The sequence below is a fragment of the Phoenix dactylifera genome, chromosome 1 (assembly GCF_051530095.1).
Source record: "Phoenix dactylifera cultivar Ajwa chromosome 1, Ajwa_hap1_PhDact_Kaust_v1.1, whole genome shotgun sequence".
Lineage (NCBI taxonomy): Eukaryota > Viridiplantae > Streptophyta > Magnoliopsida > Arecales > Arecaceae > Phoenix > Phoenix dactylifera.
In genome coordinates, this window is record NC_143190.1 from 18,132,069 (window position 1) to 18,204,157 (window position 72,089).

The following is a 72,089-nucleotide window of genomic DNA, read 5'->3' on the forward strand; positions in this document are numbered from 1 at the left end:
TTAACGGAACTAACTATACCTATTGGAAGGCTAAAATGAGGATTTTCATTCAAGCTCAAGATTATGATGTATGGAACATCATTGTAAATGGACCACATATTCCTACACGCACAGCAGATAACATCTCTATTCCCAAGCTTGAAAAAGATTGGGATGATAATGTTAGGAGAAAAGCCCAATTAAATGCTAAGGCTATGAATGTCTTATATTGTGCCTGAGACCCTAATGAATTTAATAGGATCTCCTCTTATATTTCAACCAAAGAAATATGGGATAGACTTGAAGTTACCCATGAGGGTACTAATCAAGTAAAAGAGTCTAAAATAAACATGTTAGTGCACAAATATGAGCTTTTCAAGATGGAACCAACTGAAACTATTACTTACATGTTTACTTAGTTCACTGATTTTATTAATGGGCTGAAAAGCATAGGTAAATCATATTCTAATAGTGAACTTGTTAGGAAAGTGCTGCGTTCTCTACCTCGGACATGGGAGGCAAAAGTAACGGCAATCCAAGAAGCCAAGGATCTCAATATGCTTCCACTCGAAGAACTTCTTGGATCTTTGATGACTCACGAGTTGACTATGAAGCAACATACCGAGGATGAGAGCCAAAGAAAAAAGGTAATAGCACTAAAATCCACTACTAATAAAGAAAGTACTTGCAGCAGCAGCAGTGAGGATGAGATTGAGGAAGATGAGGAAGAAGCTCTACTTGTGAGGAAGTTCAGAAAGTTTATGAACAAAAGAAAGCCTTACTATAAGAAGAGATACACCCCTCATGCCTTCGACAAAGAGAAAGGTAAGGAAAAAGAAAAAGAGACAGTCGGGTGCTATGCATAAAACAGAAATCTTAATAAAGAAAAAAGAAAAACTAATTAAAGAAATTTCTGAATTAAAAACAAGTAATCAATCTTTAAAAGATGAATTAACCAATGACATAAACTTACTCACTGAAAATCAGAATTTAAGTAAGGAAGTTGATAAATATAAATCAATTGTTGAAAGGTTTACTTTTAGTTCAGAAAATTACAAAAGATCCTCAAAAGTCAAATAGTTGTCTTTAATAAAGTTGGCTTAGGATACAAACCTAAAGACAAACACAAATTACTTCAATTTTTTTTTGTAAAAGCTAAAGATACTCAAACTGAAAGCTTAACATGTTTCTGCAGTGATAGAATAGGATATAAAATAAACATATTTAATCACATAAAAATAGAAAATCAAAAGAAAGAAAAAAGTGTTTGGGTTCCAAAAGGGACCACCTATACTAACCATGAAGGATCCAAGAAAGCTTGGATACCTAAATTTATTTGATGTGTACTTCTAGGAGTGTCTTGCGGCCAAACACAATAAAAGGAGTTGGTACTTAGACAGTGGCTGCTCAAGACACATGACGGATGATAAAGAACATTTCTTCACCTTTGAAGCAAAGGAAGGTGGTGCAGTGACTTTCAGTGACAATAACCAAGGTCGTGTGATAGGTATTGGTAAAATTCAGATCACCCCTTCTTTTTATATCGATAATGTATTATATGTTGATGGTTTTAAGCATAATTTGATTAGTATCAGTCAATTATGTGATAGAGGATTCGATGTTTCATTTAAATCATTATTATGCATAGTAACCAATCCAATTGATAATAGCATAGTATTCAAAGGACTTAGACGTGGCAATGTATACATGGTAGATCTAGATGATCTCACTAAAAATGGCCACTGTTTAGTAGCTAATAATACTAAGGTCAATGAAACAAGTTAGTTATGGCACCGTAGATTAGGTCATACTAGCATAGATACACTATCTAAACTAATCAAAAAGGAATTAATAGTTGGCTTACCAAAACTCAAATTTGAGAAAGACAGAGTTTGCAATGCATGCCAATTTGGTAAACAAACAAGGAATTCATTTAAATCTAAAAATACAATCTCAACTACTAGGCCACTAGAACTACTCCACATGGATCTATTTGGGCCAACTAGAACTACTCCACATGGATCTATTTGGGCCAACTAGAACTACTAGTCTAGGTGGAAAGAGATATGGTCTTGTGATAATAGATGACTATTCTAGGTTCACATGGGTTCTATTTTTGGCACATAAAGATGAAGCTTTCAACTTATTCAAAAATATTTATAAGAAAGTCATAAATGAAAAGAATACCACTATCATAGCTATAAGAAGTGATCATGGCACAGAATTTAAAAATCAACATTTTGAAAATTTCTATAGTGAAAGAGGAATAGAACATAATTTTTCTGCACCTAGAACTCCATAACAAAATGGAGTGGTAGAAAGGAAAAACAGAACTTTAGAAAAAATGACAAGAACCATGTTATGTGAAAGTAATCTCCCAAAGTACTTTTGAGCTGAAGCAATTAGCACTTCATGTCATACTCTAAACAGGGTTTTGCTAAGACTTATTTTAAAGAAAACTCCTTATGAGCTTTGGAAAAAAAGAAAACCAAAATTAAATTACTTTCAGGTGTTTTGTTGAAGATGCTTCATTAGAAAAATTTGATGCCAAATCAGATGAAAGTATCTTTCTAGTATACTCTTGGTCTAGTAGGGCATATAAAGTCTTCAACAAAATAACTCTTGTGGTGGAAGAATCTATACATATTGTCTTTGATGAAACTAATGATACTTCCTCTAGCAAGAAAGTAGTTGTTGATGATGATGCAGGTTTTCTTGAAGACAAAATTGAAAAGATAAGCATTCATGAGGAGGAACCAAGGCAAACTGAAGAAACTCCTATAATCCAAGAGGAAACAACTGAGCATGATCTTATCAAAGCTTGGAGGTACGCTTATGGTCATCCTAAGGAGTTAATCTTTGGTGATGCATCTCAACCGGTAAGAACTAGAGCATCTCTTAGGAATTTAAATAATCACTTGGCTTTTGTTTCTTAGTTTGAACCTAAAAACATTGAAGAAGCTAAAAAAGATATTAATTGGATTAATGCAATGCAAGAAGAGCTAATCAGTTTGAGAGAAATAATGTTTGGAACCTAATTGAAAGACCCACTAAATTTTCTGTTATTGGAACTAAATGGATTTTCAAAAATAAACTTGATGAAAATGGATTAGTACTAAGAAACAAGGCTAGACTAGTAGCAAAAGGATATAATCAAGAAGAAGGAATAGATTTTGATGAAACTTTTGCTCCGGTTGCTAGACTTGAAACTATAAGACTTTTACTTACATTTGCATGTCATATGGATTTTAAACTATTTCAAATGGATGTTAAAAGTGCATTGTCGAATGGATATATAACTGAAGAAGTTTATGTTGAGCAACCACCTAGTTTTGAAAATCATAATTATCCAAATCATGTTTATAAACTTAACAAAGCCTTATATGGTTTGAAGTAAGCCCCTAGAGCTTGGTATGAAAGGTTAAGCAAGTTCCTTTTGGATAATGATTTCACTAGAGGACATGTAGACACAACTTTATTTCTAAAAAAGAAAATAAAGACATGTTAATAGTTCAGATTTATATTGATGACATCATTTTCGGTGCTACTAACAATTATCTTCGCAAAAAATTTGCTGAGCTCATGCAGGAAGAACTTGAAATGAGCATGATGGGTGAGCTAAACTACTTTCTTGGGCTTCAAATCAAACAATTAAAGAAAGAAATCTTCATCAATCAAGCGAAGTACATCAAGGAGATGCTAAAGAAGTTTGAGATGAAGACAAGCAAAGCAATTGGCACACCATGAGTTCTTCATTCAAATTAGATAAAGATAAATCAGGTAAGAGTATAGATCAAAAATTGTATAGAGGTATGATTGGATCATTTTTATATCTTACAGCTAGTAGACCTGATATTAGGTTTAGTATTTGCATGTGTGCTAGATATCAATCAAATCCAAAAAAGTCACACTTGCTTGCTGTTAAGAGAATCTTTAAGTATTTAATTGGAACAATGAATGTAGGATTATGGTACTCAAAAGACTCAAATATAGACTTATTAGGATACACTGATGTTGATTTCGCTGGTTGTAAATTAGATAGAAAAAGCACCAGTGGTACATGCCAATTCTTAGGAGAAAACTTAATTTCATGGTTTAGCAAGAAATAAAATTTGGTTGCATTATCTACGGTGGAAGGTGAATATATTGCAGCAGCAAGTTGTTGTGCTCAAATTTTGTGGATTAAACAGCAACTTGAAGACTATGGCATTGATCAAAACAAACTTTCCATAAATTGTGATAATACTAGTGCCATAAACTTAACTAAAAATTCAATTCAACACTCAAGCACTAAGCACATCGAAATAAAACACTATTTTATAAGAGATCATATTTTGAATGGTGATGTATTGCTTGAGTTTGTATATACTGAAGATCAATTAGTTGATATCCTCACAAAACTTTTGAGTAAAGAAAGATTTTGTATTCTTAGAAGAAGATTAGGAGTGATTGACCCATTTCAATGATTTATCCTCTACTCCTATTGACTTTAATCTTTCGAGGATATATCTCAATCCAATATGAGTCTATCTTTGTCATATAAGGTTATTAAAATCATTTGAAATCAATCTAGAATTGTTTGCACCTGAGACAGGAATATACTTAGACTAGATAGGGTTCGAGCCGGCTCGAGGTAGGACTGCGAGTTGACTCGTGCTCAAGTCAACTCGAGCTTTTGCGCAAGTCGTCTTGGGGACGGGCGAACGATTTTTTTTTGGAAAAGAGCCGATATCAGTAATGGGAAAGAGCTGTCCCCATTAAAGCTTGAGCTAACTGAGTGATGGAACATTCACTTTGAATACGAAGCTGACTATTCATCTTCTCCTTCAAGCCCTTTCCATTCGTGTCGTAGCTCTCCTCCGTTCCTCCTAGATTTTTCAAAAAAAAAAAAAAAAACACTCCAAGTTCTTCTGGTTTTTCACCAAATCTTCACAAAGATGGCACCTAAGAAGAAACTCGCATTCCAAAGGAAGAATCCTACAGAAGAGGCTCCAGAGGAAAGAAGGTCCACGTGCCGAAAAACCAACTCGATAGAGCCCGTAATCCCAATCTCCCCTTCGCCCTCGGCCGAGAGAGTCGTAACCACAGGTAGGAGAATCAACTTTGAGTTTCTTGGAAGAGAAGGATTTACAATAGGAGAAACGTTGAAAGCCTTAGGTTAGGATTTCATTTGCTCGTTGGATTTACCTATCTACCCTGACCTAGTTAGAGAATTTTATAGTTTCTTAAAGACGGATACCAAGACAGGAACTTTAATTTGCTCTGTTAGAGGGACCGAAATGATTGTGACCGAACAACTGTTTGCTTGAACTCTAAAGATGCCAAATGAATGACTCACCGCTTCAATGCATTCTGATAAAGGTGCGGCACTTAGAGCAATCTTGGGTAGGGATGAAATAGGTCCTTTGGAAGCCATTACAGCAACCCATCTACCTGTAGAAATGAGGCTCCTCCACAGTATCCTAGGAAGAATCTTGTTCCCTAAGACGGGATGCTTTGAAAGGTTGACTGAGAGGGACATTGTAGTAATGCACTCTATGTTGGTAGGCTTTCAGCTAAACTTGCCTAGAATAATGATGATTTATAAGAGTGAGGCAGCCACAAAAATCAGACTAAGTCTACCCTATGGAATGGCTCTCATTTTACTGTTTAGAGTGATTGAAATTGTTATCACTGAGAAGGAGCCACAAAAATCACTTCATCATGATGATGTTTATAATGAGAAATCCTTGCATAGAATGGGGTTCAGGAAGGTGTATAGAAAATGGCAATGAAAAAGATTTAGACACCATTCACTAGAAGAAGGAGAGCCTAGCCGAGCACGAGTAGAGACTACACCCGGCTCACCTTCATCGTCTGACATTTTCTATACTTCACCTTCAGAATCAACAGGATAGCCGGCTGCATCCTCTATAAGATTGGACAATGATCAAGTGAGGAGGATGATCAGGATGATTACAGATGAGATGGATACCAGATTGACAGAAAGGATAGAACAGGATATCTAGAGGGTTGAGGCCATTATGGGCAACTTCACTCGCCTCCAGGAGGAATGACTTCAGCGCCTTGTGACCAATGTGGAAAGGATTGCCACCAGCCTAGAGCAACAGACAGCAGGATCATCTTTCATAGGTCGTCCTTCTAGAACGACAGACAGCAGGCCTTCTCAGCCCACTCAGCGCATACGGATTGCCTCACGTACTAGATATCGTAGGACTTGTTCTAGAGGTTGTCCATCTAGGGCTAGTAGTCCTGAAAACATTATCTCAGATGATGAATAGAACTATTTGTATGCCTACTGTTTGATTACTATCTCACATATAGATTCATTAGGACTTTCACTATCTTGTGATGAACATTTTGTACTCTCTTATACATCACACATGTAATCACTCTTTTGCAATGCAATGAAACTTCCATTTTAGCAATTCAATTTGTGTATCTCTCTTATTCATATTTGACTTGAATGAAAATTACTTCCCTATCAATATACTTTTCTTTTTTGCTGATGACAAAAAAGGGGAGAAGAATTAAATATAAGAATGCATAGATTGAGGGGGAGAAGTATATGAAAGAGATTGGTGGGTTCTAGCAGTGATTGCACGCTGAAATTTTTAAAATTTTTCAGTGGCTGCACCTATTCGGGTTGCCTACATACCCCTTCACAAGGAGGATCAAGCCATACATAGTTCTTTTTAATTTAAAAATTGCCGCAGAAAACATTGAATTAAACATTTTAATTCTAGCATGCATAAGAATCAGATTTCAAAACATCACTACAAAAAACTCATGATCAATATGCCGGGATCGTTTAAATGATTATGCTAAAATATTTGCATGATTAATATCAGATTTGAAATGAGATTATCAAGTTCTAAACTTAACTAATCTATGATCCAACTAATCTTCGAATACCCATTGAATAGGTTCTGAAGATTACTCTATGACGAGCCCATGAAGAGGTTTAACCCTCGGGGATTAGATCTTGTATAAAGTATTGGTATGAGATTTATACCTTTGCAAAATCAGAAAATAATGGATCAAATGCTCGAGCTTCACAGCCACACAATCGTCTGGCCTCCACGAGTAATCCACGCAAAGTTTCTGGAGAGATCCAATTTTGCGGAAGTGCTAGCTTGCGCAGAATTTCTTGAGGCTGAAATTTGATCTTTCCAACGCTATCAACTTTTGATCCGCCTTCTTGGAAGAACTTGGAGGAAAGGTTTAGAGGGATTGAAGAGGAATTAGATCTGATCTAAAAGCACTTATCAGGCCCCCCTAACACTAATGGCGTGATGGACTTAGTAGAAGATCAAATGGCGAGTTGGAAGATGAACTAGTTTTCTTCTTTCTTTCTTTTTCCTTTCTTCCTTTTTTCTTTTCTCTCTTGAATTCGGCCACCAGCTGATGAATGTCCTTTTAATGTCGCCATCCCCTCTAACTCCACTCCTCTTCACGTGCCAACAAAGCATTATTTTGGGAGGATTTTGTGGAGTGAAGTTATATTTTTGAATTCAAAATTCAAACATGGTTTCATGCGCCATCACATGATGAAGGGTTGATCACATCCAAGCCCTTTATCATTTCATCCATTCCCTCACTCAATTTCGAATTCCCATGCCCACAATCAGATTAGAGGGTCATGTGATGATTTTGTGGTGTTTGAATTCGAAATTCAAACTTAATTAGAAGTGAGATAGAGATAAGGATGACATGGCGCCATGAAGAGAGAGAATTTGATCTTATCCAATTCTTTTCATGATTTTTTCTCTCCATGTCGCCCCATCTGATGATGAAAGAGGTTCCTGATGTGTGCCACATGTCCCATGATGCCATTAAATAAATTAAATTAATTTTTAATCATATTAAAAATCAATTCATGGCACCAAGCATGGATATGTGATATGTGGATTTCAAGATCTGAACAGTTTCAGATCAAACCTATTTAATTTAATTAAATCCTAACCATTAGAATTATCCAATTACCTTGGGTTGAACCTAATCCAATTATGTCAATTTCTAATTAAGCACAAATTTAATCTAATTTAATTTGGTCAACCTAAGTCCTCTTGATTTAGACCTGAGGATGATAGTGTTATTTTGATGATTAACAAGCAATTATCTAGAGTATGCTATAAGTTAAATTGATACTTCATTTATAAGTTCATTACTCTCAGTATATTTGGTTAATTGAAAATAGATACATGACCTTGTTCATTTGAATGAATCTAACCTTGAGAATGCAGCAAAGTGTGGATTGAGTCGACCCAAAGGTTGATTGGGTCGACCCCGGCACATCAAGAAATCATTTGGCACACTCCTGCAAAAATGGCACAAATGAACAGTGAGTTGGGTCGACCTAAGGTAAGCATGAGTCGACCCAACCTTGAAGAACCTCAAAAACACAACTGAAGAATGCTCTCTGGATTTACTGAGAGGGTCGACCCAAACAGTGGTTGAGTCGACCCAAGCTTGAGTCGACCCAAACCCTGAGAGGGTCGACCCAAAGGCAAGATAGAAAGACAGACAGAAAATGGTTCTCTGGAATTACTGAGAGGGTCGACCCAAGAAGAAGTTGAGTCGACCCAAGTGGACTTTGAGTCGACCCAAAGAATGGTTGGGTCGACCCATGGGAAGGAAGGCTGAAATTGAAGTTTCTGTGGTTTCTGAGAGGGTCGACCCAAGGAATGTTTGAGTCGACCCAAGACAAAGTTGGGTCGACCCAAGGACAGGTTGAGCCGACCCAAACACGGGCTGAACAGTAACGGCTAGTTCTGCAACTGTACTTTTTGTCCTTCCCAAGGTGAGTAACGGCTAGTTTTTCAAATCTAACCAATGGGACTTGTCCTAAGAAGGTGGGAAGCTATTTAAAGGGGCACTATTCATCAGAGAGAACAACTTTTGAGTGGAATATCAAAGAGTACCCAAGAATACAAAAGTGCCCTAATCTTCTTCATCAAGAGCTTCATTCAAAAATCAAAGAAAGGGATTGAGCAGATTCAAAGAGGCATCAAGAGCTCCATCCCCCTTAAAGAGTGAAGCATCCTTGACAAAGAAGAGCAAAGCGACTTCAAAGCGATAAATACTTTCTAACTCTTCCTTGTAGCTTATATTGTTTCATATGCTCATTTAGGAGTTTGAATCTTTCCTTTTGTTATTAAACACTTTGTAAAGGTTCGTTGGTGAGCCCGCAAAACCAACAAAGGTTTTTGGTGAACCCGGAAAACCAAAGTGTATAGGTTCGTTGGTGAGCCCGTAAAACCAACAAAGGTTTTTGGTGAACCCGGAAAACCAAAGTGTATAGGTTCGTTGGTGAGCCCGTAAAACCAACAAAGATTTTTGGATTGTGAGCCCGGAAAACAATCCAACTGTAATCCGCGGGATTATAGTGAATTCCCAAGGGGACGCTTGGGGAGTGGATGTAGGTGCTAAGGAGAGCACCGAACCACTATATATTGTTGTGTTTGTGTTGTGCTTGTGCTTACGTTTATTCTTGCATCATCTTCTATCTTTGCACTAGTTTAAATCATTCAAATAGTTTAAGGAAGCATCCACCGCACTTAATTAAGAAAACGTTTAAAGCACCAAAATTTAGAAGAAACCAATTCACCCCCCCTCTTTGCTTGTCACCTTGGGCAACAAGTGGTATCAGAGCAAGGTGCTCTTATAGTACTCATTGATCTCACAATCAAGAGTTAAAGATCATGACAACCCAAGTGGGATATTCTATGAGTGAGGGACAATTAATTGATAGACCTCCACTATTTGATGGTATAAACTACACATATTGGAAAGCACGCATGCGCATTTTCATTCAAGCACATGACTACGATTTATGGAGTATCATAGTCAATGGGCTACACACAAACACTAATCATGATAAAGAAAGGGCTCAGCAAAATGCAAAAGCCATGAATATTCTATATTGTGCATTGGATGATAGTGAACTTAATAGCATATCTTTTTGCATAACTGCTAAGGAAATATGGAATATGCTTGAAGTTAAATATGAATGCACTAACGTTTCTAGTGAATTTGAAACTAGTTCCGAAGAAGAAGAGCATCAAACTGAAACTGAAAATCTATGCTTTGGAGCACATGAAGATGAGGTATGTACTCGAACACAAAGTGATTTCTCATTCAAAAATCAAGTACATACTGAAGCTCAATCTGATTTTACATTTGATGAACTTCATGATGCTTTTTCTGATTTATACTTAGAATATAAGAAGCTTAGTTTAAAGAATAAAAAGCTAAATCAGAAAAATCTATCTCTTGCTGAAAGCTATAATATAACTCAGAAAAATAATAAATTACTTTTAGAAGACAATGAAAGGCTAACTAAAGAAGTTAACAAATTTAAGCCTATAGTTGAAAAATTTACTATCAGCTCTGAAAAACTGAACTTAATGATAAATAATCAAAGAGCTGAATTTGAAAAGGCTGGATTAGGATATCAATCTTGGTACACACAAAAATCCCTTAATGATATATGTGTTAAATCCTCCACTATCTATCCTAAAACGGATTCTAATTTATCTAATGAACCTAATGAACAAAAACAGAAAATTAAAAATCCATCATCCACTTATATTAAATCAATGTTTGTTAAATTTAATAAGAGTATGCAGAAATACATTCCTTATAATCCTAAATTCTGCAAGCCTATGGACAAAATAGCCATTAAGAAAATATGGGTTCCAAAAGGAACAATAATAGCTAACCTACAAGGACCCAAAAGAGCTTGGGTTCCTAAGTTGAAAATCTGAATATTTTCTGTAGGTGTGTCTAGCACTCAAGGCTCCAACAAAAGATGCTAATTTAGAAATTGGGTGCTCTAGACATATATTAAAGAATGAAACTTAAAATATACTTTAGAAAAATAATTGAAATGAAAAGAATAATGAAATTAGTAATCCTTGCATCTCATCATTCTCTTTGCCTTAGTATCTAATTAAAACATAAATTGGAGGTATTAATTAATTTTGTGATATAGGTAATATTTTTAAAAATATAATCAAATCACTTCATTTTATAGTATGCCTTACTTACTGCTGGATAAGTTGCTAAATGATTAATCAATTTATTAAGAATAACTCTATGAATTCTCTATCTACTTGATTGAGAGTTTTTATCAATGGTATTATCTTATTGATCATAGACATGAGAATGTATACTTGGTATGCCTTTAAATATATGCACTATGAATACCAAGATTAAAGAAACCACTTTTGGCATATAAAATCAACTCATACTAGTATGGACTTAATCTCAAAAGACCTTGTCATTGGTTCACTTAGATTAATTTTTGCAAGGTCAAAGTTTGCTATGTATGTCATCTAGAAAAATAAACTAGAATCATTTCTAAATTTGAAAATATTGTTTCCACCTTTTAGCCGTTGGAAATTCTCCATAAGAACTTATTTGGATCTCTAGGATTGTGAACCTAGGAGATAAGCTCTCTAATTTTGTAATTATGGATGATTTCTCAAAGCTAATGTTGGTTTTATTCTTGGCACTTAAATTGAAATATTTTCTGCTTTGGCACAAACTTACAAAAGGTTTCAAATGAAAAAGGTTTGCAAACTATGAAAATAAAATTGTATCATGGCATAGTTTTGAAAACCAATTTCTTATTAAGTTGTGCACAGAAAATAATATTGAATACAATTGTTTCTACACCAAGAACACCATAAATAAAATAGGGTTGATAGAATCCTTGAAGAAATGAAAAAGACAATGTTGTATGATAGTCATCTACTTAAATGATTTCTGTTAAAGGCTATCATCATTGCTTGTCATACATATAGTTTCTATTAGAAAACTCCTTTTGATCTTCTGAAAAATAGAAAATGATATATTGTATATCTTTTATATTTTTCAGTCATACATGTCATGCTTGATATGTTCTTACGAAAATAATGTCAAATCTGATAAAACAAATATTTCTTTGGATATCACTCTTCAAGCAATGTATATTGAAAATTCAATGAAAAGATACTAGTTGTAGAAATATCAATTCATACTATTCTTATTAAAACTAGATCCTTTATTGAGAATATAGTTTATCATTTTGATTCTATGTAACAATCTGAATTTTGATAGAAACAACTGTTTAAGATAATTTGATTAAAACTTAGCTAGCACGTCTTATTGATAATTATCTTATGCAAATAGAATCTAAGTTAAATTGATTCTGAAAACAAAAAAAAATTTGATTTAACTTTAATGAATCTTTCTATTGCCTCACATGCTTGTCCTTGAACCATTTTACTTAATGAAGTTATCTCTTTAGTTCAAGTGACTTGTGCTTGCTTATACTTAGGCAATCTCTTGAGTAAAGTGACTCAAATTCAATTATTGTCATGTCTCATGTTGAGTCATCTAGTTAAGAAATATGTTGTATGAATGTTTTTGTATCCTAGAGAACCTAATGAATTGCCTTCAAGAAAAGAAAAAGATTTTGCTAATGATACAGAATTTATGAGCAGGAAATTTCAACTTGAAGGACACATCGATGAAAGATACAATAAACATTCCCTTGCAAACAAAAAAAGAGAGAGATTTTCTTCAGCCAAGGGTGTAAAGAATCTAAAAGGTATTTGGCTTGAAGAATGCTAAATGCACTGGTAATCTAAACTCTTCTCTTGCGAGTTAGTTGAGCAAAATCAATAGTGTAAAATTATATGGTTGCATGATTAAACCTTTAATTGTTGATCATCTTGATATCATGCTTCATTCTCATGCTAGTAATAATTGTTTCATGGTGTGATTAAACTACCTTTTTCTATATAATGCATAACCATGAAATACACAAGCTTATGCCTCAAACCTCTAATTCAAAATAACTTGTGATAAGCTATGAATCATTGGGCATAATGAAAATGCTGTTTGCATGGTATATATTTATATGCAGCATATTAGATTAATTTTTTATTCTGCTCTTTCATGTAATTACTTGAAATAATAAAAAGAAAGAGAGATAAAGAAAAGAAAATGAACAATTATTCAAGGGAATACTCCAATCTTTAGGAAAAGCAAAACAAGCATAATATATTTGGCACATTTGTGAGACTAATATGAACATTCCTTTTGGAAGAGATAAAATCTGTAATTAATTACATAAAAAGTTTGAAGTGAACATTTTAACCCTTCTATATTGCTCATCATAGGGATGGTGCTAATGGGGAGGCTAGTGGTAGTACCCGGCACTATTTGACCCAACTATTCGGTGTAGGGCATATTAGGGACGGCACAAGAGGGAGGCTAGTGGTAGTACCTCGTGCCCCTTCCAACTCCACCGGATAGGGAGCAAATAGAGTATAGAGCATAGAAAAGTAAAATCAAAAGAAATGAAGATTAGAATATTCACTGAGTGGTTAAAGGAAGAAATTCAAAAATGAGGAAATGAATGACAAGATAAATGAAAGTATATAAAAAGCTTGTGAAAAGCCAAATGAAGTTTCGATCACTTGAAAACACACCTTAAGGATAAAAGCTTAAATTTAATTTAAAAATGTTTCTATCGTTGCGTTTTTGTAACTTTCATTATATACTTCAATGATTGCATCTTTTTGGGGAATAACTCAATATGATTTCTAGATGAAATCTACGGTTTAAGAAAAATAGAATTACTTTGGATACCTTGGTTGGTTGCTCCGATACGCATATGAAACATATCATTTTTTATCTTATAAGTGTACTGAAATTGGTCTAAATGATGTGTTTTTCAATGATCTTGATTGCAAATAAATGGTTCTAAACATATGATATTATTTTGATATTAAAAAGATTTATGGTGCTTCATATATACATTGCTGAAAAACTATGACTAAGAAATTAATTTTTTTTTCCTCTCCTACATTATTAAAGACTTCTATCAAAATATATATGTATATATATATTATTAAAAGAGTGAATGATCTTAAGTTTAGAAATATTTCAGCTCACTCAAATGATTTTTAAAAGAAAGAAAATGTAAATGCTTTTGAAAGAATTTGAGCTTCAAATGAATTATTTTCTGATTAATATTTCAGTACATTTTCTCAAAGATTAAGAGGAAGCATAACTTGTTCTTAAAAGATTAAAAAGAGTGATTGCTATAAATTTTGAATAATTCTAGATCACTCTACATTCTTGATATCATAAAGTTTCAGTTTTATTCACGTTTATCATTAAAATCTGAAATTCAACAAAAGATAAGAATAATTAAAGAAGAATGCATCTTTTAAGGGGGAGCTTTAGATATTCAGTATCTTATCCTAAAGTTACTTTAATTTGATGCATACCTTGAATTTTATGGATTGATTTTGATGAACCTCCTTATATTGCAAGACTTGCTTTAATTATATAATAAGTTTATACCTTGAGATGAGTTCTATAAAGGTTGTCTTATCTCAAACCTTGAGTCTTATGAAAATAAAATATATTTTCGAGATTGACAATTTTATTGAACAAATTCTAAAACTCTCAAATGGAATGATTAATTAAGGGGGAGAAAGAAAATTTCAGAGGGAGAGATCATATAGAACTTAATCGTATAAATTCGCATCTAAAGATGAGACAAAGAATACTAAATGTAAAGTGGTATTAAACTTTGTGCTTCATTGAATATCTTTTGAAAGTTGGATTTCCATCTGTATTCATCGGTAAATCATTTATTTCTGAAAATTTAATTGAAAAGGATTCCATCTGTCTTAGTTTTGAAAATTTATCTTGGAATCTACTTATGAGTTCTTATTGGCTTGCACTTTGGTGTTTCAATCCTGAGCCAGTTCATTTTAATTGATTTTGATGCTATGATCTTTAAAGGAGTAAAAGAAAGTTTTTAAGAGAGCTCTAAAAGAACTTTCAAAGCCTTGAATTTTATATCCTACATTGCATAAATTCATATTTTGGTATCTATGCTCCAATACTTTTATATCATGAAAGAACTTTGAAGTCATTAAGAATTAAGGATTCAACATAATCTTATGTTTTTCGAGTATATAAGTTTTGATCTTTATTTGCTCTTATACTATACTCTGAAAATTAATTAGATTGCTCTCATCTTGTTATATACTTAATATATATATATATATATATATATATATATATAAAGATGTTGAGTTTTCATTCGTGCCTTCTTTGAATATTATTCTTGATACTCCTTGAAATAACTTGAAAAAGATTCCATCTACACTTGATTTGAAAAATATCTTTGGAATCTACATTTAGAGATCACTTCTGGCTTACATCCTTAATATCTCATTCCTAAAGCCAAACACATAGAAATAAGATATCATTTTATTAGGGATCGTGTGCAAAATGGAAACATATGTATTGAGCATATATATACTGAAAAACAATTAGCCGACATATTCACAAAACCCTTGAGTGAAGATAGATTCTGCACGCTAAGGAGAGAATTGGGTATATGTGATCCTTTTTATTGAAGAAATATAAAAGGGAGCCAGTAGTCTCATGATACATTCCTCCAATTTCTAAAAATCCATGAAACATGAGTCAAACTTGTTATCTATAGATTCCTTACTCATGTATCATTGTCCCAGAAAGAATTTGTAAGGATTGAAAGCAAGAAAAATTTTTAGAAGCGAAAAAGAAGAGAAAGGAAAAATTTCTGACCTTGGGTCGACCCAACCCAGAATAGAGTCGACCCAACGTTGAGTCGACCCAAGAAAATTCTTGAGTCGACCCAACATCGGGACCCCACTGTTAAAAAGGGGGACCCGAGAGCATTGTTAGGGCACTGTTTGCCCTTGTCCTCTTCTGAATACTCTATTCCCCACTCTCCAAACTCCTCCAAACATCTCCAAACAGTAGATTACCTTAAGATCTTAGAGAAATGGGACCCAAGAGAGCCGTAGCCAAGCGATCCGGGAGAGTCTCACGATCTTGTTTAGAGCCTAGGATATGTATCTAGTTCTCATGTGTATTTTGCTTTTATCATGTATCTTTAAACTTTGATTGAGGAACATTGTATTTGTTTTCATTTTGGGCATGACTGTATTAAAATATTCCTATTTTGATCAATGAAGTTTGAAGTTTATTATTTATTGCATCTTTTCCCATATATATATATTTTTGATGATAACAAAAATGGGGAGAAGAAAAGAAAGAGTATTAAGAAAAGAAAGAGTATTCAATTTAAGTAAAGAAAGAGTATTTTATTTAAGAAGTAAAGAAAGAGTATTAATTTTGGGAGAAGTAAAGATATATAACAAAAAGGGGAGAAATAAAGATAAAAGTTATGTAAAGAAAAGAGAAATAAATGGGCAAACAAATTGAAAATCATATAAGAAAGCTTATACATCTAAGGGGGAGCAATTTGTAATAATGAAATTGACTAAATCAAAAATTTCCATCAAAGTTCAGAATTTGGCACATATAAATTCAGAATTTGGCACGCACCTCTCGCACCCCGATACATAACCTGAAACTCAGAGTTTATCTCAAATTTTTGAAGTTTCATTGCTAATGAATTATAAATGAAAGGGGGAGCAATTCAAAAAGTCAAATTGGCAACATTTGAATGATATAGGGGGAGATTTCACAAGTATATATGAAAAGCTGAAATTCAGCAATTTAATCCCTTTTATAAACTGATTTTAAAGACAAGTATCAATAGACTTATACTCTTTATTTTGTAATCATCAAAAAAGGGGAGATTGAGGATGATAGTGTTATTTTGATGATTAACAAGCAATTATCTAGAGTATGCTATAAGTTAAATTGATACTTCATTTATAAGTTCATTACTCTCAGTATATTTGGTTAATTGAAAATAGATACATGACCTTGTTCATTTGAATGAATCTAACCTTGAGAATGCAGCAAAGTGTGGATTGTGTCGACCCAAAGGTTGATTGGGTCGACCCCGGCACATCAAGAAATCATTTGGCACACTCCTGCAAAAATGGCACAAATGAACAGTGAGTTGGGTCGACCCAAGGTAAGCATGAGTCGACCCAACCTTGAAGAACCTCAAAAACACAACTGAAGAATGCTCTCTGGATTTACTGAGAGGGTCGACCCAAACAGTGGTTGAGTCGACCCAAGCTTGAGTCGACCCAAACCCTGAGAGGGTCGACCCAAAGGCAAGATAAAAAGACAGACAGAAAATGGTTCTCTGGAATTACTGAGAGGGTCGACCCAAGAAGAAGTTGAGTCGACCCAAGTGGACTTTGAGTCGACCCAAAGAATGGTTGGGTCGACCCATGGGAAGGAAGGCTGAAATTGAAGTTTCTGTGGTTTCTGAGAGGGTCGACCCAAGGAATGTTTGAGTCGACCCAAGACAAAGTTGGGTCGACCCAAGGACAGGTTGAGCCGACCCAAACACGGGCTGAACAGTAACGGCTAGTTCTGCAACTGTACTTTTTGTCCTTCCCAAGGTGAGTAACGGCTAGTTTTTCAAATCTAACCAATGGGACTTGTCCTAAGAAGGTGGGAAGCTATTTAAAGGGGCACTATTCATCAGAGAGAACAACTTTTGAGTGGAATATCAAAGAGTACCCAAGAATACAAAAGTGCCCTAATCTTCTTCATCAAGAGCTTCATTCAAAAATCAAAGAAAGGGATTGAGCAGATTCAAAGAGGCATCAAGAGCTCCATCCCCCTTAAAGAGTGAAGCATCCTTGACAAAGAAGAGCAAAGCGACTTCAAAGCGATAAATACTTTCTAACTCTTCCTTGTAGCTTATATTGTTTCATATGCTCATTTAGGAGTTTGAATCTTTCCTTTTGTTATTAAACACTTTGTAAAGGTTCGTTGGTGAGCCCGCAAAACCAACAAAGGTTTTTGGTGAACCCGGAAAACCAAAGTGTATAGGTTCGTTGGTGAGCCCGTAAAACCAACAAAGGTTTTTGGTGAACCCGGAAAACCAAAGTGTATAGGTTCGTTGGTGAGCCCGTAAAACCAACAAAGGTTTTTGGATTGTGAGCCCGGAAAATAATCCAACTGTAATCCGCGGGATTATAGTGAATTCCCAAGGGGACGCTTGGGGAGTGGACGTAGGTGCTAAGGAGAGCACCGAACCACTATATATTGTTGTGTTTGTGTTGTGCTTGTGCTTACGTTTATTCTTGCATCATCTTCTATCTTTGCACTAGTTTAAATCATTCAAATAGTTTAAGGAAGCATCCACCGCACTTAATTAAGAAAACGTTTAAAGCACCAAAATTTAGAAGAAACCAATTCACCCCCCCCTCTTGGCTTGTCACCTTGGGCAACAAGACCTAATCCATTCAGGTCAAAAATCCTGATTGAGCCAAAAATTGAATCCAATTCAATTTGGCTCATGCTTAGTCCAATTAATTAATTAAATTAAATTTATTAGTAATCTAATCACTAATTAATCCTTCAATAATTATTTTAATTATTTTTACAATAATTTACCAATCAAATTGACCAAATTATCCCTAAATGATTCTCAATCATTCTTCAGCCATCTTGATCAATCAAAAAACTTCTATGCGTGTGACCTCATAGGTTCGAACCTAAACTGGTAGTACAGAAACGACTTCCTACACTAATTGATGTGACCATCTAGCAATGGTATCCGATGTCCAGATAAGCCGAATATATGCGAAGCAAATATTCTGGAACCCTAGACTATGGTTGCTGTATAATTCATCCCTTTGACTCCTAATACCAGGATGACCTCAGAGTTCTGTCAACTCTGTAATAAGTACATCCTTTATGTGATCAACTTTAGAAATCCTGTGACTCCTCACAAGGATTATCCTGGCCAAGGTTTTGCTAAATTGAATACAAAGCATTATCTCCTGTTTTCAGGAAGGATCAATTCGATCTTGACTCACTCACTGATTTCGCAAGTACTTGACTGTACCCAGTAATCTTCCATCTCAGAATTAGAAATTCTACTAGTTCGGTACCAAAGTACAATGAGTTGCTTGCTAATCACTGTGGTGATCTCAGGTCTGAGGGATACTTATACCTATATCCACTCGGAATATCTCTTGACTGTAGAGCATTTCGAAATTGGTCATGTTCAGTGAAATGTACTCCTACACTTCACCTGTGTGACATATCAGTATCTCCACACTCCTTGCTTAAGAGGATAACAACGTATATATTACACAACAACCTAATCTCGATAATGCTGTCGTCCTAGTAACAACATATCATTTGATCGCGAACAGGTTTAAGGACTCGAAGATAAATCCTCCTTTAACATAAAATAAGTCCTAAGAACTTTATCATATAAGAGTTCATTTGAAGATGTACAATGAAATGATGAATAATGCCAAATAACACTTTATTAATTTATCAATTCATTAAAAATTCAATCATCAACATGCTGACGATTGGCATTTAGGATACATTTTCCAACAGTATTATGCAATGAATTAAATATTGGGATCTCTGATACAACATTGGATAATTATAACTTTAATGCATTTGATTGAATCTAGCTATGATATATTGAATGAATAATGAATTAAAGCATCAATTCAGACTGAAGATGTCACGACCCCCGCCCCGTTCCCGGCGGGCCGCCGCGACGGTCCTAGGGTGCGGGTAGGCATAAGGCCACCAGCCACCGCGTAGAACCCTACTACCTATCAATCATCAATAAATCTTGAAAAATTTTGGCATGATGCATGCACAAAATGATCACCTTTCCTATGGTGACCTGTCAGGATTATCTCAATACATATAACACACTACCTGTCAGAGCAGTAATCACATAATCTGTCACATAATAAACCTGGACAATATATAGCAATACATTATCACAGGCACACAACTGATCTGCACACACATATATATATATACATGCTTCCCAATCCATCCATGGTCAACCCATATCCACAACAGGATCTATGACTGTAACTATACACTATATACAACAGAAGGTTTATAATACACCAAAAGGGTATAAACCTCTATCTACATTATACTATACTATGGAGCGGCACAGCTAACAGGCAATGACTAATCCTGCTCCTCTCTATACAATACCTTTCCTGCAATCAAAAACATCAAACTGGGGAGTGAGTATATAAATACTCAGTGAGTGGAGTAGAGAGTACTATGCACATGAGACAAAATATAATCATGGCTCGAGATGAAATCTCAAGAGCAATAACAAGATGAACATGATCTCAACATAGAGAATATGGAGTAAATCATCAATATCACCACAATCAATATCAACTCATCTGAAGCATATATGGAATAATCAAGTAAACATATATGCTACTCATGAATATGCTCAACATGTCATAGTACTGAATCATATAAATCAGGTGTCAATAGGCTGAATCATCAACAAGACAGCTATCGGAAGGTGGGTTTTACGCCCCAGGCGAACCAGCAACAACTCTCTACTGTCATATGCATACATCGAATATGACACCACACCAATACGTAAATCATCACTAGACAGCTGTCGGGAGGTGGGTTTTACGCCCCAGGCGAACCAGCAACAACTCCCTACTGTCACATGCATATGTAGGATAAGACACCATACCGATAACATAAATGCTAGACAGCTGTCGGGAGGTGGGTTTTACGCCCCAGGCGAACCAGCAACAACTCCCTACTGTCACATGCATATGCAGGATAAGACACCATACCGATAACATAAATGCTAGACAGCTATCGGGAGATGGGTTTTACGCCCCAGGCGAACCAGCAACAACTCCCTACTGTCACATGCATATGCAGGATAAGACACCATACCGATAACATAAATGCTAGACAGCTATCGGGAGGTGGGTTTTACGCCCCAGGCGAACCAGCAACAACTCCCTACTGTCACATGCATATGCAGGATAAGACACCACACTGATCATATAAATGCTGGCCAGTATCCAGAACAGAAATCCATCTCACATCTACATACTAAACGGCACCTCGCGGGAATTCTACATCCGCGGAAAGCCATACTGCACCTCGCGGGGTCTTACTATGCCCGGCGGCAAGCAGAATATAAGTCGTAGGACCGGCCGATCCTACGCCTAGGGCCGTGTCCCCCCTAGGAAGGGACTGGGCTCCGCCCACCCAGAAGGCTACTATGTGCACAAAGGCCGATGTTCAACCCCATCGACTATAGGTGTCCTGCAGATACTGCCAAGCCATGCATGAATGCCATAATGCACCCTCCCAATGCTCTACTAAAAGGAGCATAATTAAGATTACCACTCACTCGACTCCGACCCAATCATAAACTAACATCAGGGTTGGGAGTGAGGGGTCAAGGATGTGTAATGCAACTCAATATACCACTAAGAAGGCTCTACAAATCTTTGAAATGGAGGAAATGAAATCAATTTACAAAAAAAGTTATTTCACAATTTGGAACCAATTTAATTACTCATAAAAGAGTATAATCAAGCTACGACTCACAAGTCTTTAAAATAGAGGAAATGAAATCAATTTACAAAAGAAATCATTTCACAATTCGGAATCAATTTGATTACTCATCAACCCCTCGTAATTCCTCTCAATGTTCCCTCAAATGCATGTACAGAATAATCAAGCATGGAGAATCAAGATTATAGAGGAATCTACTACAATATCAATCAATATACTCAAGTGGAATCAATTTACACTTGGCGACATTCATGAAAATGAATTAAGAATGCTCATAGTGCAAAGTACATGACTCCCACTCACCTGTCAATCTGGCACAGCCCTGATACACCTTCAAAACTTTATGGTAGGCAGTAGGGGGCTTCTTCTTCTTGCTCCCTAACTTCTTGCCCAACTGTGACATGCATTTATAATACATTTAGTCCTGTATCAAGGGTCATAATCTACGTGCCAATTATAACATAGGGAACTTTAATTGATTCAACTCCCCCGTTTCCTAAATCTTTTCTTTTCTCTCTTCTTTTTCTTTTTAATAAATTAACTCACTATTTATGTGTATTAGGGACTCCTTTGCATGAGTACAAGGTTCCTTTTAGCTTGATCTAGGCTTAATACTCTATTATAGCATGAAATCCCTTATTTTCCACCCGGATGAACAGTAACTCGGACCGACAGTGAGTTACTTTATCCTGGTTTTGATCCACTTTCCAAACTCCAAATTTGATGAAATTTTTACCTAACATTCTACACTCATAGGGGATTCCAAAGAGGTAACATGCATCATCATCGGAGGCCGTTTGACCCCCTAAATAATTCGCCGAAGTTGGGACTTCGACACAGTTTTTCCGTAGTGCCGGAAAAATTTGTTAAAATCCGATTCTTCCTCTTTTAACCACCTCTACAACCCTTATCCGACCCCTCTAGACTATATCCACCCTTTGTATAGCCTAATGTCATCAAAAGACTAGATAGGGACGGATATTTACCTTTTTCTTTTTGGAAATCGAGGTCTTTGCGTAGAGGGGAAGGAGATCTACGTTTTTCCCTTCAGCTGGAAGTGCAACCGGGATCCCCCTCCTCCTCGAATCCCCTTCCTCTTCTTCTTTCTTCTTCTTCTTCTTCTCCTTTTCTTTCCTTCTTTTCCTCCACGCCTGAGAACCCCCTCTCTGTAACTCTCTCTTGGTTTCATTTCCGTGAGCCACCAACCACCCCATTTAAATCACATCAAAGCACTATTCACCTTTGTTTAATATTATTAAATTCCCATTTTGCCCCTAACACTTCAACATATCTACAACTATGCCATTATCTTTTGATTCCTTCCAATTTTACCCCTTATATCAATTTTAAAGGACTATTCTATCTCTTTTTATATATAAAAAAAAAAAATTTTGGGATTATTACATCCTTCCCTCCTTATATAAAATTCGTCCTCGAATTTAAAAGAGTAAATTACCTGATTACTCAAAGGGGTGAGTGTATTTGCTTTTCATATTCTGCTCGGTGTGGTATTGGAAATCAAATAAATTGGGAGTGTTTTACCTTCTATCTCTACCACATAGGTAGGATATACATACTTCGCTTCTATACTATCCCCTACAGGTGTACTAATAGCTAAGAGAATATGCATTAATATCTTATCCTTAGCTAACTTTTTAGCAAAATAAGGGGATACAAATGAATGGGTAGCTCCAGAATCAAATAACACTCTAGCTTTAATCTCATCAATGAGGAGTATACCTGTCATAGCTGCATTCGATACCTGTGCCTCCTGTGGATTTACCGTGAACACCCTTCCTTGCCCTCTGCCTACTGGAGCTGACAGTTGAGATGGTCCAGCACTCTGCTGTGATGTTTGTGCTTGACCTCTACCTCTGCCTACAGGCTCCCTACTACTAGGCCTGTCCATCTGCACAGAAGGATAGGATGCCAAAGGCACAAACTGCTGGGTGGCACCCTGCGGGCATTCTCTGACAAAATGACCCGGCTGTCCACATCTGTAGCACACTCCCTGACCCATTCTGCATCTGCCAGGGTGCTGCTTCCCACATATGCTACATACTGGCCATGATTGAAACTTGGATTCAGTTCTGGCCATAGTGACCGGAGGACGAGGTACTGATGGTAGAAAAGTATCTTGTGATTGACCTCTTTCCCTCCATTTCCTCTTACGTGGGGCAGGTGGAGTTGAGCGTACAGACTGCTCCGTCGGGCCCTCCGAGAGATCTACTCCCTCAGATCTACCTCTACTGCTTTGCTCCTTCCCCACACTCATTTTTCTTTGTTCTCTTTCAGCTCTTTCCTCTTTGTTTCTGGTCTCCCACTGTTTTGCTTTATCTATCAGCCTAGACAAGGTGGAGACCTCTACTGCCAACACCGCATTATAAAGCGGAGAAATCAGACCTCGTCTGAACCTTTCTATCCTGGCAGCTTCAGTGGGGATGATGTAAGGAGCATACTTCCCCAATCTAGTGAACTCACGAGCGTACTCAGATACGCTCATTCCGGGCATCTGCTTCAGCCTCTCAAACTGAAGAGCCCGATTCTGCCTCTCAGCCGGAGACAAGAACTCATCCATCACTGCTTGCCTGAACTCTTCCCAGGTTGGAGGATTCCTACTGTACAATCTGTCCTCCATATGCCTCTGGTACCAGTCCCAGGCATCTTCCTTCATTGTAAGCCCTACAAGTTCTATAGCTCTTGCATCAGAACAGGGCAGTCTCCGTATCATCTTTTCAGTCTCCTCCAGAAATCTCTGAGGATCTTCACCTTCTTCCCCCTTAAACTCTGGGGTTCTGAGCCTCAGAAATTCCTGTACAGTAATCCCCTCATCATCTAGAGCCCACCTGGCCAAACTTCTTGGCACAGGTATAGGAGGTGGGATGGATACTACTGACGGGGCAGGAGATTTCCCCCGAGCAATCTGCTCTCTCAGAGCCTGATTCTCCGCCAGTAACTGTTCCATCAATGTATCTCTACTTCCTACATTTCCTTGATCATCAACCCTCCGTCTATCAGCAGGAGGAGGTTTTTCTCTTTGGGGCTCGACATGTGCAGAACCCGCATCCAATGCTATATCTGGCTCCATCCTCCTTCCAAGACGAGCAGGTCCTCTCCTAGGAAGTATTCTTTATATCTCTCTAAAAAAGTCAAAAAGAGAGGATGGTCGTTACACACTGAGTTATGATATATTTTACTGAGTTGTAAATGACTCATAAAATAACATACAGAAAAATCCTATGCTCCATAGTATAATCCTATACTTAATCCTGACTCACCCTATTGCTCTGACAAGACTCTCTTAACCTTTGCTCTGATACCAAGCTTTGTCACGACCCCCGCCCCGTTCCCGGCGGGCCGCCGCGACGGTCCTAGGGTGCGGGTAGGCATAAGGCCACCAGCCACCGCGTAGAACCCTACTACCTATCAATCATCAATAAATCTTGAAAAATTTTGGCATGATGCATGCACAAAATGATCACCTTTCCTATGGTGACCTGTCAGGATTATCTCAATACATATAACACACTACCTGTCAGAGCAGTAATCACATAATCTGTCACATAATAAACCTGGACAATATATAGCAATACATTATCACAGGCACACAACTGATCTGCACACACATATATATATATACATGCTTCCCAATCCATCCATGGTCAACCCATATCCACAATAGGATCTATGACTGTAACTATACACTATATACAACAGAAGGTTTATAATACACCAAAAGGGTATAAACCTCTATCTACATTATACTATACTATGGAGCGGCACAGCTAACAGGCAATGACTAATCCTGCTCCTCTCTATACAATACCTTTCCTGCAATCAAAAACATCAAACTGGGGAGTGAGTATATAAATACTCAGTGAGTGGAGTAGAGAGTACTATGCACATGAGACAAAATATAATCATGGCTCGAGATGAAATCTCAAGAGCAATAACAAGATGAACATGATCTCAACATAGAGAATATGGAGTAAATCATCAATATCACCACAATCAATATCAACTCATCTGAAGCATATATGGAATAATCAAGTAAACATATATGCTACTCATGAATATGCTCAACATGTCATAGTACTGAATCATATAAATCAGGTGTCAATAGGCTGAATCATCAACAAGACAGCTATCGGGAGGTGGGTTTTACGCCCCAGGCGAACCAGCAACAACTCTCTACTGTCATATGCATACATCGAATATGACACCACACCAATATGTAAATCATCACTAGACAGCTGTCGGGAGGTGGGTTTTACGCCCCAGGCGAACCAGCAACAACTCCCTACTGTCACATGCATATGTAGGATAAGACACCATACCGATAACATAAATGCTAGACAGCTGTCGGGAGGTGGGTTTTACGCCCCAGGCGAACCAGCAACAACTCCCTACTGTCACATGCATATGCAGGATAAGACACCATACCGATAACATAAATGCTAGACAGCTATCGGGAGATGGGTTTTACGCCCCAGGCGAACCAGCAACAACTCCCTACTGTCACATGCATATGCAGGATAAGACACCATACCGATAACATAAATGCTAGACAGCTATCGGGAGGTGGATTTTACGCCCCAGGCGAACCAGCAACAACTCCCTACTGTCACATGCATATGCAGGATAAGACACCACACTGATCATATAAATGCTGGCCAGTATCCAGAACAGAAATCCATCTCACATCTACATACTAAACGGCACCTCGCGGGAATTCTACATCCGCGGAAAGCCATACTGCACCTCGCGGGGTCTTACTATGCCCGGCGGCAAGCAGAATATAAGTCGTAGGACCGGCCGATCCTACGCCTAGGGCCGTGTCCCCCCTAGGAAGGGACTGGGCTCCGCCCACCCAGAAGGCTACTATGTGCACAAAGGCCGATGTTCAACCCCATCGACTATAGGTGTCCTGCAGATACTGCCAAGCCATGCATGAATGCCATAATGCACCCTCCCAATGCTCTACTAAAAGGAGCATAATTAAGATTACCACTCACTCGACTCCGACCCAATCATAAACTAACATCAGGGTTGGGAGTGAGGGGTCAAGGATGTGCAATGCAACTCAATATACCACTAAGAAGGCTCTACAAATCTTTGAAATGGAGGAAATGAAATCAATTTACAAAAAAAGTTATTTCACAATTTGGAACCAATTTAATTACTCATAAAAGAGTATAATCAAGCTACGACTCACAAGTCTTTAAAATAGAGGAAATGAAATCAATTTACAAAAGAAATCATTTCACAATTCGGAATCAATTTGATTACTCATCAACCCCTCGTAATTCCTCTCAATGTTCCCTCAAATGCATGTACAGAATAATCAAGCATGGAGAATCAAGATTATAGAGGAATCTACTACAATATCAATCAATATACTCAAGTGGAATCAATTTACACTTGGCGACATTCATGAAAATGAATTAAGAATGCTCATAGTGCAAAGTACATGACTCCCACTCACCTGTCAATCTGGCACAGCCCTGATACACCTTCAAAACTTTATGGTAGGCAGTAGGGGGCTTCTTCTTCTTGCTCTCTAACTTCTTGCCCAACTGTGACATGCATTTATAATACATTTAGTCCTGTATCAAGGGTCATAATCTACGTGCCAATCATAACATAGGGAACTTTAATTGATTCAACTCCCCCGTTTCCTAAATCTTTTCTTTTCTCTCTTCTTTTTCTTTTTAATAAATTAACTCACTATTTATGTGTATTAGGGACTCCTTTGCATGAGTACAAGGTTCCTTTTAGCTTGATCTAGGCTTAATACTCTATTATAGCATGAAATCCCTTATTTTCCACCCGGATGAACAGTAACCTGGACCGACAGTGAGTTACTTTATCCTGGTTTTGATCCACTTTCCAAACTCCAAATTTGATGAAATTTTTACCTAACATTCTACACTCATAGGGGATTCCAAAGAGGTAACATGCATCATCATCGGAGGCCGTTTGACCCCCTAAATAATTCGCCGAAGTTGGGACTTCGACACAGTTTTTCCGTAGTGCCGGAAAAATTTGTTAAAATCCGATTCTTCCTCTTTTAACCACCTCTACAACCCTTATCCGACCCCTCTAGACTATATCCACCCTTTGTATAGCCTAATGTCATCAAAAGACTAGATAGGGATGGATATTTACCTTTTTCTTTTTGGAAATCGAGGTCTTTGCGTAGAGGGGAAGGAGATCTACGTTTTTCCCTTCAGCTGGAAGTGCAACCGGGATCCCCCTCCTCCTCGAATCCCCTTCCTCTTCTTCTTTCTTCTTCTTCTTCTTCTCCTTTTCTTTCCTTCTTTTCCTCCACGCCTGAGAACCCCCTCTCTGTAACTCTCTCTTGGTTTCATTTCCGTGAGCCACCAACCACCCCATTTAAATCACATCAAAGCACTATTCACCTTTGTTTAATATTATTAAATTCCCATTTTGCCCCTAACACTTCAACATATCTACAACTATGCCATTATCTTTTGATTCCTTCCAATTTTACCCCTTATATCAATTTTAAAGGACTATTCTATCCCTTTTTATATATAAAAAAAAAAAATTTTGGGATTATTACAGAAGAGCCTTTGATAAGTAAAGAATAAAAAGACAAGACTACAAGTATATGACAAAAGGCAATTTATTAAGTAAAATATAAGCAAAACGATAGTTTGCATATTATGAATGCTTATACAATTCCAAGTGAAAGAGGGAGCCTTAAGTTTGATGTTTATTGTTCATACCTTTCAACTTTTGGATAAACTAAATTATCAGATATTGAATTCATTCTAATTCTTTTGACTTAACTCTTAGTATGTGTAAATTAATTTGCATATACTCAGTGTTTTGTCATCATTAAAATGGGAAAGATTGTTGAGTGATTGTTGTTCTCCTATTTAATTTTGATGAGCCCAAAATACTTGAGTATATTTTATATTATACTAATGAATTCAAATGAGTGTTTCAGAAAATATATTGTTGAACATGCTAGATTGACTTAAAAAATGGTTCAGGGATTTTAAGTTCAACCTTTACTATGTTTGAAACCATTTCAATCTTCGCCCTGCATTCGAGTCGACTCCGACGATTCTCGAGTCGACTCTGGCACAAAGGCTACTAGCTGGCATGCTCTCGAGCCGACTCCCAGTCTGGGCGAGTTGACTTCTGATGGATTGGCAGAAAGCAGAATTTCTGAGTGCAGAGCGCAAGTCGACTCCGACTGAGACCAAGCTGACTCTAAGAGCAAAGACAGAGAAGAATTTTCTAAGGTATAGTGCCCGAGTCGACTCGAATTGTGGGCGAGTCGACTCGAACTGTGGGTGAGTCGACTCCTGCGAAAAGATAGAAGACCAGTTTTCAAACCAACTGATATCAAGTTGTCTCCAACTGATACTGAGTCGACTCCTGCGAAAAGATAGAAGACTCATTTTTAAGCCAACTGATACCGAGTCAACTCCAGCTATGGACAAGTCGACTCCGACAAGAATGACAGAAGAATGTTTTCTTCGGCACTGAGATCGAGTCGACTCCAACGAAGGCCGAGTCGATTCTAAGGACCAAGTCAGAGATCATGTTTTTAAAGCTTTTGATACCGAGTCGACTCCAACTATGGACTAGCCGACTCCAACAAGAAAGATAGAAAGTCAGTTTTTAATACACTGAGATCGAGTTGACTCCAATGAGGGAAGACAAAAAATCAGTTTCTCATACATTGAGACCGAGTCGACACCTGAAGGTCGCGAGCTGTCTTCCGCTTTTGGCGAGTTGACTCCTAAATGTCGCGAGCCTCTCCTAGAAGAAACACCTGGGCTGTACTATTAGAGATATAGTGAGCGAGTTGTCTCCTGAAGAACATGAGTTGTCTCCAGTTTCAGCCAAGCCATCTTCTAGTCGCGCGAGTCGACTCCAATCTCAACGGTCATACTGTCAGGCTGCACAAGTAATGTCATAACAGCTCTCTTACTCCCTCTATCAGCTATTTTTCAAAAAGAAGAGCTTTGAAAAGTATTTAAAAGGAGAGGGAAGATAAGAACAAAGTATCCATTGAAGGACATTCAAGTTTACATCTTTCCAAAAGAAAGATTAGAGCCTTTTTTTAAAAAAAAGAGGAGTAACTATACTTACATTGATTTCAGAAGTACTCCTCACATTCAAGGCTCGATTATCTGATTTTCAACCACCGGCATATTCAAGAGAGGATCCAGAAAAGAAGAAGCCACATCTTCCTTCAGCATAAAATCTGTTTGAGAGTTTCTACCTTTTTATATTGTTTATATTGTGCTGTAACTCATATATTCTGATTTTGTTTCTTGATTCAATTAGGAGATTGAATCAACGGGATTATGGTTTGTTGTTGAGACAGTGTAAAATCAACGTTGTTAAGGTTGTAGTTGGTGAGCTGAGGAAAACTAACTGGGTTGGATTGTGAGCCCGAAAAAATAATCGGCTTGGTTCTAGTTGGTGAGCCTGTGAAAACCGACCAAGTTCATTGTAATCTCATGAAAACAACAAGTTAGGTTGTGACCTTGTAAAACAACCGGGTGTAATCCTAGGGATCATAATGAACTCTCAAATGAGGCTTGGGGAGTGGACGTAGGAGTAGAGTTGGTTCCGAACCACTATAAAATTCCGTATGTTTGTGTCGTGGTTCTTTAAGCATCTTTTCCTTATTGCTTTATTAATAGGTTGATTTATCCTTTTAGATTAAAATCAAGAAAGCTTTCACACTTCTCATTAGATTACTCAAAAAAAATACCAAAGTTTTATTAGTACCTAATTCATCCCCCCTCTTGGGTTGTGACGCGCTCGCAAAATTGCTTTCGCGAAACTAATCTCCCAAGTATAGGAGAATCGCACAAGTAGTAAATTCTCGGAAGTCCGAGGTCGAATCCTCAGGGAACGAAATATATATGAGATTATTTAGTATAATTTCAGGTTAATTAATTCAATAAATTTGTGGATTAAGATGATGTTTTGATTTTCAGAAATTAAAAGCAGAGAATAATATATCAATAAACAAAGTTCTATGAAATAAAGATGGTAGGGATCTGGAATTCCCCTTGATGATATTGCATCTAAGAAATAAACTCTATGGTTCTTGATTAAAGATTAACTGTAGGATAGATCTAATCATGGTATATGTTTCATGAACATATGAACTCAATTTCTAAGCATTCATCGTGCTTTCTACGTCTACGATGAATCAAATACTAAAGCAATCCATATATCAATAATCATAATCCATTAAAGAGCTATTTACGAAATAACTACGCATGGATCAAGAACATATCAGTAAATATAAGTCATTCAAAGCAAAAGTTTAGAGTTTACTTCAAAGAGCAATACATCAAAAGTTCTTCCATCACCCTCCCTAAGAAATCAGCCACTCATTTTAAACATTAGTCCCCCTTTTCTTTCTTTTTTTTCTTTTTCTTTTCGGAAACAGGGCATCCCCTGTTTCCCTTTCTTTTTTTTTTTCCTCAATTTTTTTTCTTTTGTTTTCAAATGAGAGCTCCCAAACAGAGTATCCCCTCTCTATTTTTTCGAATGAGCACTCCCCTAAACCCTTCCCAGCCGAGAGGTATATCAAGCTAGCCTTCTCCCCCCCTTCTCGCATGCGGTGGAGACCACCATTGGCCGAGATGAATCCTCCGGAGAAGATGATGCACGCGGACGGCTGGATGAGGCTGTGGATGCGGGAAAATCGGATGCGGAAACCTAAGATCTGGGACTCAGATGATTGCGAATCCGGGAGAGGTGGATGCACGGAAAGATCCCAGTGCCTTGGATGCGGGAATCTGAGATCTGGAAGGCGGATCACGGACGCCTGCGGGATCTGGGGAAGGCTGAAGATTGTGGGGATGCTGGAATCTTGGATGTGATCACTGGATGAAGTCGGGACGCAGGGAGAAGGCTGGAAATGCGGACGAGATTGGGGCTTGGATGCGTTGGATGCTGAGATACGGGATGCTGGGACGATCGTGATCCGGAATCTGGGATGCGTGGGCTCGCGAGAGAATTGGACTCGGACGGGAGCTGGTAGCAGGGCTTTGGACTCATGGAAGAAGCGCCACAGATAGCTGGGATGAATGAATTATGAACTCCAGAAGCCTTTGAAATAAGGAAGGAGGAAGATGCGGGATGCTGGGTGGATCACGAATCCGGAAAACTGCGATCGCCTGGGGGATCTGATCGTGGATCCTAAGCATGGGAGCTGAGACGCGGATGCTTCGGGCGGACGCGTGGGATGAAGTCGTAGATGGCTGCATCGCGGAATCATTGCTTCGTAGACGGCTGGGAGGAAGCGGGGATACGGACGGATGAGGTTTGGATGCGTGAGGCGGGCTGAAGAAGATCTGGGCTCTGTTCCGCAGCTGGAAAAAAATGAATTTATATAAAATAATAATAAAAATTATAATAAGTGCTAAGGATAAAATATTTAATCATGCAAATGTTAACACCTATCATTTATCATTATTTTGCTAGCATTAGGCTAAGTTAATTGGTACTTAGATTGCACTTTTGTGCTCTCATCATACCCTCCAACTAGCTTATTGCTAGTCTCTAGCAATTCAGAGTAAACAATAACATGAGAGTGGTTGGTCCTTTGATGTTTTATTAGAACTAATTGCATAAAATTAAGATAAGTACTCACTTTCGTAGGAATCACGATTGCACTTAGCACGTGCAACAAGTCGTTAAACCCCTAGGTTACCCTAGTGGACGAGTATTATCTCGTGAGGGTTTTCAGGGATGCTACCCACAAACATCATGAATGATATGACATGACATGAGATCCTAATAAAAATGTGAAATAAATTCTAAGCTAATACACATGTAATTAATTGATATATATTTTTAAGCATGGCAACTATTAAAGCAAGGAAAAAAATGATCATGTAGTGTGCATGAAATCGTATGATTTTCTCAGAGTACTAATACCTCCACCACAACCGGGCACCGTCTGAGTTTTAGGTGCACTACTCAAGTTCACAAGTATTTTCTACAATTTGTTAGAACCTGATCCATCAAATTTTCAGAATATCACATGTTGTCTAAATTTGTCAAGAATGGTTCGCATGTAAAGAAAGAGCTATCAATCCCAACTAAACAATCCGGGTACACAGAGGTCCAACACAATGGAGTCAAACCAGTCATTACCACATGTCACTAGGTTCAGTCCGACCAACCCTATTCATGCTTATTTTTATTTTTAAACACATATGACGATTACAATAGTCCAACCCTATTAGGCTCTATAAGGCCCATGTAGCGAGCTTTCAGTCAATGACCCCCGATCTAGTTGGCTCAAGACATTAGGTGAAACACCCCTCGGACTTAATTACTCGAACCAGACTACGCCACGAGGCCAGACTTGTCATCATAAGGATTTTTTTTTTATATCATGCAAGAAAAGAGATGGTAGACTGAACCATATATATATTTTTATTATATATGTGACTGCATCGTGACTATAGGTCAACCAAGGTCGGATCATAAGGCATCTAAGTAATCTTACTGGGATATTCAACCTCTATCTTTATATGAAAACCAAATCATGAAACTTATGGTACGAACAAGGATACTCGTACTTCTTTTACGGATAAAGCTAACAAAAATGCAGTTAACAAATGTGAACTCCTGAGGCTTTCCTATTGTCACTAAGTACACGTGTGGGGATCTAATAATAGGTCTCTGATCAGTCATAGTATGCATGTGTTCCTTGCCTTAATAGTTGCACAAGCTTAATATGAAAATACACATGCATTTGCTCAGAAAAGAAAGTAATAGAATAAATCAAATGCAAAAACAAGTTTTTTTTTTTTTGCAAAATATTTTCCTCCCCCCAACTTAAACATTGCATTGTCCTCAATGTAAAAGATACAAGAAACTATATATGAGAGACAATAAAGAAAATAATATTGGAGAGAAGAAGAATACCTTGAGCTGTTGATATCCAGAAAAGAAGACCTACAAAATAAGAAGAAAACTAGAAATAAAAAAAAAAAAATAATTCTAACTAATATACACATACCTTTGCCATCATGCTCAGTCATAAGAAGATTCTCCTAAAGGAAAAGAATCCTCTTCATCTGCAAAATTCTCAAGAAAAGATTTTAATCTGTGTCCATTTATTTTAAAAATTTTTCCATCCTGTGGATTCTCAATCTCAACTGCCCCATGTGGAAAAACAGTTTTTACAATGAAAATACCTATCCATCTTGATCGCAACTTTTCGGAAAACAGATGTAAGCGAGAGTCATAACAAAGAAATTTTTGTGAAGGTTCAAAAGATTTTCTTAGAATTGATTTATCGTGCCTAATTTTCATTCGTTCTTTATAAAGTCTAACATTGTCATACGCATCCCAACGAATTTCATTCAACTCACTTAGTTGTAATTTTCTAGCTAAAACAGCATCTGACAATTCAAAGTTTAATTTTCTAATGGCCCAATACGATTTATGCTCTATTTCAACAGGTAGATGACATGTTTTTTTATAGACTAGCCGATACGGGGACATACCAAGAATAGTTTTATAAGCAGTACGGTAAGCCCACAATATGTCAGAAAGTTTTAAAGACCAGTCTTTGCGTGATGGATTCACCGTTTTCTCTAAAATTCGTTTAATTTTCCGATTGGCTAACTCTACTTGGCCACTAGTCTGCGGGTGATAAGGGGTTGCAATTCTATGGATGATACCGTACTTTCGTAATAGGATCTCAAAAGGCTTATTACAAAAATATTTTTCCCCATCACTAATTATAACCTTGGGCATCCCAAACCTAGAAAATATGTTTTCTTTAAGAAATTTTAAAACTGGTTTGTGGTCATTTGTTCGACAAGGCACAGCTTCTACCTATTTGGACACATACTCAACACCAACTAAAATGTACTCATATCAGAAAGATGGTAGAAATGGGCCCATAAAATCGATGCCCCACATGTCAAAAATTTCAATAGCAGTAATGGGTTGAAGAGGCATCATTTGCCTACGAGTTAGACTCCCAACACGTTGACATTGGTCACATGTCCTACAGAACTCGTGGGCATCTTTAAATAGTGTAGGCCAATAAAAACCACATTGTAACACCTTAACTGCCGTTTTCTTAGATGCAAAGTGACCTTCGCAAACACTGGCATGACAAAAAGAGAGTACACTTTACATCTCATGATCCGGTATGCATCTTCTAAAGATTTGATCATTGCAATACTTGCACAAATAGGGAGCATCATAATAATAACTCCTTACTTCACGCAAGAAATTATTCTTATCATTCGATCCCCAATGCTCCGGCATCCGGTTCGTGACAAGAAAGTTTACCATATCAGCATACCATGGCATAGTAGAAAGTGTAAACAATTGCTCTTCAGGGAACGAGTCCTTGATGGGCAACTGTGGCACCAAATCATGAACAACTAGCCGTGATAGATGGTCAGCAACCACATTCTCTACTCCCTTTTTATCTTTGATAGTGATGTCAAATTCTTCGAGTAGAAGTATCCATCGTATTAAGCGTGGTTTGGCCTCTTTCTTATCTAGCAAATATTTTAGCGCTGCATGGTCCGTGAAGATAACAATAGGAGCACCAAGGATATAAGAGTGAAATTTGTCTAATGCAAATACTACTGCAAGCAATTCCTTCTCGGTGGTGGTGTAATTCATTTGAGCATCGTTTAAGGTTTTGCTTGCATAGTAAATGACATATGGCTTATTATCCTTGCATTGTCCTAGGACAGCTCCTATCGCATAGTCGCTAGCATCGCACATGATCTCAAAAGGTAATGACCAATCAGGTGGTCGCACGATGGGTGCAGTGCTAAGCATAGACTTCAACTTTTCGAATGCCTCTTGACAAGTTTCAGTCCAATTGAACGGTGTATTAAGGGATAAGAGGTTACATAATGGTCGAGCTATGACACTAAAGTTCTTGATGAACCTCCTATAAAATCCGGCATGACCCAAAAATGATCTAATATCTCTAACCGTCTTGGGTGCAGGTAGCTTGGCGATTAAGTCAATCTTAGCTCTATCAACTTCCATACCTTTCGATGAAACAATATGTCCTAGGACAATTTCCTTTGGCACCATGAAGTGGCATTTCTTCCAATTCAGTATCAGATTCTTTTCTATACACCGAACTAAGACAGCTTGTAAATGTAATAAACAATCATCAAAAAAATTACCAAAAATAGAAAAATCATCCATAAACACTTTCAAAAACTTCTCGTTCATATCTTCAAAAATACTGAGCATGCATCTTTGGAATGTTGCAGGTGCATTACACAACCCGAATGGCATCCGACGGAAAGCGAATGTGCTAAAAGGACAAGTGAAGGTAGTCTTCTCTTGATTTTCTGGTGAAATCTCGATTTGGTAGTATCCGGAATAGCCGTCAAGAAAATAATAGAATTTGTGTCCTGCAACTCTTTCCAAAACTTGGTCTAGTAAGGGTAGGGGAAAGTGATCTTTCCTAGTGATCAAATTCAATTTTCGGTAGTCAACACACATGCGCCAACTCGTCGGAACGCAAGTCGGGACTAGTTCATCCTGCTCATTTTTGACTACCGTCAAACCTGACTTCTTAGGAACGACTTGAGTAGGACTTACCCACTTGCTGTCGGAAATTGGGTAAATAAAACCCACGTCAAGCAACTTGAGGACTTCTGCTTTAACCACATCTCTCATCGTAGGATTCAACCTGCGTTGCATTTGCCTTGTGGTTTTGGCATTGTCCTCCAAATATATCCGGTGCGTGCAAATTAAAGGGCTAATCCCCTTCAAGTCGGCAATAGACCACCCTAAAGCTCCTTTATGATTCTTTAGAACACCAAGTAATTTTCTTTCTTGGGCATGATCAAGATCAGATGAGATGATTATAGGAAAAGTATCCTCGGGTCCAAGAAAGGCATACTTGAGTTCCTTCGGTAAAGATTTCAACTCGAGCTTAGGTGCTTGTTCATAGGATGGTACTATCTTTGCTTCTCGAGGTGGCAACTGTTCAAATTCCTCTATTCTCGGTCTCCACCCATTGACCATCATGACATCCGAATTATCTAAAATAGGTGGGACCACATCATCAGCAGTACCTTCAGAACACCAATCTATTAAACCGTTGTCAGCCGATTCAGTAAATGTTTCTTTTAACAGATATTCTTCCGCAATGGTTTCAACCCATTCAACCTCTTTACTTTCTTCATGATCATTGGGTTGTTTGCCTATACTAAAGATGTTCAGTTCTAAGGTCATATTGCCAAAAGAAAGCTTCATGACACCATTCCTACAATTGATCAATGCATTAGAAGTTGCAAGGAATGGACGTCTTAAGATGACCGGAATCTGAGATGGTGAATTGGAAGCCGGATGTGTGTCCAGTACGATAAAGTCAACAGAAAAATAGAACTTGTCTACTTGGACCAACACATCTTCGATAATCCCTCTAGGAACCTTCACTGACCTGTCAGCTAATTGTAAGGTGATAGTTGTTGGCTTCAACTCACCCAAACCGAGTTGCTTATATACCGTATATGGTAACAAGTTCACACTCGCTCCCAAATCTAGCAATGCTCGCTCAATCCTAAAATTGCCAATGATGCACGAGATAGTTGGGCAACCTGGATCCTTATATTTAGGGAGAATGTTATGCTGTAAAATTGCACTCACATTTTCAGCCAGAAATACCTTCTTCTTGACATTTAATCGACGTTTGACAGTGCACAAATCCTTCAAAAATTTTGCATATGAAGGCACTTGTTTGATTGCATCAAGAAGAGGTACATTGATTTTTACTTGCTTAAAAAGCTCAAGAATTTCAGAGTTTGGTTCAAGCTTTTGCAAGGGCTTTAATCTTTGTAGAAATGGTGCTGGAAAAGGACATTTGATTTTTTCAGTAGATGTTGGTGCTTCAGTATCTTCGTTATCCTTTTCTTTTGTCTTTGGAGGGTCAGAATCAGGTATGACTTGTGTTTGTTCTGGGACTGGTCGGTCAATAACCTTTCCACTCGCAAAGTTATTATACTCTTCGCTTGTTCTTTATGCGAAGTTGAAGATGATGCATTGCTACCACCGTAGACTTGAGGGTTAGGTTGTGGTTGAGCTGGTAGCTTATCCTTCTCTTGAGAACTTAAAGCAGTGGTCAGCATTGTCAGTTGATTTCTTATTTCATCATTGATTTTAGCTTGACCTTGCATGAAAGATTGCAAAGTTTCTTCGAGACTGGTTTTTTGAGGGGGTGCATGTGCATAATGAGGTTGCGGAGGTGGAGGAGTTGGGTTATATACTTGTTGAGGTTGGTCATTCCTCCACCTGAAATTTGGATGGTTCTTTCATCCAGGGTTGTAAGTACCCGAAAAAAGGATTATTAAAAGATTTTTGATATGTATTCAGAACATTGGCCTGATCGTGCAAGACTTCCTTAAATGCAGGTATTGTGGGGCAATCAGTGGTGAGGTGGCCAGGCATCTCACAAATCCTACAACACTCGTTGTTATGTTCTATGGTCTTGATGGGTTCAATCCTTCTAAGTTTAATTTCCTCTACCTTCCTAGTAAGGGCTGCCATTTTAGCATGAATATCATCCTGAGTATTAAGGTTGTAAAGGCCCCCGTGTCCAATGCTAGTAGGCTTAGGCAAAGGTTTATTCACTCTATCCCCTGTATCCCATAATTGTGCAGTCTCTGCGAGAGAGTCTAAATAGTCCCAAGCCTCATCGGGTTGCCTTTCCAAAAATAGACCATTGCACATGGTCTCTATAAATTGTTTTAACTGTGGAGACAATCCTTCGTAAAAGAAACTAATGGTTCTCCATGTTTCAAACCCGTGATGAGGACAAGAGAGAAGCAATTCTTTAAATCTCTCCCAGCATTCATAAAATGTTTCATGGTCTTTTTGTTGGAAATTACTAATATGCCTTTTCAAAAAGTTAGTCCTTTGTGCGGGAAAGATTTTTTTCAAGAATTCTCTTTGCATATCATGCCATGTTCCTAACGATCTAGGTCTCAAGGAGTTCAGCCATGTTTTGGCTTTGTCCTTTAAGAAAAAAGGAAATAAGGTCAATTTAAGGACATCTTCCGATACATTTGGCACTCTAAATGTGATGCTAATTTTCTCAAAATCCTTAAGGTGAAGATAAGGGTTCTCGGATTCCATCCCACGATACTTGGGCAGCAATTGAATTACTTCTGGTTTGATTTCAAAGTGTTCTACGTTTTCAGGAATAATCATGCATGAAGGTTGACTAGTCCTAGTAGCGTGTAAGTATTGTTGAAGTGTCATAACTAGGGGTCTACCTTCATTACAATGGTGACTTCCTACATCGTCATCAGCCATCTCACAAGATCTAAGATTTTGCGAAAGAGTTTCAATAATATGATCTAAGGAATTGTCAAAAGTTTGTCGATTCAGACGCCTAGTGTTGTCCCTATTCTAACCTAGCATACAAAATTTCAGAGTTTATTTATTTATTTTTTTAATGATCACCCTTGATCTTTTCTTAAAGTTCTTATCAATTTTCAATTAGCAACAAGGGTTAATGAGATATGATGATAATAAAATTCTGATTCTAAGAAAAAAATAATTTAAACACAGAAAATTCAAAACAGACAGCAGCAAAGTTTTATATTAATTTAATGGTATTAAAAGTCTACGAATGTCAATCAGACCGTTCAGATGCAATAAACACAGGTCCTTCACCAGACGACCAAATTTGAGTCCAATCAGACGGTTAATTACTCTGATATCAGAGTTTGATGCAGACTGTGCAGGGAAAAAAAACAGCAGTAAAGATTTTTTTTTTTCAACCTAACTACTAAGGTACTAATTAAATCTAAAATTATACTAATAACTAAGCCGTTCTCCGGCAACGGCGCCAAAAACTTGTTACGCTCGCAAAATTGCTTTCGCGAAACTAATCTTCCAAGTATAGGAGAATCGCACAAGTAGTAAATTCTCGGGAGTCCGAGGTCGAATCCTCAGGGAACGAAATATATATGAAATTATTTAGTATAATTTCAGATTAATTAATTCAATAAATTTGTGGACTAAATGATATTTTGATTTTCAGAAATTAAAAGCAGAGAATAATATATCAATAAACAAAGTTCTATGAAATAAAGATGGTAGGGATCTGGAATCCCCCTTGATGATATTGCATCCAAGAAACAAACTCTATGGTTCTTGATTAAAGATTAACTGTAGGATAGATCTAATCATGGTATATGTTTCATGAACATATGAACTTAATTTCTAAGCATTCATCGTGCTTTCTACGTCTACGACGAATCAAATACTAAAGCAATCCATATATCAATAATCATAATCCATTAAAGAGCTATCTACGAAATAACTATGCATGGATCAAGAACATATCAATAAATATAAGTCATTCAAAGCAAAAGTTTAGAGTTTACTTCAAAGAGCAATACATCAAAGGTTCTTCCATCACCCTTTCTAAGAAATCAGCCACTCATTTTAAACATTAGTCCCCCTTTTCTTTCTTTTTTTTCTTTTTCTTTTCGGAAACAGGGCATCCCCTGTTTCCCTTTCTTTTTTTTTCCTTTGTTTTTTTTCTTTTGTTTTCAAATGAGAGCTCCCAAACAGAGTATCCCCTCTCTGTTTTTTCGAATGAGCACTCCCCTAAACCCTTCCCAGCCGAGAGGTATATCAAGCTAGCCTTCTCCCCCCCTTCTCGCACGCGGTGGAGACCACCATTGGCCGAGATGAATCCTCCGGAGAAGATGATGGACGCGGACGACTGGATGAGGCTGTGGATGCGGGAAAATTGGATGCGGAAACCTGAGATCTCGGACTCGGATGATTGCAAATCCGGGAGAGGTGGACGCATGGAAAGATCCCAGTGCCTTGGATGCGGGAATCTGAGATCTGGAAGGCGGATCACGGACGCCTGCGGGATCTGGGGAAGGCTGAAGATTGTGGGGATGCTGGAATCTTGGATGTGATCACTGGATGAAGTCGGGACGCAGGGAGAAGGCTGGAAATTCGGACGAGATTGGGGCTTGGACGCGTTGGATGCTGAGATACGGGATGCTGGGACGATCGTGATCCGGAATCTGGGATGCGTGGGCTCGCGGGAGAATTGGACTCGGACGGGAGCTGGTAGCAGGGCTTTGGACTCGTGGAAGAAGCGCCACGGACAGCTGGGATGAATGAATTATGAACTCCAGAAGCCTTTGAAACGAGGAAGGAGGAAGATGCGGGATGCTGGGTGGATCACGAATCCGAAAAACTGCGATCGCCTGGGGGATCTGATCGTGGATCCTGAAGCATGGGAGCTGAGACGCGGATGCTTCGGGCGAACACGTGGGATGAAGTCGTAGATGGCTGCATCGCGGAATCATTGCTTTGCAGATGGCTGGGAGGAAGCGGGGACACGGACGGATGAGGTTTGGACGCGTGAGGCGGGCTGAAGAAGAGCTGGGCTCTGTTCTGCAGCTAGGAAGAAATGAATTTATATAAAATAATGATAAAAATTATAATAAGTGCTAAGGATAAAATATTTAATCATGCAAATATTAACACCTATCATTTATCATTATTTTGCTAGCAGTAGGCTAAGTTAATTGGTAATTAGATCGCACTTTTGTGCTCTCATCAGGTTGTCTATTGGGCAACAATTGGAGTTTTTGTTCTTGTCTCTTCTAGACTACTAACTTTTTTCAGAGCTTTACTCCTCGAAATATAGCTGTTGGAAGGAGTGAAAGAGCCATTCTGACATGACTATGTAGTTTGTCAATGTGATCGTTAGGATCAGAGTCGACTGCATGACTTGGAGATGGCTTGGCTGAAATTGGAGACAACTCGCATTCTTCGAGAGACGACTCGCTCACGGCATCTTTAGAATTACGGGACAGACGTTCTTCCAGGAGACGGCTTGCGACATTCCGAAGTCGACTCGCCAAAAGCGGAAGATGGCTTGTGCCCTGTTGGTGTCGACTCGGCCTCAGTGTATTAGAAACTGACTTTCTGACTTTTCTCATTGGAGTCGACTCGCCCACAGCCGTAGTTGACTCGGCCTCAAAAGCTTTGAAAACTCAATCTCTGACTTAGTCCTCGGATTCGACTCGGCATCAACGGGAGTCGACTCAGCCTCAGTGCCGCAGAAAACACTTCTCTAACTTTTTTGTCAGAGTCGACTCACCCACAACTGGAGTCGACTCGGCATCAGTTGGCTTGAAAGCGGGTCTTCTATCTTTTCGTAGGAGTCGACTCGCCCACAGTTGGAGTCGACTCACGCACTGTGCCTCAGAAAATACTTCTCTGTCTTTGCTCTGCCTCAGTCGAGTCGATCTCAGTTGGAGTCGACTCGCACTCTGCACTCAGAAATTCTGCTCTCTACCAATCCGTTAGGAGTCGACTCGCCCAAGTTGGGAGACACCTTAAGGGCGTGCCAGATAGCAGCCTTTGTGCAAGAGTTGACTCAAGAATCCTCGAAGTCGACTCGAGTGCAGGGCAAAGACTAAAATGGTTCCAAACATTGTGAAAACTAGACTTAAAATCCCTGAACCATTTTCTAAGGCATTCTAACACATTTAATAATATATTCCCTGAAACACTTATTTGAATTCATTAGTATAATCTAAAATATACTCAAGTGTTTTGGGCTCATCAAAATCAAATAAGGGAACAACAATCACTCAACAATCTCCTTCTTTTTGATGATGACAAAACACTGAGTGTATGCAACTTAATTTACACATACTAAGAATTGAGTCAAAGGAATTAAAATGATTTCAATGTCTGATAATTTGGTTTATCCAAAAGTTGAAAGGTATGAACAATAAATTTTAAACTTAAGGCTCCCCCTTTTACTTGAAATTGTATAAGCATTCATAATATGCAATCAATTATTTTGCTTATACACACTTAATGAATTGCTTTTATACATATACTTGTACTCTTTTCACTACAAGAAAATACACTTTCAGCGACCACTTTCAGCGACTACATGAATTGTGGTCGCGGCAAATAAGGCTATTTGCGACCAACATCCTTATTAGTTACTGAATGATTGTCCTACACCAACGAAATGGATATTTGGTCGCGGAAAAGCAAAACCAAGTTGGCGGGGTGGAGGTAAAAGTTTGGCGACTAACGTTTGGTCGCGGATAATAAGGCTATCTGCGACCACCATCCTTGTTAGTTACGGAATAATTATCCTACACTGACGAACTGCATATTTGGTCGCGGAAAAGCAAAACCAAGTTGGCGGGTGGCGGTAAAACTTTGGGCGACTAACGTTTGGTCACGGAAAAGAAGGCTATCTGCGACCAACATCCTTGTTAGTGACGGAATAAATATCCTACACCGACGAAATGCATATTTAGTCGCGGAAAAGCAAAACTAAGTTGGCACGAGTCCAATATTTCGCGCGGGCTGGAGGTAAAACTAACGATGTTGTGCTAGCCCCTGTAAAATGCTAATTTCTAAGTTCAAAAAAAGAAAAAACTGCTTATTTTCAAACGGTGCTATTTGACATCTTAATTCACTTAGGCATGCATATTCTTGTCTCTTCGGCTAAATCTCAATCCCACAACTTTTCTTCATACTTAAATTCTTTTTATTATTATTATTATTATATAATTTTAAAAGCTCGAGCTCGATGCTTGACTCCTTATCAAATAAATATATGGATCGACAGGATACGCGACATGCGGATGTGGCAGGAACGAAAATTTGCTTAAAAATATATAGAATTCTTGGACATCCTACGGGCAGGATCGAAAATCCGCTCCGAAATAAATTTGCACGCATCCTTTTTAGTTACTGAATGATTGTTTTACATCAATTAAATGCATATTTGATCGTAGAAAATCAAAACCAAGTTGGCGCGAGTCCAGTATTTCGCGCGGGCTAGAGGTAAAAATTTTGGCGACTAAATTTTGGTTCCTAAAGGTTCATCTGTAGCGACTAATCCAATTTAGTCGCGAAAAGTATGAATGCAGGGAACCAAATAAAAAAAAACCTAATTCCATTCTTCTCCTTTTCACCCGCACGTCGCCTTCATCCCGCCTTCACCCTGCCTTCACCCGCACGTCTGCACGTCGGCATCGCCCGTTCGCCGGTTCGCCCGTTCGGTCATCCCTTCGGCGTCGGAGTCCCAAGGTACGTTCTCTTCTCGATTTTAATTTAGCAGAGGCCGGGAGGGAGAGGGAGAGGGAGAGGGAGAGGTGGCCGGAGGTCGTCGGGAAATTAGGAGGCCAGCCGGGAGAGGATTTGATAAGCTGGGAGAGAAACAGAGGCCGGGAGGGAGAGGGAGAGGGAGAGGTGGCCGGGGGTCGTCGGGGGTCGTCGGGAACCAGTGGAGGCGAGCCGAGAGAAGAAGAAACCCTTTTATTTTGCAGAGGCCGGGAGGGAGAGGGAGAGGGAGAGGGAGCGGTGGCCGGGGGTTCTCCTCCTTCGCCGCCGCCGCATCCACCGCGGAGGGCTTCTCCTCCTTCGCCGCCACCGGGGAGGAGATTTGGGGCGAGGTCCTTTTCTTGGGCCGGCAGGGAGAGAGAGCGAGGAGGGATTTGGGGACGGTGGTTTTGTTTTGGGTGGAGAGAAGCAGAGGATGTTTTGGTCTTGGTTTTCCTTCCCTCACGTTACTCCGATCCAGCTGGGCCATCGGGAAGAAAGATAGGGGGATTGGAGATGGACTTCTCAGAGGGTGGAGATTTTTTTAATTTTTTATTCCCATTTCTATTTGGGTTGAATGGTTGCCGTGCTGTGGTATCGAATGGGAGATGGGAGATGGGAGATGGAATTTTTTTAAAACTAAATATATTTTCATGCTCCTATTCAAGAATTATATTAAACTGAAGAGGCTTTTTTATCTTTGTTAGATTCATGCATCTTTGTTGAAATAGTATACTTGACAGCTATCTATTTTCATATCATTTTCTATTTTGTACTTATTAAAATTTATTATTATTATAATAATAAAAAAAGAAAATGTCTCATTCACTGAATTTGTCTTAGGCCTCCAAATGTATTGGGCCGTCTCTGATTTTCTGCTGCAACTTTTTTTTGCAGGATACAAAAATAAATTTATAAACTAATCAATCTAACTTGATGAAGTACTTTGTAGGTCAGTCAAAATGGACAAGAGTTGGATGACAATAAAAAATAGAATGAAGAGTAAAGAGGATAGAGAAGGGGTGAAGTCCTTTATTGAATTTGCGGTGGCAAATTTAGGCTCAGCAAATGATATTTGGTGTCCTTGTGTCGAGTGCATGAATGACAAAAAACAAAGCATTCAAGTTGTCAAGATTCATTTAATGTTGAAAGGAATCTCGCCAGTCTGTTAGGGGTGTATATTAGGAGAATGTGTCCAATTAAGGGCATACCGACGTGGCGGCATGTAGACGAGGCTACTCAATCTGCTATCATACAATCTGTCCTTGTAATTATTTATTGCATAATATTTTTTTACATACTTGTAATAGTTGCATTGATCATACTACATAATGATTTTACTTACGTTTTTAGGACAAGTTCAAAATCTTGGATGATTATCATGGCAATCTAGTAGCTCAGCAAGCTGTCCACAGGAAATGCTACAATATTCACAGAAATTGGAGGCACAATATGAAATTGCATTACAAGCATGTTAAGAACGTCTTACATGTGGATCCTTATAGTCATCCATACGAACATGTGACTCAAGAGGATTGGCGCCACTTAATTGATGATGTGTGGAAAAGCAAAGAACACAAGGTAACTTACAAATTTAGTGCTTCAGAGTTTATAAGTAAAATATTTGATCATAATGTTTTCTTTAGATTTTTAATTTGTATTTTTTTTGAAGGTGAGATCAAAAGCTGGCAAAAAGAATAGGAAAAAGCTGGAGTACAATCATTGTTCAGGATCTCGGTCATTTGTTGCAACAATGACTATACAGGTAATAAATTTTTGAGTATGTACTGGCTATATTTTTAATGAATTGCCTGTGAAACAGTCTATGGGATAGTTTTGGCTATTGTAAAATAGATAATTTGCTGCAAGTAGATTTTTTATTCTAGTTTGCTGTATGTATATTTTTGGAATCATTTATGCAAGTAGATCTGACAGTTATTCTATTTTTTTATTATATAGTGGCTATATGCTAATCTAAATTACACTTTGCAGCCGGAGTTTAATGGTTCTGAAAATCTTGAATTTCCAGAATTCTATAAGAAAACTCATACCAAGAAGAACAAAGAGTAGATTGATCCTATTTGCGCCGTGAAACATGTAGGTATCTAAAATCTCAATAATAATTTAAATCACTTTATGCTTTTGCAAAATTATATATACATTTAATTCTGTTGTTACCTTTGCATTGACAGTCAAAGATGTTGAGCTTGCGAGAAGAATTTTCCCAATCCGGTGTGCAATTAACATCAGAGGAGATGTCTAGGCAGGCACTTGGAAAAAGGAAGAGATACATTCTTGGATTTGGGGATGGGCCGAAGCCCTCTTCATCTTCTTCCACACCTAGTCGTGTGTCACAAGACCATGTTGGGGAGTTACAGAAACTTAAAGCTGAGATGGAGGAGATGAAGATGGAGCGTGAGGAGCTGCGGAGGCAATTGGAACAGGAGAGGAGAGAGCGTGAGGAGGAAAAGAAAGAGCGATAGGAAGAACAGAAGCAAATTGCACATCTTACAAGTTTGGTGACAGAGTTCTTAAAGGAAAAGACTCAAATGCATAAGTCGTCTATCCATCATGATGGGGCCATGTCATCAACTGGTGGCACAAATACTCGTTGGTATGTATTCTCATTTATATTACGTAGGTTATTTAGAGATTTGGACCAAATTAAGCGAAATATCATTGTGAACTTATACTTGAATTTTAGTTTATTATTTTTCACATGTGGTTATTGATTGTGTATTCTTTTTTGCTTTCTCAGATACATGGTGGAGTTATGAGCATGTGAATCTAGTTTTTGGTACATGGATAGCTTTTGTTCAGATGGTCATGGTGGAGTTGTCTACAAGCAGAAATCAGTTTTTTGTTTATTCATATTTTTATCTACATGATGGTTGTTTGGATGAATTGCAAGATCAGATATTTTGGGATTTTTAATTTACATTTTGATGTGTTTGGTGATGATTATCACCTTAACATATGGTATGGATGAAACATTTTGATGAATGGTTAATAGGTTTGCTTGACTTTAGACTTATAGATGATGATATTTATAATGAATGATTATGGATTCTCCAACATTGTGTATACTTCTATTTCGATGAGCAAATGTATTGTGCAATATGGATAATGGATAGGCTGTGTTGGTTGTACAGGATTTGGAACGAGCCCAAAAATAAATATTAAGCTTATAATTTGAATTATTAATTAAATACAGGTTAATACTTTCTGCCACCAAAAAATGTTTGTTGCCAATGCATTCCAATACATTCTACGACCAAACTATTGGTGGGGGAAGATAGACATTCAGTGACCATATTTTTGGTAGCGGAAGACAAACATTCCACGACCAACTATTTGGTCGGCGTGGGAATTAGCGACAACAAATTTGGTCGCTGAAAAGTTGCTTCGGCAACCAAACGTTGGTCGTTGTTGGTGTACCTTAGGTGACCACACAATATTGGTCGCCAAAACCTTTCAGTGACTAGGGTTCGGCGACGAAGCGTATTCTAGTCGCGAAAAGGTTTCGGCGACCAAATATGGTTATTCGGCGACTCGAATCTTAGTCGCTGAATATGTATTTTCTTGTAGTGTTTCTCTATAGGGTTTCAATTTTCTTCGATTCTTTTCATTCTTTACTATTAAAAGCTTGTCAATCTGAATTTATGCTTTAATTCATCATTCATTCAATATATCAGAGCTAGATTCAGTCAATGCATTAGAGCTACAATCATCCAATGTATCAGAGCATAACAATTTTTAAGTTTTAATTAATGCATGACCCCAATGTTTTTATTCATCTCCACATACTTAATTCTTCTCTTAATTCTTACTTTTTCATTGCATAATTCGTCTCCCCCTTTTTGTCATCAGCAAAAAGAAGAATGATAGAAATGTAGTGCATAAGGGAAAACAAAAATTGAGTTGCTCAAAAGAAAATTTCATTGCATTATATATGTATTACAGAAGAGTTGTAATGTATAACAAAAAGATTACATTGAGTACAAGTACATCAATAGCAAAAATACATCAAAATTTAGGTCAATTTAGTACATAATCACAATCACTCCGAAGATGAATCAAAGGAGGTCTCATGATGGTGAGTGGAGCAGCATCCTCTGGTGGGTGGTCTAGATGAAGATGAATGACCACTAAGCTAACGCTCCAAAACAAGTGTGATATGCTCCAAAAAAGTAATCATGGAGAAAAACTTGTTCTTCTAAAGTTGGTGAAGATCACTCATGGAATTTATGATCTGCTCAGTTGATCTTTCTATTCTACCTCTGAGCAGTGCATCCTCTTTGGAAAACTCTGAGATATCTATCCGGCTATCTAACTCAGTGAGCCTCCGATGAATGCTTTGAAGCTCCTCCACCAAAGCTCTCTCCTGAGCAATCTGTCTCTCCTGTAGCTAAGAGATTTGCTCAGATAATCTTGTGAATTCAGCTTGGTTTCTTGAAGCCACTTCATCTGCAACTCTGCTCACTGAACTCCTTATCAGATCTTCATTCAATTTGAAAGAAGTAGAAGCAGAAGCAGTGGATGGTGGTGGAGCACAGGTAGATGAAGATAGGATTTGTGTGGAATCAGAGGGAATATTAGTGGGAGCAGAAGGCATCTCTAAGGAGGTAGGGGGAATATCAGGATGTGGATTAGAAGGGGAAGCAGCAGGGTCTATGGGTCTCCTAATCCAAGCACCCTCGACCCGATGAAAATCCATCCTATGAAGGGTTCTCTCGTCTACGAAATCCATAAAATGGAGTAGGCGAGAGGACTCCCCCTCAAAAATAGGTACCCTAAACTCCCTAAAAATTAAGGTGAAGACCATCCCGTAAGGGAGACTGGTCCTAGCTTTGTTGAGGGCTTCACAAATATGAAGAAAGACGAGTTGAGAGAGGTTTAGAGGAAGCTCCTTAATGATGTAATACATAACAACAAGGTCTCTCTCAGAGATGAAGTCGAAACGACCAGTTTTGAAAAAAAATGACTCTATCAATGATGCTTAGAAGGAGCCGCGTCTCAGCGTTTAACTGATTGGCGGACACCTCCTCTAGAGGACTCTCAGATTCTCTATCTAGAATGGTCCTAAGAGCCTCAACCCTATTAGAATGTGATGAAGGAGAGGCACCTACATTAGGAAGGCTCAAGAGTCTTATTTTTCATGATTTCACTCAATCTAAGGCTGACTATTCTCTATTCACAATGAAGAATGGTTGCTCTTACACAGCTATACTAGTTTATGTTGATGACATAATCATTGCTGACAATGATATATTCTACATCAATCAATTCAATAAAACTCTGGATCTGCAATTTCAACTTAAGGATCTAGGAACTCTTTGGTCTTGAAGTGGGCAGAAGCTCAAAAGAAATTTCTATTTCTCAGCAGAAATATGCTCTAGAGGTATTGAATGATGTTGGGTATCTTGGTGTAAGAGCTGCAAAATGTTCCATGTTGAATGAAGGAGATCCCATTCCTGATCCTACGGTCTACATAAGGCTTGTAGGAAGGTTACTTTACCTCACTATAGCAAGACCTGAGTCAACTTACTATGTACAAGTCTTAAGTCAGTTCCTAGACTCTCCCAAGCAGCCTCATCTTGATGCAATTTATCATGTCTTAAGATTTCTAAAGGCTACACTAGGACAAGGATTGTTTTTTTCTTCTAACTTTGAGCTACATTTGAAGGCATTTTATGATGCGGATTGGGGAGCATATTCTAACACTCGACATTCTATCACAAGCTTTTGTATCTTTCTTGGAAATTCACTTATATCATGGAAATCAAAGAAACAACACACTATATCACGTTATTCAGCAGAAGCAAAGTACCGGTCCATGGCATCCACTTGCTGTGAGCTCACTTGGTTGATAAGCCTTCTTAATGATCTCAATGTTTCACACACAAGAGCAGCTTTGTTATTTTGTGACAATAAAGCAGCACTACATATCGCTGCTAATCCAGTGTTTCATGAGAGGACCAAACACATCGAAATTGACTGCCACATTATGAGAGCCAAAATTTAGTCCGAAATGATTAGAACTTTGCATGATACCGGCACTATGCAGCTTGCTGACTAAAAGTCATGGAGTTGCTAGATTCCATACTTTACTTCGCAAGATGGGTGTTCACAATTTGCACACTCCATCTTGAGAGAGAGTGTTAACATTCAGATATTCAGATGAATACTAAGTTTCATAGTTAGTTCATTTAGTTGGTTTAGTTAGTTTGGTCAGTTAGCTTATCCCAAAATTTGTTAAGGTGGTTATTCCTTCTATTATTTAGTTAACAGTTAGCTCCATTCAGTTAAAGTATATATGTATAAATACACACTAAGTTCATTAATGGAATACACAAGAAAAAAAAAGGAGTTCCTTGCTCAAATATCCTTGTTCTCTGTTCTGAATTTCTTTCATCTTCTCTTTCACCATTCGAAATTCTTCAAGCTTGATTTGTCGCTGTGACTCCAAATAGCGACCATGGCTTTGTTCTTTGGCTTTCTCTGGGTTTTCTTCAATAGTGGGCAGTCCACTCTGAAATGTCTTAATTTCTTATAGTCATAGCACACCAACGGCTTCTCTTTATCTTTCTCTTTGCTCGGCTCTCCTTTAGCCAAAGGTCTTCTTTCTTGCCATTTTTTTCTTATAAACTTTCTGAACTTCCTTGTTATTAAAGCCATCTCCTCATCACCTTCTGCAGCGTTAGATTTCTTGCTCTTATCTTCTTCTTGAGCATTTGATTTGAGAGTGATGGTTCTTCTTTTCTTTGATTCCTCTTCTTTAAGGTTTTGCCTTATAGATAACTCGTGAGTTATCAGCAAACCCAACATTCTTCTAGAGGGATAGCATTGAGTTTCTTTGCTTCTTGAATGGCAATAACCTTTGCCTCCCATGTTCTCGACAAAGGCCTAAAAATCTTTCTCACTAATTCAATGTTAGAATATAATTTACCAAGACAATTAAGACTATTAATAAAATTTGTAAAATGGGCGAACATATTAGAAATAGACTCATTGGACTCCATTTTAAATGGTTCATAATTATGTACAAGCATATTAATTTTAGACTCCTTAATTTGGTTAGTGCCTTCTGAGTCATTTCCAACCTATCCCAAATTTCTTTAGCAAAGGAGCAAGAATAAATGTGGTTAAATTCATTAGTATCTAAGGAGCAATATAAAACATTTATGGCTTTAGCATTCAGTTGTGCTATCTTCTTATCTATTTCATCCTAATCTTCTTCGAGTTTAGAAAGAGACACACCATCAATGACTTTCGTAGGTATGTGAGGACCATTTACTATGCCATTCCACATGTCATAGTCAAGTTGATGCGGAACAGGATCAATGCATGCGATCTAAAAATTTCTTTTTTTAATTAGATTTCAGCAATCCAATTCATAAACTATTAGCAAACTCAAATCTAACAGCTATCAGATGATTATATTAAAATTGAATTGACTGAAAGAAACTACCGACGATTGATCAGTTCCTTTAATAATTTTTAAAGAAGGATCGGTGTTGATTAGGAAATCAACACGTGATTAGGGCACGTTGATCTACTTTTAATTTCCTGTGTTAAGCATAAAAAATTGGGAACTTAAACTGAACCCAATAACGACTTACTCAGAATTTTGGTGGAAGGATCATACGGACACGATGCTTGAGAAAGGTCCTGAAAGAGGGAGGCAAGTCCAGGGTCCTGGTTCGCTAACGGGACGTCCTTCGTTGAGATGGATGGAGGAAACCGACAGGATCTGAAACAGAAGACCTGGGTTAATTGAGGTGGTAGGATGTAAGGGAAAAAAAGGATAATCTATTTAAAGGATAAATAATCCGGACGACGAATCGTCGGATCGGGAAGGAGTCCGGAAGAGAGAACGGGGAGCCAGATGATGAGCGCCGCCTGCACTGGAGGAAATCGCGGAAGTCAGGGGAGGCCGCGTTCACTTAGAAGAGAAAGATTTTAGAGAAGGAAGGAAGGTAGGTTCTTGGGTTTGGAAACCAAACTCTCTCAGGCAATTTGTCAAACAGTTTCTGTGCTTCATTCATAATATCAAGCCCTTTTTATAGGCATTACAAGGACTCATTCTTGATTTTTACATCATTCATTCGGGATTCAATTCCTAGATTACTCTTTGGTTTTCAAAGCACAGTTGGCAGCGTTGCATGGGAGAACTTAGTGGGGATGGGTGACTTGCTGGAAGTGCCTCGGAAAGGGGAAGAGTAGTCCTTGGAATCAGCTTGCTTGGGAGTTCTTTGATGTTGGAACCTTGGAAATCTTTGGAAAGAGGTGGACCTGTGGGCAGTTTCCAAGAGATCGCAGGATGGCATCGGAAAGGAAGAAGATCAGGAAACTTCCTTCAGCTGGTTTGCTGCTTCGGGAGGAGGTGAGCCACGATGGAGACTTTGAGGAAGTGGAGAACTTGCTGATGGAGAACCGGTGGATGCCTTGGAAAGGAGGAAACGGCTGCTGGCTTCTTCGATTGGGATTTCAAAGAAGAAGTGGCTGGGAAGAGCCGGCTGTGGGGAGGAATCAATGCTTTGAAGTGTTGGGAAGAACCACCTGTGGGAAGAATACCTTGGGAAGAAGCCGGTTGCACATCTTGTGATGGGATTTCAATGAAGACGTGGCTGACTATGGGAAGAGCCACCTGGGGAGAAGACTGGAGCTTGAAATGCCTTGAGAAGAAGCCTCCTTGGAACCGGTTGTGTGGGAAGATGAGTACGGTGCTTTGGAAAAAACAGGGGAGCTGATGGTTGTTTTGAGAAGGAACCGGTTGGGAAGATGACCGGTTCCTCTTTTTTTTTTTTTTTTTTCGGGAATCAACTTCATATGTAGACTTGGACTTTTGGACTTGACTCAAATTGGGTGATTGGACTGACATGCACTGATGGAACTGACTTAAATAAATAACTAGAAAAAAAAAAAACTGGACGACTCAAGAAATGTGGACTAGCAGTCAAGCCAAAGTGATGCTGGCTCATTGGTGTCCCCACCAATTCTCCCGGACTGGAGAAAATTCAACTCCGTTGAAGGAAGTTGTGTCTGGCTCTGATAGTGCTCAAGAATGTCTGGATCAATCTGTTGCAGTTCCTCTCGGGTTATCCATGTGTCATCAGACTCTGGCCGACCATGCCAACGAACTAGGTATCTCTGGTAGCCTTTCCTCCTAGTAGAAATAATCTGCTCGTCTAGGATCCTCTCAATGCGATCGTGTTTCTTGGAAAATTTTGGCCGTGGACACTTAGGTAAGGGTTCACTCTCAAAGGAAGGATTAGGCTCAAATGGCTCACTGGGTATCGATATTGGCTTTTTATACTTAACCAAATCAGAGATATTAAAGGTAGAGCTAATGCCAAAATCCGGTGGTAAATCTACCACAAATGCATTTGATCCGATCTTCTTTAAAATTTTAAAAGGACCTGCTCCTCGTGCATGCAATTTCTTAACAGTTCCAGAAGGAAATCGTTCTGGTCTAATTCGTATCATAACATAATCACCTTCAGCTAAATCAGATGTCCGGCGATGTGAATCTGCTAATTATTTATAAATTTGATTGCTGATATTTAGTTTTTCTATAATATCTTTATGTAGATCCCTAATATGTTGTGCAAATGACTCAGCTGACTCGGATGTCCTGGAATGCATGGGTAATGGAATGAGATCAACAGGTTTTCTAGGATGCTGACCGTAAACAACCTCAAATGGACTCATGCCAATGGTTCTATTGATGAAACTATTATATGCGAATTCGGCTCGAGGTAGTAAAAGATCCCAAGTTTTCATATTTTCACCCACTAAACACCGAAGTAAATTACCCAGACTTCTATTTACGACTTCGGTTTGACCGTCAGTCTGAGGATGATATGCAGATGAAAATTTTAATTTTATCCCCATTAGATGCCATAAAGTTTTCCAAAAATAACTGACAAACTTGACATCTCGGTCTGATACAATGGATTCGGGTAACCCATGTAGACGAACGATTTCGTTAAAATATATCCGGACAACTTGAGAGGCATCGAAGGTTTTAGAACAGGGCAGGAAATGAGCCATTTTTGAAAATCTATCTACAACCACAAAGATGGAATCATGTCCCTTGGCAGTCCATGGTAATCCTAGAACAAAATCCATACTGACATCTTTCCATGGATATTCGGGTATTGGTAGTGGAGTATATAATCCCGTATTCTGTCTTTGCTGTTTGGCAACAGCGTAGATTCGGCACTGACCCACAATTTTGGCAACGTCGCGCTTCAGACTGGGCCAGTAGAATTGATGTTCTACGGCTTCAATGGTTTTGGTCTTCCCAAAATGACCAGACAATCCTCCCGCGTGTAATTCCCAAATTAAAAAGTCTCGAACAGACGTATGCGGGACACATAATTTATTATTCAGGAAAAGGTACCCCTCTTGAAGGGAATACTTATCTATCTCTTTCGAAGTTCCTTGTTTGAGTGCAGACATGATTTTTCCAAAATCAGGACAGTTATCATATTCTTCTTTTAATTTCTCAAATCCAGTGACTTGAATACTGACTACTAACAACAGATTTGTCTTTCGAGATAATGCATCAGCAGCTCGATTGTCTACACCGGAACGATGTTTTAATACAAAAGTGTATGATTGTAAAAATTCAACCCACTTGCCATGTCTAGAATTTAATTTCTTTTGTGAACTAAGGAATCTAAGGGCTTCATGGTCTGAATATAAGATGAATTCTTGTGGTAGTAAGTAGTGCCTCCAGAATTTAAGAGTTTGGATTATGGCATAAAATTCCTTATCGTAGGTGGAGTATTTGCGCATGGTTTCATTTAGTTTTTCACTAAAATAGGCCACAGGGTGTTTGTCTTGACTTAGGACTCCACCAATTCCTACACCTGATGCGTCACATGCGACTTCAAAGACTTTAGAGAAATCAGGAAGTCGTAACACAGGTGCACTGGTCATTAAAGTCTTTATCTCCTCAAAAGCACGATTACTAGCCTTAGTCCACTCAAAGGCTCCCTTACGAATACAGTCTGTAATTGGTGCCATGATTGTGCTGAAACCCTTAATAAATCGACGATAAAAGGTGGCTAACCCATGAAAACTTCTTACTTCATGCACATTCTGGGGTGTGGACCAATTCTTGATTGCGCTCACCTTTTCAGGATCTACAGATAGTCCGTCTGGAGTCACAACAAATCCTAAGAATGTAACACATGTAGTCATAAACTCACATATCTTAAGGTTGATAAATAGGCTTTCGGAACTAAGCGTCTGGAAAACTTGCCGGAGGTGGTCTAGATGTTCCTCCTTTGTTTTGCTGTAAATGAGGATGTCGTCAAAGTAGACAACAACAAATGTTCCCATGAAAGGTCATAGTATTTGAGTCATTAGTCTCATGAAAGTGCTGGGAGCATTTGACAGACCGAATGGCATTACTAACCACTCATATAGACCATCCTTTGTTTTAAATGCGGTCTTCCACTCGTCTCCTGGTCTGATTCTAACCTGATGGTAGCCACTCTTAAGATCAATTTTAGAGAATATATTTGATCTAGAGATCATATCTAGCATGTCGTCTAGTCGGGGAATCGAAAATCGATATCGTATTGTGATCTTGTTGATTGCCCGACTATCAATGCACATTCTCCAAGTTCCATCCTTTTTAGGAGTTAAAAGGGCAGGTACGGCACATGGGCTTAAACTTTCTATAATGAATCCTTTTCTTAGGAGTTCTTCAACTTGACGTTTCAACTCGGCATGTTCGATAGGGTTGAGCCGATAGTGAGGGGAATTTGGTAGGGTCGCTCCTGGGACTAGGTCTATTGCGTGTTGTATGTTCCTCATAGGTGGTAGTTGATCAGAAAGATCCTCTGGGGTGATATCCTCAAATTCTTTAAGAAGACTAGTCATTTCTTCTGGAACTAGGCTTGTTTCTTTCAGACTAACTTCTTTAACAGCTAAAACCCACACAGAAGGGCTTTCTTTGATGTCTCTTTCTAGCTCTTTTGCGTTGATCAAGTGTAATCCCTTGGGTTGCTTTTCCTCTTTTGGTTTTATTGGGTTACTATCCTTTGGCTTTTTTGGTGGTGAAGGGTATAGTGTGATTTTCTTGCCTTTGTGCATGAATGAGCAAGTATTTGTCCGACCAAAAAGCATGGCATCTTGATCGAATAACCAAAGTCGTCCTAAAATTATGCTTCCGACGTCCATAGGAAGAACGTCGCACCAAATTTCTTCCTGGTAAGATTGAAACTTAATGGGTACCTTGCAGTGGTATCTAACAGGTATGGATGAAGTGTCTAACCAGGCGACCTTGTAGGGACTGGGGTGGTCGATGGGTGTTAGTCCAAGCTTGGAAATTGTATCAGTGGAAACTGCGTTGATGCAACTTCCACTATCAATGATAATTTTACAGACCTTGTTCCCATTGCTTATGTAGGTGTGAAAAATTGTAGTTCTTCGCCAATCTTCACATTCCTTTGGTTGTGTTAGGGTACATCTTAGTACATTTATCCTAACTTCAGGTTCAGTTTCTTCAGTGAAATTTGGTTCATCGAATCCCTCGGCTAATTCAGGATCAGTTATGTGAATTTCTTCGTCTTCTACAGTTTCCTCAGGGTGTTCCTCTTAGATCTCTCCAATATGTAGGGAACGGGAGGGGCACTGGTTTGCAAAATGTCCAATTCCATGACAGTTGAAGCATCTACCCCTTGAGCTACCCTCCTTACGTCCTTCATTCAGGGTGCCTTTGCCTCGGTCTTCTTTCCTGGGTGGAGGAGTAACTAATGGAGGTCTAGTGGTTGGGGTAGGATTTGGATTAGTTCTGGGGACTTGGTGTGGCTCGGGTCTAGGACCTAGTATACTCGAGTTTCTAGGTTCACTTGGTCGAGTGATTGGCATTCTTGGGAATCTTTCATAATCCTGAGCTAATTGATATGCCTGCTCTAGACTATAGACCTCTCGCATGAAAAGCTCTCGTTGGATGTCACTTCTTAACCCGGCACGAAATCGGGAAAGGGTGACAGAGGGATCTTCATCGACATGACACCGCATGAGGAATTCATCAAATTTAGCGATGTAATCAATGACTGACTTGTTTCCCTGGGTCAGGGTTTGCCATTGGTCAAGGAGTCGTTGTTGATAAGAGGTGGGAAGGTATTTTTCCCTGAGTTTATCTTTCATTTCATCCCATGTTCGGATGAGTTCTTGTCTTCTATTTAGGATCAGACATTCGACATTCTGCCAATAATATTTGGCTTGACCGAGAAGCCTCATTTTTGCAAATGGAATTTTTCGCTCTTCAGACATGTCGTACCATTCGAAATAATGATTCATATCTGACTCCCAGTCAAGATACTCATGAGGATCCATGCGGCCTACGAAGCTGGGTGCCTCAACCCTGACACTTCGAAGTATACGGTCATCGATGTCACGGTGATCATTAAGAGGTTGATTTATAGGATCACGACCTCTTTCATTGTGATGGGGTCTTTCTCTGAGATAGTCATCTAGTGGACAATTGTGATTTCTGTCAAAGTTTTGCCTATTCCTGGGATAGTCATTGATATGTTGGTGGTTCCGATCAAAGGGTGGGTGGTCATTTCTTTCTCTTAGGTTATTGGCTAGGGAAGGGCTACCCCTATCTTGATATTCTTCTAAGGCATCGGCTCGGGTACATAACCTTCCTAGCTTCTCATTAATTTCTCTGAGGACTGAGCTGATGTCAGGGTCCATCACACGACTGGACTCAGGCTCGTCTGGATGATAACTAGCTCCGGATCTAGTAGTCATGGGGTTTGAGTAGCTTTTCTTTGAACTTTTTTTTTCAGAATAGAACCTCGTAGTTAACCGAAAATTTGGAAATACTTCGAGATTGATTTCCAAATCTCCCTTTGTGGTTGAATACCCCCTTTTAGTCTAGTTTCAGAGTTGCCCAAATTTGAGATTTTTGGCAATTCCTAGGGACGGGGAAATTTATTTTGAACAGTGGTATGTATACTGGAATTCAGGAGCAGGGTGACGTGTAGGGTGATTCGGAGATTTTTCTCAGGGACCAAACAGTCTCCGATTTTAATGAAATTTAGACCCACACTTTCTAACTAAGTCGGTAAGCTATCCCTAGGTTTTTCAGAATTTTTCAAGCCTTGTGGACGCAGTAATGGATAAAACACTGAAGGGGTGTTTACGCGGGCTGTTGCAGAACAGGGCTGGACGTGCAAACCTGTTTCAGGAATTCTTTTGGAGATCAAACGATCTCCGACGGTACTGAAATTTTGTATCGTATGTCCCACGGAGGTCTAGAAACGAGTCCTTTTTTTTTTAGAATTTTTTTGACACTACTAGGTACGGGAATTAATGAAACTAGGAGGATGATGCAGAGCTAAATATAGCAGGCTGAATGCTTGATGAATTGTCGAAATGTGAACTAAGATGCAGGCCTATTCTTAATGTAATGCGGAATGCAGAATGCTAAGGTATGACGATGCCCAAATAAACTATACTTAGAAAGGATGCAGAAAGATTAAAACTGGTGCCCTAGTAAACTTGCTCTGATACCAAGTTGATGCGGAACAGGATCAATGCATGCGATCTAAAAATTTCTTTTTTTAATTAGATTTTAGCAATCCAATTCATAAACTATTAGCAAACTCAAATCTAACAGCTATCAGATGATTATATTAAAATCGAATTGACTGAAAGAAACTACCGACGATTGATCAGTTCCTTTAATAATTTTTAAAGAAGGATCGGTGTTGATTAGGAAATCAACACGTGATTAGGGCACGTTGATCTACTTTTAATTTCCTGTGTTAAGCATAAAAATTTGGGAACTTAAACTGAACCCAATAACGACTTACTCAGAATTTTGGTGGAAGGATCACACGGACACGATGCTTGAGAAAGGTCCTGAAAGAGGGAGGCAAGTCCAGGGTCCTAGTTCGCTGACGGGTCGTCCTTCGTTGAGATGGATGGAGGAAATTGACAGGATCTGAAATAGAAGACCTGGGTTAATTGAGGTGGTAGGATGTAAGGGAAAAAAAAGGATAATCTATTTAAAGGATAAATAATCCGGACGACGAATCGTCGGATCGGGAAGGAGTCTGGAAGAGAGAACGGGGAGCCGGATGATGAGCGCCGCCTGCGCTGGAGGAAATCGCGGAAGTCAGGGGAGGCCGCGTTCACTTAGAAGAGAAAGATTTTAGAGAAGGAAGGAAGGTAGGTTCTTGGGTTTGGAAACCAAACTCTCTCAGGCAATTTGTCAAACAGCTTCTGTGCTTCATTCATAATAACTTTTTATAGGCATTACAAGGACTCATTCTTGATTTTTACAGCATTCATTCGGGATTCAATTCCTAGATTACTCTTTGGTTTTCAAAGCACAGTTGGCAGCGTTGCATGGGAGAACTCAATGGGGATGGGTGACTTGCTGGAAGTGCCTCGGAAAGGGGAAGAGTAGTCCTTGGAATCAGCTTGCTTGGGAGTTCTTTGATGTTGGAACCTTGGAAATCTTTGGAAAGAGGTGGACCTGTGGGCAGTTTCCAAGAAATCGCAGGATGGCATTGGAAAGGAAGAAGATCATGAAACTTCCTTCAGCTGGTTTGCTGCTTCGGGAGGAGGTAAGCCACGATGGAGACTTTGAGGAAGTGGAGAACTTGCTGATGGAGAACCGGTGGACGCCTTGGAAAGGAGGAAACGGCTGCTGGCTTCTTCGATTGGGATTTCAAAGAAGAAGTGTGTTGCCCAGAGATGGTCACCCAAGAGGGGGGTGAATTGGGTGTTTTAAAAACTTTTGACTAATTAAAATAAAACACACGAATATATGCACTAAGGTAAAGAAGGAGGAATGAGAAAGGTCAATCGCAAACACAAGGTTTTATAGTGGTTCGGAGCTTCCACTGCTCCTACATCCACTCCCCAAATCACCTTTGGGAATTTCCACTATAATCCACGATTACAGTACGGTAGTTTTGCGAGTTCACTACCCAACTCGTTGTTTTACACCGGGCTCACAACAAACCCTAAAACCCCCAATTTCACTTAGGCTTGGGACGCCTTTCTCTTGTTCCAAGTCCCTTGACTGGAACAAGCACCACAATGAAAGAGTTTACAAAAGAAAGGAAAAGCTCTAAAAAGCAAATATTGCAATTATGAACAATAGAACCCGGAAGAATCCTTTTGCCGTTGGAAGCGTGGGAGATATTGATTCTTCCGATGTGGAGCGCGTAGGATTGAGTGTGAGCTTTGAATCCCAAGCGCACGAGAGTGATTGAGCTTGAAATCACTTGGGAAGCTTGAAAACACTTGATTTCTTCACTTGAATGCACTCACTCCCTTGAACTTTTCTTTCTTACTTCTCTCTTGAATGATCTAGCTTTGGGTTGGTAAAGAGTTGTTGATAAGCACTTAAGAGGTCCCTTTTATAGCCCAAAAAAGCAAATATAGCCGTTAGAGACAAAGTAAAAAGGATTTGAAATTCAAACCAAACCTGAAAAGCTGTCAGTCGCGTCCCAGGCGCTCCGGGGACGTCTCCGCTTCAACGGGAGACGTCTCGGCTACAAGATTTTACTTTTTCCGTTGTCTGGGGTCGACTCGGCACTTTCAGGGGACGTCTCGGCTTGTTTGCACTTTTTGAATGGGGACGACTCCGCTGATCTGGGGACGACTCCGCTTCTTTATCTCCGAAGAACATGTCCTCTGGTATTTCCTGAGAGAGTCGACTCCGCTCCTTCAGGGGACGTCTCGGGTTGTCTGCACTTTATGCATGGGGACGACTCCGCTGTCTCAGGGTCGACTCCGCTTCCTTATCACCGAAAAAAAACATTCTCTGGAAAACCCTGAGAGAGCCGTCTCCGCTATCTTGGGGACGACTCGGGAAGTCTCCTTTTTACTTGCGGGGACGACTCCGCGTACAGTGGGGACGTCTCGCGCATATCTCTTGAAAATTGCTTTTCTGCCGCCACTGAGAGAGTCGACTCCGCTACTGAGAGAGTCGACTCCGCTAGCGCGGGGACGACTCGGCAGGTGCCGGGGACGTCTCCAAGTGTCCCAGTTCTTCCTGTTTGTGCCAGAGACGTCTCTGAAACTATCCGGAGACGTCTCGGCTGTCCTTGATCTATTTTCTTTAACTCAAAGTATTCTTCAATAAATTCATAAAAATTATGGGAACTTGCCTAGACATTTCTTAACAATATTCTCAATTAATCACATGAATTCCTCAATTAAATTGTTAAGATAAATGGAATTATACTCTAGTGTTTTGTATTCATCAAAATCCATTAGGGGGTCAACAATCTCCCCCTTTTTGATGATGACAAAACACTGAGTATATGCAAAAATTTGAAGTTTAAACATATACACAGTATTTGATCAGATGTACAAGTATAATGTTTTGATTAGAGCTAGATACAGTGTGCATAATTGCATGGGATTGAACTTTATAGCTCTTAAGCAATTTTAGCATATCAACTAAATTTGAATCAAGTTAAAATAAAATATTGATGCTGAATTTGAATCAAGTCAATATTCTTCAATTTTATCTTTTCTAAATCAACTTTGGAGTATGATTATAGATTTTGCATTCCATATTCAATATCCATATTGGTTCTTTCTATATATCTACTCCCCCTTTCAATTATATCTACTCCCCCTTTCAATATCTCCACATTCAATATCTACTCCCCCTTTTTGTCATCAACAATGAAGGGGACAAATTATCATTAGGTGCTTAAAACTCAATTCATAGTATAATATAATTAACCACTCAAGGATATTCAAGTTATCTTTATTAAAGAGTTCAGCATTCATTTTACTCCCCCTTTGATATTCAGGTTGTGCTCCCCCTGTTTCATATGCTTTGATAAGTTGTGCCAAATTTGAATACATAATGTATGTTATGAGATTCTTATGACACATCAAGAGGCACATTCATATTTACATATACAGAGTTGGAAATGTACATAGGGTTGCAAAAGAAATTGTATGTCATTCATATGTCATTGTAAATCTTCGAAGTCAGTACATAGTCAAAAAAAGAAATCATTACAAGTATTGATTTCTAATACAAAAAGTGTTTCAAAACAGCCTAGGATTTACAAAAAGAAGAGCCTGCAAAATGTCCCTCATCGGCGACGTTGCTCATGGGCCCTACCAGCTGTATTTTGTTCATAAGCCTTACAAGCTGCATCTATGAATGCATTGATGGAATCCATGAGGGTCTTAAATTGATCTCCCTGTGACTTGTGGAAACCTGCCACAAGTGCTTCAAACTCTATGGTTGCCATTTCAATTCTCCCTCTGAGTTGGGCAACCAAGGTGCCCACGTTGCCATCTGGTTTTGTCAGCTCTTTGAGACTCTTGGAAATGCTCCTCAAGCTGTCCTTGAGCTCTATTGATCTGATGGTTTGGGTGGCACCCACACCCATTATTTCTTGTGTTGTAGCTTCAATTTGACTTCTAATATCCTTCATCTCTTGTAGAAGCCCTTCATGTGAAGCTCTGATGGGGGCCAACCCTGTAGAAATCATGGATCTCATCTCCTCCCTCATCTGCTGGCAAATGGCAGATGCTAAGGTGCGCATCTGATCCTCTGACAGGAAGGAGGGCCCACTAACTGGAGGAGGTGGTGGCATGGATGTGGAAGGTCCAGCTGAGCTGGAGGGTATATCAGGGATATCCAAGTGGCTAGGTGGAGGAGAGTGATGGTCAGACTCATGATGTGGGTTCTCGGGCTCTAGGATTTGGGCTTTTCTCTTTGGTACCTTCACCCACGACCCATCTATCTTATGAAATTCCATTCTTCTCATTGTGCCCTCATTATAATAGTCGGTGTTTCTCAAGGGCTTTGCAGGTTCATTTGTTGGAATGGGAACTTTGAAGTGTTTGAAAACTAAGGTAAAGATCATGCCGTAGGGTAAACTAAACCTAGAATACCTATGACATAGGGCAATGTAATTTAGCATGAGTCTAGGGAGGTTTAGAGGGATCCCTAGTAGGATGTGGTGCATTATAACTAAGTCTCGCTCCGAAACAAAATCGAAGCGACCGGTTTTAGGAAATAGGACCCGGTTGACAATACTTAAGAGAAGTCTCATCTCTGCATTTAGGTCCTGGGAATTGACAACATCAAGAGGGCCGCAGTCCTCTCTTCCTAAAAGTAAATTTAGGGCTGACTCCCTTTGGGGATGTGAGGTTGGAGCCTTACCGTCCCTAGGAATTTGTAAGACAGTGGATAGGACATCTTCATTGACTTCTACTAATGTCCCTTGGACATATCCAGTGTACCCTTGGTCCCCTAAGGCCATATTGCTAAAAAGTTCTCTAACTAGGCCGGGGTAGGTCAAGGTATTTAGAGTACAAAGGTGCTCCCACCCTTGGGCTCGGAGTCTCTCTCCAATAGAGAACCCCTCATGATCTAAAAATGAGAAATCTATGTACCTTCCGGTCGTGACTGTGCGATTTGCACAGGAAATAGTCGTGGTTGGCGGAGCAACCGGAGGAGACGGCACGGAGGGTTCTTCCCATCGTTCCTCACCGTCGGCCGCTACCCTAGGTCGCCTTCCACGGGTCGTCCTAGCCTTCTTTGGTGCCATGGATGCTAGGGTTTGTGATGTAGAGCAAACGGAGGCTAGGGTTTGAGGTGGAGAGCAAATGGAGGCTAGGGTTTTTCGTTTTGGTTGGGGATGAAGGAGGAAGCTCGGGTCGGCTCGAGCGATTTCGACCTATTTAAAAAGCCCTCATTCGGTCCCCGAGACGTCTTCGCGACTAAGGCGAGACGTCTCCCCTGGGGGGACGTCTCTGCGATTTGCCAGAGACGTCTCCGGCACTGAAAAATTTCAGACTGAATTCTATCTTCTCCCAATTTTTGTTTAATCACTCTAATCAACATGATTTTTTTTTGATAAACTTAGAGTGAATTTGTTTGTGATCCTCCCCCTTAATGATACATCCTATAATAATTTGATAGTGATTTTTGAATTATTAATATTGAAATGAGGAGTGTTTGACCAAACTTCGAATACCTATGAAATAGGCTCTGAAAATATCTCCATGAAGAGTCCAAGGGAGGGTAACCATCCTCCGGAAAGTCAAACAGTTCGTCATTTAGCTTAGATGAATTCATGTTTTCACTTATGTTTACCTTGAGGTTGATTATTAGTTTGAGTAGCAAAGCAATGCAATACAAATTCAACTCATTTGCTAGGATCATACAAGCTCAAGGCATTCCTTAAGAAATTGAATCTTTCTTTACAAAGGGGCTTTGTAAAGATATCAGCTAATTGATTTTCAGTACATACATATTCAATCATCACATCATTTTTCAGCACATGATCCCTAATAAAATGATGCCTAATCTCTATATGCTTTGACTTAGAGTGTTGGACAGGATTTTTTGTTAAGTTAATTGCACTTGTATTATCACATTTAATTGGTATATTATCCATTTTGATACCGAAGTCTTCAAGTTGTTGCTTAATCCAAAGAACTTGGGCACAACAGCTTCCAGCTGCAATGTACTCAGCCTCAGCTGTGGACAAGGCAACTGAATTTTGTTTCTTGCTAAACCAAGAAACCAAATTGGCACCCAAGAGTTGACATGTGCCACTTGTGCTTTTTCTGTCGAGCTTGCACCCGGCAAAATCAGCATCGGAATAAGCAATTAAGTTTATGTCAGATTGTTTAGAATACCATAAACCTACATTAGATGTCCCTACTAGATATCTAAATATTCTTTTAACAGCTTGCAAGTGTGATTCCTTAGGACATGCTTGGTATCTAGCACACATACAAACACTGAATAATATATCTGGTCTACTAGCAGTAAGGTAAAGTAGAGAGCCTATCATACCTCTGTACAATTTGCAGTCTATACTTTTACCTTTTTCATCTTTGTCAAGCTTGCAACTTGAGCCCATGGGTGTGCTGATTTCTTTTGCATCCTTCATCTTGAATTTTTCCAGCATTTCCTTGATGTATTTGGACTGACTGATGAAGATGCCTTCCTCTGATTGTTTTATTTGTAGCCCAAGGAAGAAGTTGAGCTCACCCATCATGCTCATTTCAAATTCTCCCTGCATAAGCTTGGCAAACTCTTGACACAGACTATCATTAGTAGCACCAAAAATTATATCATCCACATAAATTTGTACAAGCAATAAGTCATTTCCTTTTCTTTTAATAAAGAGGGTTTTGTCTACTTTTCCTCTCTTAAATTTGTTCTCAATTAGAAAATTGCTTAATCTTTCATACCATGCCCTAGGAGCTTGCTTAAGTCCATACAATGCTTTATGCAATTTATACACATAATCTGGATGTAAGTGATTTTCAAAACCTGGAGGTTGTCCTACATAAACTTCCTCCATTATATAGCCATTTAAGAATGCACTTTTTACATCCATTTGATAGAGTTTAAAATCCATGAAGCATGCATATGCTAAAAGTAGTCTAATAGCCTCTAACCTAGCAACAGGAGCAAAAGTTTCATCAAAATCTATTCCTTCCTCCTGATTATATCCTTTGGCCACTAGCCTAGCTTTGTTTCTTATTACTATTCCATCTTCATCTAGTTTATTTCTATACACCCACTTGGTGCCTATAATTGAAACATTAGGGGGTCTTTTCATTAGAGTCCAAACTTCATTTCTTTCGAATTGGTTTAATTCCTCTTGCATAGCATTCATCCAATTATCATCTTTTTCAGCTTCTTCTAGTGATTTAGGCTCTATTTGCGAAACGAAGGCAAGATAATTACTAGTGTTTCTTAAAGAGGATCTAGTTCTTATACCTTGTGAAGGATCACCAAGGATTAGATCCTTTGGATGACCATGTGCATACCTCCATTCTTTAGGAAGATCTTGATTTCTTGATGGAGGTTGATCTTCTTTGATCTCATCCTCATGTTGTTTGTCTTGAGTGGAGAGTTCCTTCATTTGGTCTTCAAGTATACCTACATCACCATCTTCTTCTTTTCTAGAAGAATCTCCATTAGTTTCATCAAAAACAACATGAATGGATTCTTCAACAACGAGAGTTCTCTTGTTGAAGACCCTGTATGCTCTACTAGATGAGGAGTAACCTAAGAAGATCCCCTCATCTGATTTAGCACTAAATTTACTGAGATTGTCCTTTCCATTGTTCAAAATAAAGCATCGACAACCGAAAACATGAAAATAACTTATATTTGGTTTCTTACCTTTTATCAACTCATACGGTGTTTTCTTTAAGATGGATCTAACTAAAGCACGATTTAAGATATAACATGAAGTATTTATTGCTTCAGCCCAAAAATACTTTGGTAGATCCGATTCGCACAACATGGTACGAGCCATATCTGCTAGTGTGCGATTCTTCCTTTCTACCACCCCATTTTGTTGAGGTGTCCTAGGTGTCGAGAAGTTGTGATTGATACCATTTTCTTCACAAAATTTTTCAAAATACTGATTTTCAAACTCGGTACCATGATCACTCCTAATTGCTTTTAGTTTAAGATTGAGTTCATTTGAAACCCTATTATGAAACTTGATAAAAGCGGGAAAGGACTCATCTTTGTGTGCAAGAAATGAAACCCATGTAAAACGTGAAAAATCATCAACAATTACAAGACCAAATTTCTTACCCCCTAGACTAGCAGTTCTAGTGGGTCCAAACAAATCCATGTGAATTAGTTCTAAGGGTTTTGATGTTGAAACTATGTTCTTAGACTTGAAAGAACTTCTTGTTTGTTTCCCTAATTGACATGCAGCACAAATTTTATTCTTTTCAAAGTCTATTTTTGGTAGTCCTTTGACTAGATCCTTTGTAATTAATTTTGAGATTAAATCCATGCTAGCATGCCCTAACCTACGATGCCATAACCAACTAGTCTCATTGACTTTGGGATTCATGGCTACAAGACATTGGCCATCCTTCATGGTGAGATCATCAAGATCTACCATGTAAACATTTCCATGCCTATGTCCTGTGAGTATGATCTCATTGTCAAATGGACTACTAATTATGCATAGTGATGATTCAAATGATACTTTAAAGCCCTTGTCACAAAATTGACTTATACTTAACAAATTATATTTTAGTCCATTAACTAATAATACATTGTCAATAAATGAGGAGGGTGATATGGAGATTTTACCAACACCAATAATTCGGCCTTTAGCATTGTCTCCAAATGTGACTACTCCTCCTTCTTTTGATTCCAAGGTGACGAAGAGACTCTTGTCACCGATCATATGCCTTGAGCAACCACTATCAAGATACCACATTCTCTTTTTATTTCCGGCTGCAAGGCATACCTGCAAAATGATCATGTGAAGCTCTTAGGTACCCAAGTTTTCTTGGGTCCTTCGTGGTTAGTGTAGTTGGTTCCCTTAGACACCCATACTTTAGTTATGTTTTTAGCTTTTACAAATGTACTCTTGTTAGTTTGGATTTTTCTTTGAATACAAGAGTAGGCTTTATGTCCATTCTTTCCACAAAGAAAGCATGTTGGTTTTTCAGTTTTTACGTCTTTTGCTTTTACAAAAAAATTCTTTAGATATTTTTGTTGCTTATTAGTTTTATATCCTAATCCGGCTTTATTAAAAACAGCTCTTTGATTTGAAAGAATAAGATTTAATTTTTCAGAGCTTTGTGTAAATTTTTTAACAATTGGTTTGTATTTATGTACCTCATTCTTAAGATTCAAATTTTCTTTGACTAGTTCTTCCTTATCCTTTTTAAGAGATTCAACATTTTGTGCAAGTGAGGTATTATTATCGAGTAGGGATTTTACTTTTAGATTTAATTCCTTAATTAGTGTTTTTGCCTTTTCATTTTCAATGCTCAGTTTTGAATTTTTGATTTCTAGGTTAGTAGTGTTAATATTTTTAATGCTCTCCTTTTCAATTAATAAGTTTTCAATATTTTCCTTTAGTTTTTGATTGGAGGCTTTTAATTCTTTATTCTTTGCTCCTAACATACTACAATCACCCATAAGTTCTTGAAAAGCCTCATATAATTCTTCTAAAGTAAAATTTATGGTTGGGTTTTGACATACCTCGTCGTCTTCGAACGCCGTGAAGCATAGATTGGCGGTCTCTTCCTTCTCTTCCCCGGAGGATGATGTGTCACTATCATCCCACGTTGCCTTCAATGCCTTCTTCTTCTTCTTTCCAAAATACTTCTTTTGTTGAGGGCATTCGGAACAAATGTGTCCCGGTCTCTTGCAATCATAGCATACGATTGGGTCTCTTTCTTTTTCCTTTTCTTTTTCCCAATCATTTCTTCCTCCAAATTTCTTTCTTGGGAAGGGTTTCTTTCTTCTCATGAATTTTTTAAACTTCCTTACTATCAAACCCAAGTCCTCATCTTGACTTTCTTCTTCACTCTCACTGCTCTCTTCTTCACATACACTTGAGGTAGCCTTGAGTGCGATTGTCTTTTTCTTTGGCAACTCTTCTTCATGCTGCTTCATCGTGAGCTCATGCGTCATCAATGAGCCCAAGAGTTGTTCTAGCCCCAAAGTGTTGAGGTCTTTGGCTTCTACAATCGCTGTGACCTTTGCTTTCCATGCTTTTGGCAGTGACCTGAGAATTTTACTCACAAGTTCGGGGTTAGTGTAAGATTTGCCCAAGCTTTTTAGGCCATTAATAATTTCGGTAAAACGTGTAAACATGCATGTGATGGTTTCATTAGGTTCCATCTTAAACAATTCATATTTGTGAACTAGAATGTTCACTTTGGACTCTTTAACTTGATTTGTACCCTCGTGGGTAACTTCAAGCCTATCCCATACTTCCTTAGCGGAACTACATGTAGAGACTCTATTGAACTCATTTACATCTAAAGAACAAAATAGTGAGTTCATGGCTCTAGAATTGAGTTGAGCCATCCTATCATCATTCTCATCCCAATCCTCCTCAGGTTTGGAAACTCGAATGCCATTAACCACATGTGATGGTTCTTGTGGTCCCTTGACTATAACTCTCCACAAGGCATAGTCTTGTGCTTGAATGAAGATTCTCATTCTAGTCTTCCAATAGGTATAATTTGTCCCATTGAAGAGTGGAGGTCTATTGGTTGCTTGCCCCTCGGCAGGAACATTGTTAAAGGGTGTTGCCATCTAGATCTTTGGCTAAGACGGTTAGGTCTTTCAAGAAATACACAGAGCACCTGCTCTGATACCACTTGTTGCCCAGAGATGGTCACCCAAGAGGGGGGTGAATTGGGTGTTTTAAAAACTTTTGATTAATTAAAATAAAACACACGAATATATGCACTAAGGTAAAGAAGGAGGAATGAGAAAGGTCAATCGCAAACACAAGGTTTTATAGTGGTTCGGAGCTTCCACTGCTCCTACATCCACTCCCCAAATCACCTTTGGGAATTTCCACTATAATCCACGATTACAGTACGGTAGTTTTGCGAGTTCACTACCCAACTCGTTGTTTTACACCGGGCTCACAACAAACCCTAAAACCCCCAATTTCACTTAGGCTTGGGACGCCTTTCCCTTGTTCCAAGTCCCTTGACTGGAACAAGCACCACAACGAAAGAGTTTACAAAAGAAAGAAAAAGCTCTAAAAAGCAAATATTGCAATTATGAACAATAGAACCCGGAAGAATCCTTTTGCCGTTGGAAGCGTGGGAGATATTGATTCTTCCGATGTGGAGCGCGTAGGATTGAGTGTGAGCTTTGAATCCCAAGCGCACGAGAGTGATTGAGCTTGAAATCACTTGGGAAGCTTGAAAACACTTGATTTCTTCACTTGAATGCACTCACTCCCTTGAACTTTTCTTTCTTACTTCTCTCTTGAATGATCTAGCTTTGGGTTGGTAAAGAGTTGTTGAGAAGCACTTAAGAGGTCCCTTTTATAGCCCAAAAAAGCAAATATAGCCGTTAGAGACAAAGTAAAAAGGATTTGAAATTCAAACCAAACCTGAAAAGCTGTCAGTCGCGTCCCAGGCGCTCCGGGGACGTCTCCGCTTCAACGGGAGACGTCTCGGCTACAAGATTTTACTTTTTCCGTTGTCTGGGGTCGACTCGGCACTTTCAGGGGACGTCTCGGCTTGTTTGCACTTTTTGAATGGGGACGACTCCGCTGATCTGGGGACGACTCCGCTTCTTTATCTCCGAAGAACATGTCCTCTGGTATTTCCTGAGAGAGTCGACTCCGCTCCTTCAGGGGACGTCTCGGGTTGTCTGCACTTTATGCATGGGGACGACTCCGCTGTCTCAGGGTCGACTCCGCTTCCTTATCACCGAAAAAAAACATTCTCTGGAAAACCCTGAGAGAGCCGTCTCCGCTATCTTGGGGACGACTCGGGAAGTCTCCTTTTTACTTGCAGGGACGACTCCGCGTACAGTGGGGACGTCTCGCGCATATCTCTTGAAAATTGCCTTTCTGCCGCCACTGAGAGAGTCGACTCCGCTACTGAGAGAGTCGACTCCGCTAGCGCGGGAACGACTCGGCAGGTGCCGGGGACGTCTCCAAGTGTCCCAGTTCTTCCTGTTTGTGCCAGAGACGTCTCTGAAACTATCCGGAGACGTCTCGGCTGTCCCTGATCTGTTTTCTTTAACTCAAAGTATTCTTCAATAAATTCATAAAAATTATGGAAACTTGCCTAGACATTTCTTAACAATATTCTCAATTAATCACATGAATTCCTCAATTAAATTGTTAAGATAAATGGAATTATACTCTAGTATTTTGTATTCATCAAAATCCATTAGGGGGTCAACAAAGTGGCTGGGAAGAGCCGGCTGTGGGGAGGAATCAATGCTTTGAAGTGTTGGGAAGAACCACCTGTGGGAAGAATACCTTGGGAAGAAGCCGGTTGCACATCTTGTGATGGGATTTCAATGAAGACGTGGCTGACTTTGGGAAGAGCCACCTGGGGAGAAGACTTGGAGCTTGAAATGCCTTGGGAAGAAGCCTCCTTGGAACCGGTTGTGTGGGAAGATGAGTACGGTGCTTTGGAAAAAATAGGGGAGCTGATGGTTGTTTTGAGAAGGAACCGGTTGGGAAGATGACCGGTTCCTCTTTTTTTTTTTTTTCTTTTTTTTTCGGGAATCAACTTCATATGTAGACTTGGACTTTTGGACTTGACTCAAATTGGGTGATTGGACTGACATGCACTGATGGAACTGACTTAAATAAATAACTAGAAAAAAAAAAAAAACTGGACGACTCAAGAAATGTGGACTAGCAGTCAAGCCAAAGTGATGCTGGCTCATTGGTGTCCCCACCACAAGTGCTTGAATAAAGATGTGCATGCGAGCTTTCCTAAAGGTGTATTTGGTATCATTAAATAGAGAAGATCTATTCGTGGACTGACCCTCAAGGAGAGAGGTACCAATAGGGCCTTCCATAGATCTTTAACTCTTGATGGTTAGGTCAATGAGTGGCTTGAGTACCAGGCTCTGATACCACTTGTTGCCTAGCTATGCAGCCCAAGAGGGGAAAAGTGAATTCGATTTTTTGAAAACTTTATTTAACAATGCAGCACAATAAAATACTTAATTGATGAATATTGATTTCAGCAAATAACCACTAACTAAATATGCAAGAAATCAAAGCAATAAAATAATCAAGGCAAACATAAAAAAATTATAGTGGTTTGGTGCCAATCTTGCACTAATATGCACTCCCCAAGACTTCCTTCTTGGAAATTTTATAATAATCTATAACATAGATTATAGCCCAGTTGTTTTTTAGGTTCACAACAAAACCAAGTTGATTTTCTTAGGTCAATCAACCAAAATTTTAAACCGATTGTTTTTTAGATTCACAATTAACCCAGTTAATTTTTTAGGCGATCAACCGAAATCTTTCTTCAAGCCTCTAGGCTCAACACAATCCAAATTAAGGTTTAGACGGACCTTTCACCCAAGTTTCAATCCTTGAAATTTGTCCCAGCAAAGTATAAAAGAATTTAAGCACAAATAGTATAGCTCCTAAATATTAAAAATGTAAATAATAAAAGGAGCTTGACTATGGTGGTTGGCTTTGATTGCTCTTGAAGGCACTTCACCAGCTTCTCAAATATTGAAAATGTGATCGTTAAATTAGAGAGAAGATACTAATCACAACAAGAATGGAGTTTCCACAATGACTGCAAAACCTTCCAATATCATCTGAGAATAAAATAATGAAAGCTCCTAAACGATCTTCTCTTTATAGCTCTCTCTTTTTATTTTCTCTTTTTTGCTCTAGTGGATTTATATTTGTGTTGTTTAACCTCTTCTTCTTTTTTTTGTATTTCCATGCACTCTTTGGAGAAGGTTGAATACTTTTCTAGTCATTAGATAGTTAATAGAGATGTTGTGAGATGAAAACAACCATTTAGTCTTGTAGAAAAATTGCTCGTTACAGTTGCCAGACTCAGAGGGGTCGACTCGCCATTTTTAGGGTTGACTCAAAATTTTCAAAAGTCAACTTGTGATTTTCAAGAGTAGGCTCAAGTTTGCTTCTGCTTCTCCTACCCTAGCTTTGTCTTTCGTCTATGGTACTTGTCGAGTTGGCTCTCTTAATTCAGAGGTCGACTTGAGATTTTTGGGAGTCAACACATTGCTTTCAGAAGTCAACTCTTCAAAAGACTATCTTTCGTTCCTTCTATCTTTCCACTATGGCCATTTTGGGATCGACTCAACTTTTTCTAAGGACGAC

The 72,089-nt window shown here is 38.8% G+C and overlaps 1 protein-coding gene, 1 long non-coding RNA gene and 1 other non-coding gene across 3 annotated transcripts; 2 read left to right on the forward strand and 1 right to left on the reverse strand.

The window, feature by feature from the left end:
* The first annotated feature begins 38,140 nt into the window (after positions 1 to 38,140).
* LOC149768524 (small nucleolar RNA R71) lies at positions 38,141 to 38,250 on the forward strand. Its single transcript, XR_016398596.1, has one exon. It is a non-coding gene; the product is annotated as a small nucleolar RNA R71 (small nucleolar RNA).
* Positions 38,251 to 43,442: 5,192 nt separating this feature from the next.
* LOC120106369 (uncharacterized) lies at positions 43,443 to 46,939 on the forward strand. Its single transcript, XM_089930481.1, has 5 exons — positions 43,443 to 44,725; positions 44,812 to 45,039; positions 45,131 to 45,223; positions 45,451 to 45,555; positions 45,651 to 46,939. The coding sequence occupies exons 1-4, from the start codon at positions 44,648 to 44,650 to the stop codon at positions 45,526 to 45,528; spliced, it is 477 nt and encodes a 158-aa protein (XP_089786607.1). The 5' UTR covers positions 43,443 to 44,647; the 3' UTR covers positions 45,529 to 45,555; positions 45,651 to 46,939.
* A 1,564-nt stretch (positions 46,940 to 48,503) lies between these two features.
* LOC149768525 (uncharacterized) lies at positions 48,504 to 52,295 on the reverse strand. Its single transcript, XR_016407001.1, has 2 exons — positions 52,036 to 52,295; positions 48,504 to 51,211 (listed from the first exon to the last, which is right to left on the reverse strand). It is a non-coding gene; the product is annotated as an uncharacterized LOC149768525 (long non-coding RNA).
* Positions 52,296 to 72,089: the final 19,794 nt, after the last annotated feature.

What these genes read in the sequence shown, in the direction of transcription:
- LOC120106369 (XM_089930481.1), top strand. Translation starts at nt 44,648, where the DNA reads ATGTGTCCAATTAAGGGCATACCGACGTGGCGGCATGTAGACGAGGCT. An exon ending in CTATCATACAATCTGTCCTT is followed by an intron (nt 44,726 to 44,811) that starts GTAATTATTTAT and finishes TTACGTTTTTAG; the next exon opens with GACAAGTTCAAAATCTTGGA. An exon ending in TTGCAACAATGACTATACAG is followed by an intron (nt 45,224 to 45,450) that starts GTAATAAATTTT and finishes TACACTTTGCAG; the next exon opens with CCGGAGTTTAATGGTTCTGA.